The 72,089-nt window shown below is 42.2% G+C and overlaps 2 protein-coding genes across 3 annotated transcripts in view; both read right to left on the bottom strand.

Moving 5' to 3' along the window:
* The window catches only part of LOC129847360 (ATP-dependent translocase ABCB1-like), a 29,444-nt gene extending 6,023 nt beyond the window's left edge, over positions 1–23,421 (bottom strand). The window contains exons 1-20 of one of the 2 annotated variants that reach the window (XM_055915130.1): positions 23,345–23,421; positions 22,582–22,659; positions 21,462–21,579; positions 21,323–21,368; positions 20,984–21,134; positions 9,795–9,888; positions 9,204–9,395; positions 8,440–8,611; positions 4,774–4,898; positions 4,474–4,651; positions 4,202–4,315; positions 3,944–4,054; positions 3,619–3,744; positions 2,720–2,923; positions 2,276–2,446; positions 1,864–2,025; positions 1,367–1,597; positions 513–671; positions 202–306; positions 1–6 (exon numbers count right to left, since the gene is read on the bottom strand). The exon at positions 1–6 is cut by the window's left edge and continues 72 nt beyond it. In XM_055915130.1, coding sequence (XP_055771105.1) covers positions 1–6; positions 202–306; positions 513–671; positions 1,367–1,597; positions 1,864–2,025; positions 2,276–2,446; positions 2,720–2,923; positions 3,619–3,744; positions 3,944–4,054; positions 4,202–4,315; positions 4,474–4,651; positions 4,774–4,898; positions 8,440–8,611; positions 9,204–9,395; positions 9,795–9,888; positions 20,984–21,134; positions 21,323–21,368; positions 21,462–21,579; positions 22,582–22,633 — 2,517 coding nt within the window. In that variant the 5' untranslated portion in view covers positions 22,634–22,659; positions 23,345–23,421. Of the gene's footprint in view, positions 7–201; positions 307–512; positions 703–1,366; positions 1,598–1,863; positions 2,026–2,275; positions 2,447–2,719; positions 2,924–3,618; positions 3,745–3,943; positions 4,055–4,201; positions 4,316–4,473; positions 4,652–4,773; positions 4,899–8,439; positions 8,612–9,203; positions 9,396–9,794; positions 9,889–20,983; positions 21,135–21,322; positions 21,369–21,461; positions 21,580–22,581; positions 22,660–23,344 lie in introns of those variants that run through there. The other variant, XM_055915128.1, reaches the window with a different exon arrangement.
* A 9,572-nt stretch (positions 23,422–32,993) lies between these two features.
* LOC129847362 (ATP-dependent translocase ABCB1-like) lies at positions 32,994–65,962 on the bottom strand. The gene is made up of 25 exons (XM_055915133.1): positions 65,853–65,962; positions 65,714–65,759; positions 65,366–65,516; positions 55,023–55,116; positions 54,428–54,619; positions 53,557–53,728; positions 53,137–53,261; positions 52,834–53,011; positions 52,563–52,676; positions 52,303–52,413; positions 51,978–52,103; positions 51,053–51,256; positions 50,610–50,780; positions 50,197–50,358; positions 49,403–49,633; positions 48,362–48,544; positions 37,590–37,700; positions 37,184–37,387; positions 36,806–36,906; positions 36,563–36,703; positions 35,937–36,093; positions 35,630–35,827; positions 34,536–34,742; positions 34,124–34,270; positions 32,994–33,963 (listed from the first exon to the last, which is right to left on the bottom strand). The coding sequence occupies exons 1-25, from the start codon at positions 65,906–65,908 to the stop codon at positions 33,766–33,768; spliced, it is 3,780 nt and encodes a 1,259-aa protein (XP_055771108.1). The 5' UTR covers positions 65,909–65,962; the 3' UTR covers positions 32,994–33,765.
* Positions 65,963–72,089: the final 6,127 nt, after the last annotated feature.

Genomic DNA, 72,089 nt, shown 5'->3' with positions numbered 1-72,089 from the left:
GTAACCCTGAAACATAGAACATACAGCAGAAATTGACCCAACCAGGCATCCCCACAACATATTAAGGGTTTGAGATAGATACAGAATTGTACTTTAAAGTGCGTCCCAAATGGCACCCTATAGTCTCTGGTCCAAAGTAGTGCACTGTATAGGGCATAGGTTGCCATTTTGGACACAGTTTAGATCTATAAATTAGAAAACCTTTAGGAAGTAGGTGACAAAAGCCACTCCTCCGATGAGAAGGAAGAGCAGGGAAAACATCATGGTTTTCTGTCGTTTGACTTCCGGGTCAACCTCGGAAAACACCTAGAGAAGGTCACAAAATAGATAACAACAGAAAATGAGAGCCAAAACCCACCAACCAATGACCATCAACTAAATTATGTGGAAAAATAAGACCACCTTGTTTAAATCAAACTCAAATCGAGACACCAAGGAAATGGGAGTAGTCTGCATTATTTAACAATTCTTCATATGATGAACACAAGGAGGTGGTCTTGTGAAACACTTACTCCAATGATCTTGGCGAAGATGATGGCGACACAGGGATAAACGGCTCCCCCCACCAAGCTAGACAGGGTTCCTACTAACATGTACGGCCACTCGGGCTTGTTCAAGGCCAGGATTCTGGTGAAGGGGATGTCTGGAGCTTCCTCTGGTTTCTTTTCCTTCTGTCATCAAACATTGTCATCAATGACAAAACTAAATGACCAAGGACCAACATGATGTAACAGATATTATTTCTGATGACAATGAACTATCACTATATACAGTAGGGTGGCAGGTTCGAATCCCCGAGCCGACTAGGTGAAAAATCTGTCGATGTGCCCTTGAGCAAGGCACTTAACCCTAATTGCTTCTGTAAGTCGCTCAAGATAAGAGCTTCTGCTAAATTACTAAAATGTAAATGAATGCAACCATACATTATAAACTATACATTATATACCATTCATTATATACCATTCATTATAAACCATTCATTATACACCATTCATTATACACCATTCATTATACACCATTCATTATACACCATTCATTTTATATACACCATTCATTATATATACCATTCATTATAAACCATTCATTATAAACCATTCATTATAAACCAGTCATTATATACCATTCATTATATACCATTCATTATATACCATACATTATATACCATACATTACATCCCATACATTATAAACCATTCATTATAAACCATTCATTATAAACCATTCATTATATACCATACATTATAAACCATACATTATATAATAGGTACGATGATAATTCAGCAATAGCACTATAACAAAGCCATGTTACTATATAACACATACAGGACGTCATATTGCGCCCTAAAGGATGATCTATGTAATAGTACCTTCTTGTCTTTCTTGGACTTCTTAGATTTCCTCCTGGTCAGTTTCATTTCCACACGGCCACTGCTGATTGAGTTCCTTTCAAAGCCGCCGTTTTCTATTCCTTCCTCGTTTACCACTTCCAGCTCATCCATGTCAGATGAGTCATACAGGACATCATCTAGATCCTCATATTTAGGAGGGTTATCCTCTTCCACAGGGTCCTCTTCCTCTTCCTCTGGCTTCCCTTGACTCTGAACAGCAGACAAGGTGTGATAGTGGATTTGATCATGTTACACACAGAGCCTGTTTATTACTGATCATTATTCATATAGACACAGGCTTGATAAGGTATATTGCTCTGATACTGATGATATGCGTCTCTAAATATGACTGATCAACATGATTTAGACGTTGACTGATTCTACTGTTGAGGCAGAGTTGGGGCCCTGGTGGTCAAAAGTAGTGCACTATAAAGGGAATCGGTGCCATTTGGGATGCAGAGAGCGTGATACAGTACCTGCTGCATGACCAGAGAGTAGTAGACCCCCTTCTTGTCCATGAGTTCCCTGTGTGTTCCCTGCTCCACCACCTCTCCGTTGCTGAAGCCAGCGATCACGTCAGCTGTTCTGATGGTGGACAGGCGGTGGGCGATCACTATCGTGGTGCGGCCCGCCCTGGCCTATGGGAATGGGAGGAGACAATATAGTCATTTATCCCAAATTATTATTTTTTATTACCTCTTAATTTTCGCTGAGATGGATTCCAACAGGATCTCATCGATTCACTCTGAATCTTGACTTTTGTCAACTGCGGCAAACGTGAACTTGCAAGGCTGCAGTCAAACAAATGGAATCAGGCTGTTAGGGTGCACAAAACTAGGTTTGAGAACAACCTTAACCATGTGTCTGGTCCTCAGGGAGAGTACTGACCTTATCCAGAGCGGCCTGGACAACCGACTCACTCTGGGTGTCCAGGGCGGAGGTGGCCTCGTCCAGCAGGAGGATCTTCGGGTTTTTGACCAGGGCCCGGGCGATAGCTATCCTCTGCTTCTGTCCTCCACTGAGCTGGGCTCCCCGCTCCCCCACCATGGTGTTCAGCTTCTGTTAACGCCACATGAAATGGGATGGAGATTAAATAATCATGTTTAAATGTGTCCTTTTGGATAACATCATCACTATTTTGCCATTCCCTTACACTGTATACAACTTCAAAACAAAAAAACATTTAATTTCAACACAGTCGCCATAGAAACAACAGAATATCTGCTGTCCTACTCCAAATCATTTGTACACCATAGATCATTTAATATACAGTACATGTGAAACAGTGAAGCCATTTGTATGTACTCATTTGTCAGTATCTATCCCACGTACATCGGGGAGTTTGGAGATGAAGTCGTATGCGTTGGCCTCTCTCACGGCCCGTTCGATGTCCTCATCTGTGGCATCCTCTCTGCCGTAGCGGATGTTTTCTGCAATGGTTGTTCCGAATAGCACAGGTTCCTGACTGACGATACCCATATTCTCCCTCAGCCACTTCACATTCAGGGTCCGGATGTCCCGACCATCCAGGGTAATCTGACAACAAACCAGGGTCATATTCATTAGGCATGCACATTTCTCTGCTTTGCTGACGAGTATTTTCTATGCTCATACAGGAGTAATAAAGGTGGGAATGTTGTTTATTATTATTGTTGTTATTTTATTTATTATTTTGATTTTTAAGGGGGTGCTGCAGCAGCCTCAGCACCCCTACTTCCCTCGGCTATGCAACCCAGACCAACAGTGTTCCTGACAAATTATATATCAACCTTCCACAAGAGGGCACTATAGTACTAATTTACTTTTAAGTGAACTGAAGTCAACACTAAACCTGAAAAGCCAGAACTTGGGAATGAGTGTACGTGAGTGAATGTTTGCGTTTACATTACAAGTGTGTGTGTGTGTGTGTGTGTGCACATTATATGAGTGTGTGTGTGTGTACATTACACATGTGTGTGTACATGTGAGTCTCTGTATGAACTATGAGTCAATTGGTTGAACTTTAATGCACTCGTGTCCTGCATACCTCTCCTGAGGTTGGATCATAAAGCATGTGAGTCCTTTACTGGAGGCTGGTGGGTGGAGCTATTGGAGGACGGGCTCATTGTAATGGCTGGAATTTATTCCGTCCTCTTATAGCTCCATCCACCAGCCTCCTCTGGAGTCTTTACAGTGGGACATGTGTCTCTTCTTAATGAACTTGAATAAGCCTTGATCAGATTTGTTCATACCTCTCCTGAGTCTGGATCATAAAAGCGCTGCAGCAGCTGAATGGTGGTGCTCTTCCCACATCCACTGGCTCCAACCAGAGCTATGGTCTTCCCACGAGGAACTGTCAGATTCACTCCCTGAAGAATCTACAGCGACAGGGAACACGTCCCACAACGTATTTAACATGTATTTTTACCGTAATTTTACAATTATACGGCTTGTCATTTTGTTTTTGCTAATCCAACTAGAAACTGAAATTTCAACTTAGCTTCTTCCTTATTGTGCATTTTTCAAGTCATTTGGAGACAGGTTGGTGTCTGGATCTGATTCAAATCCACTACTTACTTTGACATCTTTCCTGGAGGGGTAGCTGAAGTGGATGTTCTTGAATTCAATGTCTCCTTTCACATAGTCTGGTTTGTGACCTTCCTTTGAACTGCTGTCTATGGGCCGCGGCTATGACAAACAAATCAACTCATCAACCGCGGCAGTAGGACAAATGTCTAAATTCAACTTGAGTTCTTGAGATCATGTTGTTCGGAGTGAGTTCATACAGTTTCAATGCTATGGTGATTCAGGGGTTAAACTGAATACTTCCGGTACCTGGTCAATGGTATTGTAGACTTCATAGGCAGCACCCCGGGCTTTGGCGATGGCTTCCAAGTTAGGCGCACCCTGGCCCAAAGAGAACGACCCAATAATCACTGAGAAGAAGACCTAAAAATAGCAGCAACAAAGAACGTAATGAAGAAAGGAATTCTATTCATGTCAGACAGAGTAACAGGTGTGAAGACATTGCAGAGGCCTCTTCACAATAACATGTATCTATTGGAAAATAGTACATTCTTACTTAAAAATCTTCCATGAAAGCTTACTGTAATGGTTTTTCCAATGGTGTAGTTTTCAGGCTCGTCTACAGAGAGCTTGGTCCCGTACCAGAAAGCCAAGGCGTACGTCCCAAATATGACAAACTGGGTGAAGCCCATGGCCACGTTAGTGGTGATGGCCTTCTTTATTCCAAAGTTTTTAGCATCCTCCAAGTTGTTTTCATACCTAAAATATATAGAAGAAATGCCTAAATAGGGGAATGTGTCTTGATTTTGGTAGATCGTATTAATAAATATTGAAAGAGATATACTGTTTTATGCAACACAATTAGTTAATAACTGACAAACCTTTCCACAGCTTTCTTTTGCCCATTGAAAGCCACAACTGTCCTGATAGCCACCAGTATCTCTTCAGCTACCGCCCCTGCTTTGGCATAGGCAGACAGCTCCTTACTGGTCAGGGTGGCAAGTATCTGAAATCAAATACAACATGTTAACCTGTTGAGGATGGGGGCGCTGTTGTGACTATTTATGCTAATTGTGTAATTTTTGAAACGGCTTCCCACAAAATCCTTGATCGTACAATATGCATATTATTATTATTATTGGATAGAAAACAGTCTATAGTTTCTATAGGAGTTGAAATTTTGTCTCTAAGTGGAACAGAGCCCATTCTACAGCAATTTCCCTGACATGGAGTCAGATTTCAGAAATTTTGGCCACTGTTCTGGAGTCAGTTAACTTCTTGAGAATACAGGGGGTGCTGTTTCGCATTAGCATAATTGCCTCTACAGATTAAACTGCCTCTTATTCAATTATTGCTGTTACTATATGCATATAACCATATGCCATTGGATAGAAAACAAGCTATGGTTTCTAAAACCGTTCCAATTTTGTCTCTGAGTCAAACACAGGTCATTTCACAGCACTTTCCCTGAGCCAGAAGAAGATTGCAAGATGTGTATGCTCGCTTCAAAGCTCTGCCTATATATGGTCACGCGACCTATGACCCGAAACACACTTCCTTCTTCTTCCTCTGGGTGTCTGGAAGACGTCAGAGGAGAAATTTTTTGTTTATCTTGTACTGACGTGAAATAAGACCTATTTCTTTAGCGTGACCGACAACTTCCGGTTTCTGAGATGCGCGTTTTCAGAGGTGCCATTGTCTTTTGTTATGCTGACGTTACGGATGAAAACTATCTCCGTGTCGAAGTTTGTTTGATACATGTGACCATATCACCGTAATGTATGTTTTTTCAATATAGTTTAATCAGATTATTAGAATTTTTTCGGGAGTTTTGCCGTGTTCCGTTCTTTGAGTTTTTTAACTTTGGACATGGACCGTGCCAGTCGACCAGTACCCAGGCTAAATGAAGAGGGGAGGTTGCCATTGTGAATGGATTGAACGACTCATCAGGACTAAGGACACCTTGATCAACATTCTGATGAAAGACCAGCAATAGTAAGACCCAATTTACGATGTTATTTCATATATCTGTCGTGCATGTGAACTGGTCGGGCGCGTCCAGCCGGTTCTGGCTGGCCTGGTTATGCTAATTTAGCGATACATTTTGTTTTCGCTATAAAACATTTAAAAAATCTGAAATATTGTTTGGATTCACCAGATGTTGGGCTTTCAATGTCTGTACGCTGTGTATTTTTTCTGAAATGTTTTAAGACAAGTAATTAGTTATATAACGTTGGTCTCTGTAATTGTTCTAGCTGCATCAGCACTATATCAGATTGCAGCTGCAATGTAGAACTGTGATTTATACCTGAAAAATGCACATTTAAAAAAAATAACTATGCTATACCATAAATATGTTATCAGACTGTCATCTTATAAATTTGTTTGTTGGTTTGTGGCTATCAATATCTTAGTTTAGCCGAATTGGTGATAGCACCTGATGGAGTAAGAAACTGTTGGAGTAAGAAAATGGTGTCTTTTGCTAACGTGTTTAGCTAATAGATTTACATATTTTGTCTTCCCTGTAAAACATTTAAAAAATCTGAAATGGTGGTTTTATTCACAAGATCTGTGTCTTTCATTGGGTGTCTTGGACTTGTGATTTAATGATATTTAGATGCTACTATTTAATTGTGACGCTATGCTAGCGATGCTAATCAGTGTGTGGGGGGGGGGGGGGGTGCTCCCGGATCCGGGTTAGGTACTCTGTAGAGGTTAAAAGGGCACTGTTATTGCTATGACTATACGGACACTGCTTACGTCTTCCCCTGGATGCCTTAACGTGATGACGATTTGAATGGGGTCGATTGCGCGTTCACAGGCACTACAAATTAAAAAACCCTGTAGGTAGGAGCTCCTTTGCAGCTGCGTAATGCGCGTGGAGGACATCGACCTGCTATTTTTCCAAGCGTTAGTTTAGCCTGTTATATTTTTCCGGTCATGTTTTTACTCGTTATAGGAGTTAAAAACATCATAAGGTAGTTAATTTAAAGCGTTTTATAGCAATTTATATCCGTTTAGTGCGATTTTGGGACATTTATTTCTTTAACGCTGTGAATAGCTGGGCACGCTTCCAGTTCATCCCGAACGCAGTTGGCATTTCCACATGGCAAGAGGACAGCTTTCCACCAAAAGACGATTACTCCCAAGAAAGGATCCTTTGCCCAAGATACTGATGGAAGAACAGCTCAAAGTAGGACATTTTTATTATGATAAATCGTGTTTCTGTCGAAAAATTTTAGTGGCTTAGGACGCCATGTTTTTTGACGTAGCTTCGCTTGGCGCAAACTGTATTGAAAAGTAAGGATAAATTAAAAAATGTAATTCCGCGATTGTATTAAGAATTAAATTGTCTATCAATCCCTGTCCACCCTATATTTTTTAGTCACGTTTATGAGTATTTATGTATAAGAGTAGATCACTGTCTAAGTGGCGCAAGGACATTTTCTGACCAGCTGAGCTACATTTCACATTGTCTAACCATGATTTTGGTGGCTAAATATAAACATTTTCGATCAAACTCTATATGGATTGTGTAATATGATGTTACAGGAGTGTCATCTGAAGAATTCTGAGAAGGTTAGTGAAAAAATTTATATATTTTGGCGATGTTGACGTTATCGCTCACTTTGGCTAGAATCAATGCTGGGCTGCTATGTGCTATGTGCTATGCTAATATAACGATTTATTGTGTTTTCGCTGTAAGACACTTAGAAAATCTGAAATATTGTCTGTATTCACAGGATCTGTGTCTTTCGATTCGTGTATGCTGTGTATTTTTACGAAATGTTTGATGATTAGTAAGTAGGTAAACACGTTGCTCTAAGTAGTTTTTCTATTCCATTTGTGACGGTGGGTGCAATTGTAACCTATGCCATCTACCTGAAATATGCACTTTTTTCTAACAAAACCTATCCCATACCATAAATATGTTATCAGACTGTCATCTAATGAGTTTTTTTCTTGGTTAGGGGCTATAAATATCTTAGTTTAGCCGAATTGGTGATAGCTACTGGTGTTGGTGGACAAATAAAAGATGGTGGATTATGCTAATGTGTTTTTAGGTAATAGATGTACATCTTTACATATTGTGTCTTCCCTGTAAAACATTTTAAAAATCGGACATGTTGGCTGGATTCACAAGATCTGTGTCTTTCATTAGCTGTATTGGACTTTAATGTGTGAAAGTTAAATATTTTAAAAAAATATTTTTTTTGAATTTCGCGGCTCTGCCTTTTCAGTGGGGGGGGGGGGCACCCTCATCCTAGACAGGTTAATGAATACGGTATCTTACACTGCTGATGTAAAAATTTCTTTATAAAAGAAATGTGATTGTGGAAACTGAGAGGATTGGATAAGTATAAACTAGGGGTGGATTTGGGATTGGGCACAAGAGCAGTGATGCAACCACTGTTGAGTGACACATATGAAAACAATATGGCACCTTATTCCCCATGTAGCCTACTACTTCAAGTAGTGCACTATATAGGGAATAGAGTACCATTTGGGATGAAGCCGTTGTCTTTGCAGGTCATTGGTAGTCTTACTTTGGACCAGACGGCAGCTGATCCTGCCAGGAGAGGACTGGCGGCCAGGATGACGAGTGTCAGCTTCCAGCCGAAGATGAAACCAATGATGAACCCTGACAAGAAGGTGCAGAAGAACTGCACGAACACACAGATCTTGTCTCCAAGGCCTTCGTTGATTGTGTTGATGTCACTGTAGAAAGTAAAATATTATAAATTATTAATATTATAATAATTGACATTATTTAAACAATCTTAATAGCATTTTTTATATCTGTAGTTGCTCAATGTGATCATATGCTAAAATATGACATTGTCTTTAATAAACAAATAAATCCCAATCATTCTTCCAATGTCAACCTGACGTTGAGAAGTCCTATCTGGTGTGTATCAACCTGACGTTGAGAAGTCCTATCTGGTGTGTATCAACCTGACGTTGAGAAGTCCTATCTGGTGTGTATCAACCTGACGTTGAGAAGTCCTATCTGGTGTGTATCAACCTGATATTGAGAAGTCCTATCTGGTGTGTATCAACCTGACGTTGAGAAGTCCTATCTGGTGTGTATCAACCTGACGTTGAGAAGTCCTATCTGGTGTGTATCAACCTGACGTTGAGAAGTCCTATCTGGTGTGTATCAACCTGACGTTGAGAAGTCCTATCTGGTGTGTATCAACCTGATGTTGAGAAGTCCTATCTGGTGTGTATCAACCTGATATTGAGAAGTCCTATCTGGTGTGTATCAACCTGATGTTGAGAAGTCCTATCTGGTGTGTATCAAACTTACTCTGTCAACCTGACGTTGAGAACTCCTATCTGGTGTGTATCAAACCAGGACATCTGTTGGTGGAGGATGGCATGGAAGTATTTCTCCCGGATCCGTTTGGTCTGTTTGGTGGCTGTCAGCAAGAACAACATCACCTGAAAGGTCCCCAGCAGGAACACAGCACAACCGATCCCGATGAAGTAATAGGCATGTCTGGAAATTCAAATGTATGTATCACACAGTATATTTTAAAGCAATAAGCAACGGGGGGGGGGGGGGTATATGGCCTGTTCTTACGCACAACACGATGCAAGAGTGCCTGGATACAGCCCTTAGCCGTGGTTTATTGGCCATATACCACAAACCCCAGAGGTGCCTTATTGCTATTATCTAATTACATTGGTAATCAGTTTATAAGTAAAAATACATGTTTTGTCCTGCCCGTGGTATACGGTCTGATATACCACGGCTGTCGGGCCAATCGGCATTCAGGGCTCAAACCACCCAGCTTATAATCATAAATAAAAGCGACATTGTATTTACATGAGGATATATTTATGATATAATATATTGATAATGTGTGTGTTATCTACTGTACTCATTATCACTTGCCGAGTCATTAGAGCCTGTATATCAACTCCAGGAATCTGAATACATCCGTCAGTTGAGTTCAATAAAGCGCTGATCTCCTCCACAGTGAAATTGGCTATGGAGAAATGACAATACCAGTAGTCAATGTTCACAATTTGGCGTGCCTAACATATGATATGTGTAGTATAAAACATAATCCACAAATCACCAAATATATGGTGAAGATATGCCTAAACAATGCAACCCATAATAGAAATAATCACATATATGTATCTCATACTGTAATACATGGCCACAAAGGAGCCCTGCACTTTATAGCCAATACACAGATGTAAGATCTTAATTTGAGCCAGTTTGCTTCAACAGGAAAATAATCCCGCAGCAACAGAACAGGTGAATTATTATGTGGATTATAATTAATGGGCATTTTTGTAGGGGTTGATACATTAAGAATGATGCTGGATTGGATAGCGGCCGTTTTACTAGTTGCTGACCAATTCTGCTGTTAAGTGTGTATTTGTGTGTGGTTTTTTGCATATTGCATCCCCGTTTTTAAGACTTTTTTTTGTTAGGCTACATATACATTTCACACAAGTTTTAAATACATGGCACTTTTTTTATGATCCTCAAACTATTTACATACCGTCAGGAGTCAATTATTTGAGTACACAATATGACATTTTACAGGAAGGAAGTAGAGTTTACAATACAATATATTGTATGTTATTCTCAGAAAAGAAAATGTCGTCCCGCCACTCCCTCACCGTGTAGGTCTGTCGCTTGGTCAAGAGTTGTTGATATCTGATACGGTGTTACATAATACATCCCATGCATCAACTGTATTTGCCCGGGCTTTGTTTATCCTAGCCACTGATCGCTCTAAACGAACAATATCTTGAAAATATGATAAGCATATTTGTGGTGAGAGGATTGCAGCGGGTAATCGAAGCACTATGGATAACTTGTTTTGCTGCTGTTAACCCCGCATAAATGATTATCTTCTGAACCAGTTGCAGTCATACATGCTACTTTTAGACACAGTAATTACACAACAAATATATTTATTTTTGGATAAAACACATGACATTTTGTATAGATAGTGGATATGTACTCAGACATGTATATCGTGTTTTCAGTTATAACTATTACTGATCATGAGCTTTTTAATCCCACCCCTCTGCTACACTCAGTCCAGCCCACCTAAATGTATCTCCGTAAGACCATCCTCTTTTCATTTCCACGTGCCATATATCTTTCCACTGTGCTGTGACGTCTTATATGAACGTTGAACCTTTCTAATCGTATAGTATCCAAAGATTGTAAGTTAAAGATTAATATTTATAATATTATATATATTGTTGAATGATTGACTTTCCAAATTTCCCAACAGGGCTATTTGCAGAGTTAATTTTAGGTAAATGTAATGCTTTTTCAGCCATTCCTGAAACTGAGATCAGAAACAAGCTCCATTGTGCTGATCTAAACTTTTTGGTACATAATGTTTCCCCCATTAATTGCTCTGACCGAAAAGAGCTTCTGGACATCAGAACAGCGATAACTAATCTCGTATTGGATGAAGATTTCTACTTCAACCAGTTGGCGGTGCAGGACATACTGATCACCCCGGACCAGACCCTAATCCTCCGCTCCCGGAGGAGAAAGTGCAAGAGAGGCCGACGTGCGGGCACCCTGACAAAACTACAGTCGTGGCCAAAAAATGTTGAGAGTGACACAAATATACATTTTCACAAAGTCTGCTGCCTCAGTTTGTATGATGGCAATTTGCATACACTCCAGAATGTTATGAAGAGTGATCAAATTAATTGAAAAGTCCCTCTTTGTCATGCAAATGAACTGAATCCCCCCAAAATATTTCCACTGCATTTCAGCCCTACCACAAAAGGACCAGCTGACGTCATGTCAGTGATTCAGTAATTCATTAACACAGGTGTGAGTGTTGACGAGGACAAGGCTGGAGATCACTCGGTCATGCTGATTGAGTTCGAATAACAGACTGGAAGTTTCAAAATGAGGGTGGGGCTTGGAATCATTGTTCTTCCTCTGTCAACCATGGTTACCTGCAAGGAAACACGTGCCGTCATCATTGGTTTGCACAAAAAGGGCTTCACAGGCAAGGATATTGCTGCCAGTAAGATTGCACCTAAATCAACCATTTATCGGATCATCAAGAACTTCAAGGAAAGCGGTTCAAATGTTGTGAAGAAGGCTCCAGGGCGCCCAAGAAAGTCCAGCAAGCGCCAGGACCATCTCCTAAAGTTGATTCAGCTGCGGGATCGGGACACCACCAGTACAGAGTTGCTCAGGAATGGCAGCAGGCAGGTGTGAGTGCATCTGCACGCACAGTGAGGCAAAGACTTTTGGAGGATGGCCTGGTGTCAAGGGCAGCAAAGAAGCCACTTCTCTCCAGGAAAATTATCAGGGACAGACTGATATTCTGCAAAAGGTACAGGGATTGGACTGCTGAGGACTGGGGTAAAGTCCTTTTCTCTGATGAATCCCCTTTCCGATTGTTTGGGGCATCCGGAAAAAAGCTTGTCCGGAGAAGACAAGGTGAGCGCTACCATCAGTCCTGTGTCATGCTAACAGTAAAGCATCCTGAGACCATTCATGTGTGGGTTTGCTTCTCAGCCAAGGGAGTGGGCTCACTCTCAAATTTGCTTAATAAGAACACAGCCATGAATAAAGAATGGTACCAACACATCTTCCGAGAGCAACTTCTCCCAACCATTCAGGAACAGTTTGCCTTTTTCAGCATGATGGAGCACCTTGCCATAAGGTGGCTCTGGGAACAAAACATCGATATTTTGGGTCCATGGCCAGGAAACTCCCCAGACCTTAATCCCATTGAGAACTTGTGGTCAATCGTCAAGAGGCGGGTGGACAAACAAAACCCCACAAATTCTGACAAACTCCAAGCATTGATTATGCAAGAATTGGCTGCCATCAGTCAGGATGTGGCCACGAAGTTAATTGACAGCATGCCAGGGTGGATTGCAGAGGTCTTGAAAAAGAAGGGTCAACACTGCCTTTGACACTTATGAATTCTTTGTAATTATACTTCAGTATTCCATAGTAACATCTGACAAATTTCTAAAGACACTGAAGCAGCAAACTTTGTGAAAATTAATTTTTGTGTCATTCTCAGATCTTATGGCCACGATTGTACATAGATGAGTACATAAACTTCCTCTACCCTCTGTTCTATTAGCAAACGTGCAAGAGAACAAACTGGACAAGCTCTTTGATCCTTTTAATTGAACCTGAAGAACTGTCAGGACCCGGTTACAAACTCGGGTCTCTGGTGTGAGAAACAGTCACTTAGCAAACTGAGCCACTAATAGTTGGCAGAACCCAGAATGAGGCAGACACAGCAGTACTTGAGACGGTGCTTTAATAAAGTAAAAAGGAAAGTACTTCAGGCAAAAATATAAATCCACAACGTCAAAAGTAATTCCAAGAGAAAAAAGGTAAATCCTCCAAGACAAAAGGTAAATCCACAAGGTGGTAGATACCGCAAAAAACTCAAAGGAATAATCAAAAATAAATAAACAAGAACAAAAACAGAGTACCTCAAGAGAATCCAACAGGAGTAACACATGTTCACAGCATCGCTGGGGCTGGGTGCTAACATACAAACACAGAGCAAAGAACTGAGGAAAACTAAGGGTTTAAATACATTCAAGGGAAACGAGGCACAGGTGCAAATAATAACTGGAAACAAGGGAAAACAAAAGGGTCAAAAAAGCACAATGGGGGCATCTAGTGGCCAAAACCGGAACAATCCTGGCCAAATCCTGACAAAGAACTGTAATATCCCATGTTTCTTAGAGTTGTGGCTGAACAAGAACACGGATAATATACATCTAGCTCGGGTTAGATCAAGGGTGGAGGTGAGTGTCTCTGTTAACAACAGCTGGTGAGTGATATTAAGGAAGTCTCGAGGTTCTGCTCACCTGAGTAAGAATACCTCATGATAAGCTGTAGACTATACTATTTACCAAGATAGCTGTGGATTTAACACCACAAGACTAGAAGATGGTGTATACCCTCAGACATGGAGGGGGGCAAAGGTCATTCCGCTACCCAAGAATAGCATAGCACCCTTTAATGGTTCAAACACCTGACAAGTCAGCCTGTTACAAGTGCTTAGCAAACTTTTGGAAAGAAAAAATAGTTTGATCAAATACAAAGTTATTTTACAGAAAACGAACAGAATTTCAGCATGCTTATAGGGATGGGCACTCAACATGCTCAGCACTGACAAATGGTTGATGATTGGCTGAAATAAATGAATAGTAAGAAGATGGTGGGAGCTGTTTTGTTAGACTTCAGAGCAGCTTTTGATATAATGATCCTGAAATATTGCAGAGGATTTTCATCCTCTGCCTTCTTATGGATTGACAGTTACCTATCTAATAGAACACAGAGGGTTTTGTTAATGGAAGCCTCTCTCATGCAAATTCCGTTGAGTGTGGTGTACCGCAGGGCAGCTGGCTAGGGCTATTGTTTTCTGTTTTTACAAATGACCTTCCACTGAACTTGAATAAAACCTGTTTGTCTATGTACGCTGACAAAATCAATAGTATATACGTCTTCTGCAACAGTAACATAAATAACTGAGACACTTAATATAGAGCTCCAGTCAGTTTAAGAATGGGTAACTAGCAAAATGGGTAACTAGTAATAGTCTGGTGCTTAATATCTCAAAAACAAAATGCATAATTTATTTAACAAATCAATCAGTCAACGTTAAACCTCGTTTAGATCTATTATTGAATAATGGGGCTATTGAGCAGGTTGATGAGACTAAACTGCTGGGTGTAACCCTAGATAGTAAGCTGTCATGGTCAAAACATATAGACTCAATGGTTGCTAAAACGGGAAGAGATCTGTCCATGATCGGGCATTGCTCTGCCTTCTTGATATTTCAGTCGAGCAGACAGGTCCTACAGGCCCTCGTTTTGTCGCTTCAGGACTACTGTGGTCATGCGCAGCAAAGAAGGACATAGGTAAATTGCAGTTGGTCCAGAACAAAGCAGCACATATCGCACTTAGATGTACTGTACTTGGAGGGTAAGTGTCAGTAACATGCATATCAGTCTCTCCTGGCTCAAAGTTGAGGAGAGATTGACTGAACCACTATTGGTCTTTGTGCAAGCTATTGATGTGTTGAAGATACCGAACTGTCTGTTCAAGCAATTGGAACAGTTCTGACAATCATCAGTACAACACAAGACATGAACCAGAGGTTTCTTCACTGTCCCCAGGTCCAGAACAGAGGCTGGGAAACGTACAGATGTTATTTGAACGTACGGATGTCATAAGGTGAACGCACCAATTTGTAAGTCGCTCTGGATAAGAGCGTCTGCTAAATGACTTAAATGTAAAAAATGTAAATGTACAGTATTAAATAGAGCTGTGACTACATGGAACTCTGCCACTCCAGGTAACTCAAGCTAGCAATAAAATCAGTTTAAAAAACAGGTAGAAGAACACCTTCCTGCACAAAGGGGACTGTGAAGATACACAGCCATTTTATATATTTTGTATTGTAATGTTAATTGCACTATGTTTTAGATCTAGATATTGTGTGTATGTACTGATACGTAGGCTTTGTGATGTTTCAAATGTATGTATTTCAGTCCTTGACTAATAATGTGCTGGACTATGTATGATGTTAGTATGTTTCATGTGGACCCCAGGAAGAGTAGCTGATGCTTCTGCAGCAGCTAATGGAGATCCTAATAAATGTCAAATACCAAAACGATGCTGGCACTAAGACCGCACTCAACAAGCTGTATAGGACCATAAGCAAACAAGAAAATGCTCACCCAGAGGCAGCGCTCCTAGTGGATGGGGATTTTAATCCAGGAAAATTGAAATCCTACCAGCATGTCACCTGTGCAACTAGAGGCGAAAAAACAAAAAAACACATTTACTCCACAAAGAGAGATGCATACAAAGCTCTCTCTTGCCCTCCATTTGGCAAATCTGACCATAATGCTATCCTTCTACGCTCGCTTTGAGGAAAGCAATACTGAACCATGCATGAGAGCACTGCTTGTTCCGGATGACTGTGTGATCACACTCTCCGTAGCCAGTCTGAGTAAGACCTGATGGGCTCTTTTGCTCTCAAAACAGCCTCAATTCACCGGGGCATGGACTCTACAAGGTGTCGAAAGCATTCCACAGGGATGCTGGCCCATGTTGACTCCAATGCTTCCCACAGTTGTGTCAAGTTGGCTCGATGTCATTTGGGTGGTGGACCAATCTTGATACACATGGGATACCAGCAGCGTTGCAGTTCTTGACACAAACCGGTGCGCCTGGCGCCTACTACCATACCCCGTTCAAAGGCACTTAAATATTTTGTCTTGCCCATTGACCATCTCTGAATTCATGTCTCAATTGTCTAAAGACTTAAAAACCCTTCTTTAAACCTGTCTCCTCCCCGTCATCGAAACTGATTGAAGTGGATGTAACAAGTGACATCAATAAGGGTTCACCTGTCATGGAAAGAGCAGGTGTCCTTAATGTTTTGTATACTCAGTGTACGGTCCCTCAGTTGACAGTGCACGTCAGAGCAGAAACTATACCATGAAGTCCAAGGAACTGTCTGTAGATCTCCGAGATAGATTTGTGATGAGGCACATACAGTATTTGGGGAAGGGTATAAAACAATTTGTAGAGTTTTGAAAGTTTCCAATAGCACAGCGGTCTCCATCATTGGGAAATTATAAAACATATGGAACTACCCAGAGTAGAGCTGGCCATCCGACCAACGTCTGACCAAACTGAGAAACCGGGCAAAAAGGACCTTGGTCAGGTAGCTGACCAAGAACCCAATGACCACTCTAACAAAACTACAGAGTTCCTAGCAGTTAGAGCGTTGGGACAGTAACCGAAAGGTTGCTTGTTTGAATCCCTGAACTGGCAAGGTGAGCAAGACAGTTAACCCCCACAACTGCTCCCCAGGAGCAATGACGTCGATTAAGGAATCTTCTCTCTCCTCCCTGATTCAGAAGGGTTAAATGTGGAAGACAACAGTGCAACTGACTAGAGATCCCCTTTCCCTTTCCTTGGCTGAGATGGGAGAAGGACAACAGTCTCTACAGCACTTCACCAATATTGGCTTTATTGGAGAGTGGCCAGATGGAAGCCACTCCTGAGAAAAAGGCAATGACAGTTGGAGTTTGCAAAAAAAAGTAATGTGAAAGACTGACATCATAAGGGAAAAACATGCACAGCTCATCACCTATTTAAAAGCTACACGGTAGGGATGGTGTTAAGTGGCAGGGACTGTGAGACTGGATAGAGGGAACAATAAATAGAGCCAAATCGTTGGTGTGAACATGCTTCAGAGTGTAAATTACCTTAGACTGGGTCGAAGATATCTTTTGGGGTGTACATTTGACCCCTTTTTCTCCCCAATTTTGTGATATCCAATTGGTAGTTACAGTCTTGTCCCATCGCTGCAACTCCCGTATGGACTCGGGAGAGGTGAAGGTCAAGAGCCATGCACTCTTCAAAATACAACCCTGCCAAGCCGCACTGCTTCTTGACACACTGCTCGCTTAACCCGTAAGCCAGCCGCACCAATGTGTCAGAGGAAACACCATACAATTAGCGTCACGAGTCATCATGCATGCGCCCGGCCCGCCACAAGGAGTCACTAGAGCACAATGGGACAAGGACATCCTGGCCGGCCAAACCCTCTCCTAACCCGGACAACGCTGGGCCAATTGTGCGCCACCTCATGGGTCTCCCGGTATCAAACTCGGGTCTGTAGTGATGCATCTAGCATGGCGATGCAGTGTCTTAGACCGCTGTGCCATTTGGGAGGCTGGGGCGAAGATTTACATTCCAACAGGACAATGACTGCTGACAGAACCAGGAAGTGCTGGAGTCAGTCAACATTCTCAGTGGGGAGGGGTGAAGTATGTACAGTAAACATTCACAAGGTGGGATACACTGGCAGTGGGGACAGGGTGAAGTATAAACAGTAAACATTCACAAGGTGGGATACACTAGCAGTGGGGACAGGGTGAAGTATTTACAGTAAACATTCACAAGGTGGGATACACTAGCAGTGGGGACAGGGTGAAGTATGTACAGTAAACATTCACAAGGTGGGATACACTAGCAGTGGGGACAGGGTGAAGTATAAACAGTAAACATTCACAAGGTGGGATACACTAGCAGTGGGGACAGGGTGAAGTATAAACAGTAAACATTCACAAGGTGGGATACACTAGCAGTGGGGACAGGGTGAAGTATAAACAGTAAACATTCACAAGGTGGGATACACTGGCAGTGGGGACAGGGTGAAGTATAAACAGTAAACATTCACAAGGTGGAATACACTGGCAGTGGGGACAGGATGAAGTATAAACAGTAAACATTCACAAGGTGGGATACACTAGCAGTGGGGACAGGGTGAAGTATAAACAGTAAACATTCACAAGGTGGGATACACTGGCAGTGGGGACAGGGTGAAGTATAAACAGTAAACATTCCCAAGGTGGGATACACTAGCAGTGGGGACAGGGTGAAGTATGTACAGTAAACATTCACAAGGTGGGATACACTAGCAGTGGGGACAGGGTGAAGTATGTACAGTAAACATTCACAAGGTGGGATACACTGGCAGTGGGGACAGGATGAAGTATAAACAGTAAACATTCACCAGGTGGGATACACTAGCAGTGGGGACAGGGTGAAGTATAAACAGTAAACATTCACAAGGTGGGATACACTGGCAGTGGGGACAGGATGAAGTATAAACAGTAAACATTCACAAGGTGGGATACACTAGCAGTGGGGACAGGGTGAAGTATAAACAGTAAACATTCACAAGGTGGGATACACTGGCAGTGGGGACAGGGTGAAGTATAAACAGTAAACATTCACAAGGTGGGATACACTAGCAGTGGGGACAGGGTGAAGTATGTACAGTAAACATTCACAAGGTGGGATACACTGGCAGTGGGGACAGGGTGAAGTATGTACAGTAAACATTCACAAGGTGGGATACACTGGCAGTGGGGACAGGGTGAAATATGTACAGTAAACATTCACAAGGTGGGATACACTAGCAGTGGGGACAGGGTGAAGTATAAACAGTAAACATTCACAAGGTGGGATACACTAGCAGTGGGGACAGGGTGAAGTATAAACAGTAAACATTCACAAGGTGGGATACACTGGCAGTGGGGACAGGGTGAAGTATAAACAGTAAACATTCACAAGGTGGGGTACACTAGCAGTGGGGACAGGGTGAAGTATAAACAGTAAACATTCTCTGCATTGTTGAGTAAGCATTCCACCGATAGGGCTCTGTTTTTGGCTGGCGTTAAGGCAGGGCTAGTGTCAAACGCACGTTCATTTGCAATTCCGACCTCTTAAAACCAGCACTCTGCTATAGTTAAACTATTGCGCAAGGATTGGTAATTTTCCTGTCTTGGTCCAGCTTGCTTGCGCTCAGATGGGAGGGGTGGAAATATTTGAGGTGCGTCCTTAAAGACATGATCACGGTGCTAATTTCAGGGAGTGCTGGCAGGGATATTTAAGACCAAACAGAAGCTGGTTTTACCGATTTATACAGCGGATATCCAGCCGTGACTCACACTGCTCATATGAATATGGAACAAGAGTTATGTGCTTTTGGTGCCTGTATAGGCCTTCATAGTTTTTAAAAACATTAAACACTATATTTTCCCCCCATTTCATTGGATTTGATTAAAAACCAAGCATAGCCTCCGATTCTGTCAATGAAGGCTGTTTTGTTTTTGTCCTGCCCAATGCAATCAAGTAGGCTAGTCAAGATTGTATAAAGGGTTGGAAACAAATCTTAATCACCAAAGCTTTATTAAAAGATCAAGTTTGAGAGGAGCAAAACAGTGAGCTGACGTTCCCTTTTTATCTATGTATTGTAGGCAGGCGTACATTATTTTAGCCATGCTTTGAACGTGCATTAAAACCCCTCCATGATGTAGGCTACATGTGTCCATGCCCATCATGAAACGAAAGATGAGAACCTCAGTGAATGCTGGTAAACCTCATATTTAGAAGTTATTTTCCTGCAACAATTGCTTGTTTTCCGTTTTATATTTTGAAACCCCATCCCTCTGTAGGCTACCCTCACCCCAGGCCTACTATAACGAAGGCTGGTTCTACAGCAATGCGTCTGTCTTTTTTATCCTGGTGATTCCTCTACATTTTACATTTATTTATTGTTGTTGTTGAAAAAAATAAAGATTGCTTGTTTTTAATTTGTCATTTTATTATGTATTTGTATTCTCCCAAATTTCAGTCTTGTATCATCGCTGCGACTCCCCAACGAGCTCAGGGGATTGAACCTGGGTCTGTACCGGCACCTCAAGCACTGTGAGTGCCTTAGACTGCTGCGCTACTCGGGGGGCCTCTCACTTTCTCTTTATATTGGATCTCTGTCCAGCTACTGAGAAAAGAAAACCCTCCACAGTCTGCGTTGTTCTACTATTATATCACCACCGGGAGTAATTATGGTGCCTGTAAGTGTATTTAGACATAGCCTATTTAATACACGTTGTTGTTTCGTTTTGTTTCAAATGTGATTATCTCTCTTTTTAGGCCTTATCAATAATGAATTGTTTCTAGCTTATTGACAACTTTTGGCATGTCCCTGCTCAGCCATAATGCACTTTACAGTAGACCCCTATATCAGTGTGAATGCTATGTATATCTGTCCACATTGACACCATGCAATTACTTAGAACAAAGCAAAGATAGTATAGGTCTACATTGTGTTATTTAATTTCTGTAAGCTGTTTAACAAACTATAATGGACTAACTTTGGATTTGGAGTTGATTCCAAGGCGATACATAAAATACCATAAATACACAACTTGAATAAACCATGTATTTAGCCATGGAGCACTTTCTGATTGGCCAGTGAGGGGCCAAGCCTGACACACCCATAACTGGTTTAATCGTCAAAACTAAGCCCTTTCTCGCCACCGTCAGCACTGCGCCGATCATTTTTGGTTGTGAAAATAGAAAAATATTTCTGACAAACTCCCAACCTAAAGCTCTACCGCCAGCGCTTAGATTTACCATTGCATTAGGTTTGTTAAAATAGAGCCCTTGTCCTGCAACAGAGTGATCAAATGACGATGCTACATGTGTACCTTGTCAAACAGAATATGTACCTGTAAGGTTGAGCTGTTGTCCACTTTGTACAAAGCTGTCGGTCATCTGTCCAAACACAACACACATAAGGGGCAGGGCTATCCCGTGGAGAGCAGCACATAGCAGGCCGATTATCATTAGGAGCACCTCACAACCAGTAGCGTAGCGGAACTGCAAACACAACACACATAAAACCACAGTCAAATGCAGCAGACGTTGGAGTGACTGGAGAATATGAATCTTGTCAAGATCACTTGTAACAAATTACCCCATTTTGACATATACTACAGTGTATGTGCAGATTGCCAAAAGATTATTGTGTATTTCCTACTATTTCTGAAACAAAAATCAGGACATACCAACTGGAAAAATCCCACTGCTTTTGCTGGTTCTTTTTTCTTCCTTCTTGAGAATGAAACATAGATTCATGAGCAAACCAAAATATATTTAACTGTAATAGGAGTAAAGTAGGAATGCCATTATGGCAATGTTGCTTACCCGAGGCCCTTCTTTGGCTTGCGCTCCGTGTCAACGGTTGGCTGCCCCTCTGTCATCCGCTCCTGAGGCTTCGTATCCTCATGGAAGGCCAGGTTGGGGTAGCCTTTTGCAAATACCTCTTAATCAATTAACCATTTACCAATGATCAATTAAACATTACCAATGATCAATTAAACTAAACAATTAAGCTATCTGCCATCCACTGATACTGCCTGGTCTCATTGATTAGACATAACACAGTAAATGTACATTCGGGACACTCAAATTAGTATGTTAGCTAATTCTTCCCCTAACCCTAAATGTAATCCTTTTAGCTAAACCTTCCACTAACCATAACCCTTTTATTTACCCTTCCCATAACCATATGTCACGCCCTGACCATAGTTTGCTTTGTATGTTTTATGTTTTGTTTGGTCAGGGTGTGATCTGAGTGGGCATTCTATGTTGTAAGTCTGGTTTGTCTATTTCTATGTGTTTGGCCTGATATGGTTCTCAATCAGAGGCAGGTGTTTTGCGTTGTCTCTGATTGGGAACCATATTTAGGTAGTCTGTTTTGTATTGTGGGTTGTGGGGTATTGTCTTTAGTTTGTTACGTGTGTGCATTGTAGGCTGAGGTGTAATTTTCTTTCTTACACTTGACACCCTATGGTTTTTGGGTTGTCAAGTTGTATGTTCTGCGCCCTGTATTGTTTGGGCTTCATTTTTTGTGTGCCTTAATAAAGAGCACTAGACCTCAGTGGAACTCTCTCTGCATCTGATAACATATCATACTTTTAGCAAATTCGGAACATATTGATATTTTTCTAATTCGTAACATATAATACAAATTGTAATTCGTAACATGTCATACGAAATGGGTGATGGACATCCACAAAGTAATACATACCATACAAAACTTAACATATCATACTAAATTGATTTTAAGATTTACGTAGAGAATAATACGAAATGCTCTGAGACCAGGTTGAATGACACCTCTCACTTTGGTGTACTGACTGTACAGAATTATTTTATTTCACTTACTGATTATATCAGTCAACCACAATTCCTTCTAATCTACTCTTAACTAGGAATTCTATGCTAATACATAAGACAGTAAATGATGTGAGACAGATATTACCCTCAGGGATGGTTGGTAGAGAGTCTGGCATGTCCCCATCCTCTCTCCCCATGGTGAATGAACTCAGACGCTGCCTTCCTGGAATTCAGAGAAAGCGATTTTAAACTGTAATTTCAATGTAGTAAATATGAGAATATTTGCGGACCCTAAATGAATGAGTTAATGTACATTTTGAAAAGTGAATAATGATTTCTGTACCAAACAATCTGTTGAATGCTATGCTAGGGTGAGTTGAGGTTTGCCTTCATGTATGTATGCATGTTGTAGTACATGTTTTAGCTGCTTTTAACTAGACAAACTTGATTTACATACAAGTTAAGTTGTGTAACGTCTATAAACTGTGATGTCATTTAGCAAATAATTAAAGTCATCTATTTTAATGGAGGGTTCTTTCCGGAACCGGGGAGGCTGTACAAGGGTAATGCACATCAACACTTGCTTTTCTTACTGCTTCTCAAGTTATTTTATATTTTCAATATTCATTATGAGAGCATTAAATTGCAAATATTGGCAAATGTAGTATTATAGTAATAATATCTTTACAATTCTAATACCGCTACATATCAAAAAGTGCATATTGGCTTTTATATCTTGTGGAACTAAGTTCAACATTTAAAATGAATGAAGCACAATAAGAGGGATTTTGTCAACAACAACAAAATTAAAGCTATGGAATATATATATTTTTTACATGTTGTACCAAATATTGTAGTCTACAAACATGTATAAATAGACATAATGTGTGCAGATGTGGGCTACTTACCTTCAGAGAATCCAGTATGAGTCTTTTAGACAATCCACAAGCTATTCTCTCAACATAATACCACCCTTACTAATTGTCAGATGAATGTAATCATTCTTTTGGGAACTGGGAGATTTTATATCGCTATGCAGGACAGCATCATCATCAGGTGTCAGGTGTCAGGTTACCTCAAGTTCGGGATCCTATTGGCATTCCACACGGCTGGGGGAGGTGCGTCATGACACATTATACAATTCATCAATAATGACACTTCAAGTCACTGATGGCATATTTCATAGACAGTATTTACAAAACAAGGTCATTTGACAATGATTGATTCTGCCTTTGATTAGACTCATGTCTAATACATCTTATAAACCTTTGTTCAATAAATTAAAGATAACTCCATTATTGTCTGAAAAATGTTTTCCTTTTAGTGGTTTTCATAAGCGATTTAAAAAAATGTTTTATGGTGAAAATATTTATATTTTCTATTGCCTCACATTTTCATATCTTTCAATAGCATTGACAATTGCATTGACCGTAGCATTGACAATAGCATTGACAATAGCATTGACCATAGCATTGACCGTAGCATTGACCATAGCATTGACCATAGCATTAACCAACTATTCAGACCATGAGATCAGTGACTCATTCTATGCAGGCAGTCAGTAACTCAAGTGCAGATTTACATGATAAGTGTATGAACTTTTGTATTTAAGTTCCTCTGACAGGTGCACTGTCACACCTCAAAGTCATATGGTTGGCATCAGAGTTCAAATCCCCAAGCTGACAAACTCAATATCTGTTGTTCTGCCCCTGAACAAGGCAGATAAAACCACTGTTCCTAGGCAATCATTGAAAATAAGAATTTGTTCTTAACTGACTAAAGATTAAAAAAATAAAAAGAATATTCAAACAGTGACTCAGGCAGTCAGTCACTCAAGGGCTGCTTTTATGGGTGTGACAAGCAACTTTCAAAACCTTTGAAATGCATCCAAGGGCTCACCTGAGATTGTCCTCAACTAGGATCCTGAAATCTCAAAGGAAAAGAGAGACTCATTGTAAGCTTATTATTATAAATGTTGTTATTTATTTCATTAATTAATACATTTGTACCATTGTTCTAATGGCATGACACATTATTTCAAATTTCAGGTTAGCACTTGGATGCATTTCAAAGGTTTTGAAAGTTGCTTGTCACACCCACAAAAGCAGCCCTTGAGTGACTGACTGCCTGAGTCACTGATCTCATGGTCTGAATAGTTGGTTAATGCTAATAACATGTTTGAATATTCTGCTTATTTTTTTAACCTTTAGTCAGTTAAGAACAAATTCTTATTTTCAACAATTGCCTAGGAACAGTGGGTTTATCTGCCTTGTTCAGGGGCAGAACAACAGATTTTTAGTTTGTCAGCTCAGGGATTTGATCTAACAACCTTTCGGTTACAAGTCCAACGCTCTAACCACTAGGCTACCTGCCGCCCCATCAATGCCATCCTAATATTCAAACAATGAGGATAGATGGGGCCATGTATCGCGAGATCTTGGCCAACAACCTCCTTCCCTCAGTAAGAGCATTGAAGATGGGTCGTGGCTGGGTCTTCCAGCATGACAACGACCCAAAACACACTGCCAGGGCAACTAAGGAGTGGCTCCGTAAAAAGCATCTCAAGGTCCTGGAGTGGCCTAGCCAGTCTCCAGACCTGAACCTAATAGAAAATCTTTGGAGGGAGCTGAAAGTCCGTATTGCCCAGCGACAGCCCCGAAACCTGGAGGATCTTGAGAAGGTCTGTATGGAGGAGTGGGCCAAAATCCCTGCTGCAGTGTGTGCAAACCTGGTCAAGAACTACAGAAAACATATGATCTCTTAAATTGCAAACAAAGGTTTCTGTACCAAATATTTAGTTCTGCTTTTCTGATGTATCAAATACTTATGTCATGCAATAAAATGCAAATGAATTACTTAAAAATCATACAATGTGATTTTCTGGATTTTTGTTTTAGATTTTGTCTCTGACAGTTGAAGTGTACCTATGATAAAAATTACAGACCTCTACATGCTTTGTAAGTAGGAAAACCTGTAAAATCGGCAGTGTTTCAAATACTTGTTCTCCCCACCGTATGTCCCCAAAACCAGGGGAAAATAATAGAAAGCAAAATACGTATAAACAAAACAATGGCCTCGAGGATGACCCGGAGGGCGAGGTGCAGGGTGATCCGGATGGAGGCGGTGGAAATCCCTCAGCAGTGATGGATCCAAGATGTCCTCCACCGGTACCCAGCACCTCTCCTCCGGACCGTACCCCTACCAATCCACGAGGTACTGCAGGCCCCTCACCCGGCGTCTAGAGTCCAGGATGGAACGTACCGTGTACGCCGGGGGCCCCTCGATGTCCAGAGGGGACCAACTACCACTGGCCTGAGGAGAGACACATGAAACGAGGGGTTTAGTAAGGGGAACCTGTAACCTACAAGACACCTCGTTTATCCTCCTCAGGACTTTAAATGGCCCCACACACCTTGGCCCCAGCTTCCGGCAGGGCAGGCGGCGGGGCAGGTTTCGGGTCTAGAGCCCCCGTTGTGAACACGGGGGCCTCACAGCGGTGGCGGTCAGCGCTCACCTTCTGCCGCCCACCAGCCTGTTTTAGCAATTCCTGGACGGCTCTCCAGGTCTCCTTTGAGCGCTGCACCCACTCCTCCACCGCAGGAGCCTCGGTCTGGCTCTGATGCCACGGTGCCAGGACCGGCTGGTAGCCCAACACGCACTGGAAAGGCGACAGGTTCGTGGAGGAGTGAGTTTTGGGCCACCTCCGCCCATGGGACGTACCTCACCCATTCTCCTGGCCAAAACCTACCCACATCCTGGTTCATTCTCTCCACCTGCCCATTGCTCTCGGGGTGAAAACCTGAGGGCAGGCTGATCGAGACCCCCAGACGCTCCATGAATGCCCTCCAAACCCGGGACGTGAACTGGGGACCCCAATCAGAAACTATGTCCTCAGGCACCCCATAGTGCTGGAAGACGTGGGTAAACAGGGCCTCCGCAGTCTGCAAGGCCGTAGGGAGACTGAGCAACGGGAGGAGATAGCAGGACTTCAAAAAACGATCCACAACGACAAGGATCGCGGTGTTCCCCTGAGAGGGGGATGGTCGGTGAGGAAGTCCACCGACAGATGTGACCAAGGCAGTTGTGGAACGGGGAGGGGCTGTAACTTCCCTCTAGGCAGGTGTCTAGGAGCCTTACTCTGAGCGCACACCGAACAGGAGGAGACAAAAAACCTCACGTCCTTCGCTAAAGTGGGCCACCAGTACTTCCCCCTAAGACCCTGTCGCGAACACCAAGCGGCACGTACTTCCAGCCCGCTGGACACTGTGGTGGTGTGGGTTCTAACCGTGACGCCCGCTTGATGTCCGCGTCCACCTCCCATACCACCAGTGCCACCAGACATGAGGCCGGAAGTATGGGAGTAGGATCGGTGGACCGCTCCTCGGTATCATGGAGACGGGACAGCGCGTCGGCCTTCGTGTTAAGGGAACCTGGTCTATAAGAGATGGTGAACTGAAATCTGGTGAAAAACATGGCCCACCTTGCCTGGCGAGGATTCAGTCTCCTCGCTGCCTGGATGTACTCCAGATTACGGTGGTCAGTCCAGATGAGAAAAGGGTGTTTAGCCCCCTCAAGCCAATGTCTCCGCACCTTCAGAGCTTTTATCACAGCCAGCAACTCCCGGTCCCCCACGTCATAGTTTCGCTCTACCAGACAGAGCTTCCTCGAAAAAAAGCGCAGGGGCGAAGCTTCGGTGGCGTGCCCGAGCGCTGTGATAGCACGGCTCCAACCCCAGCCCCGGACGCGTCCACCTCCACCATGAATACCAAAGATGGGTCCGGATGCGCCAATACGGGAGCATCGGTAAACAGCGCCTTCAGACGACTAAATGCTCTGCCCGCCTCCATTGACCACCGCAAACGCACCGACCCCCCCTTCAGCAGTGAGGTAATGGGAGCAGCCACCTGGCCAAAACCCCGGATAAACCTCCGGTAGTGGCAAACACTAAGACCTGCTGCACCTCCTATACCGTGGTCGGAGTCGGCCAATTACGCACGGCTGCAACCCGGTCACACTCCATCACCACACCAGATGTGGAAATGCGATACCCCAGGAAAGAGACGGCTTGTTTGGAGAACACACATTTCTCAGCCTTGACGTCCAGGTCATGCTCCAACAGTCGCACAAGTAATAAATCAGGCGGAATAAATCAGAATGTCATCGATATAAACCACCACACCCTGCCCGTGCGGGTCCCTAAAAATCTTGTCTACGAAGGCTTGACCAGCTAGTAGACCGGTGACGACGACCGCCGAGCGCCACCCAAACAGGGAGAGGAGCCCCCTTCGGTGGAAGTCGTGACATCCTGCAAAGAATCCAATACTAAAAGACACCAAATAGAAGAGACTTATCACGTTTAAGGTATGACCCAGATGCAGACAGTGTTGAATAAACAAAAGTTTATTCCTTAAACAGGGGCAGGCAAACGACAGGGCAAGGCAGGCAAGGGTCAATAATACAGAGAGGGTGTAAGGGTCCAGAACGGCAGGCAGTCTCAGGGTCAGGGCAGACAGGGGTCAATAATCCAGAGAGGGTGTAAGGGTCCAGAACGGCAGGCAGTCTCAGGGTCAGGGCAGACAGTGGTCAATAATCCAGAGAGGGTGTAAGGGTCCAGAACGGCAGGCAGTCTCAGGGTCAGGGCAGACAGGGGTCAAAAACAGGGAAAGACAAAACAGGAGCAAGAAACAGGCAGGAACAGGGAAACAAATGCTGGTAGGTTCTACGAACAAAACAAACTGGCAACAGACAAACAGAGAACACAGGTATAAATACACAGGGGATAATGGGAAAGATGGGCGACACGTGGAGGAGGGTGGAGACAAACACAAAGACAGGTGAAACAGATCTGGGCGTGACAGTACCCCCCCACCTAAGGGCGCCACCTGGCGTCCTACCTGGGAGCATACCTGGTTGACCGAGGTTCCGGCGTTGGAACTCAGAGATGAGGCTCAGAAACAGACGACAAAGGGCTGTGAGACATGAGTTTAACTGTAGATATTTGAAAAGTAGGAGGTATACATAGGGTACGCGGCAACAGAAGATGAACAGCAGAGGGCTAAAGATGTTGGAGCATGGGAGAATAGTCTTGGCTTCTGGGGGTGTAGTGGCGGGGCTATAGCGGCGTGCCAGCACGTCTGGCTTGACATTCTTGGATACTGGTCGGTGCTGATGAAGCAAAGTGGCCCTGGCATTACTGAACCCATCCCGGGGGCCAGCTCTACAGCAGAGTTTCACAACTCAATCGCTGGTTGAAAACTGTTTTCTGCCCCTCCCAAAAGATAGAATTTGTAGATAATTGGCCCTCTTTCTGGGACTAAGCCTGGCCTGCTGAGGAGTGACGGACTCCTTCCTAGCTGGAAGGGTGCTCTCATCTTATCTACCAACATAGACAGGGCTCTAACTCCTCTAGCTCCACAATGAAATAGGGTGCAGGCCAGGCAGCAGGCTGTTAGCCAGCCTGCCAGCTTAGTGGAGTCTGCCACTAGCACAGTCAGTGTAGTTAGCTCAGCTATCCCCATTGAGACTGTGTCTGTGCCTCGACCTAGGTTGGGCAAAACTAAACATGGCGGTGTTCGTCTTAGCAATCTCACTAGGATAAAGACCTCCTCCATTCCTGCCATTATTGAAAGAGATCGTGATACCTCACATCTCAAAATAGGCCTACTTAATGTTAGATCCCTCACTTCAAAGGCAGTTATAGTCACTGAACTAATCACTGATCATAATCTTGATGTGATTTGCCTGACTGAAACATGGCTTAAGCCTGATGAATTTACTGTGTTAAATGAGGCCTCACCTTCTGTTTACACTAGTGACTATATCCCCCGTGCATCCCGCAAAGGCAGAGGTGTTGCTAACATTTACGATAGCAAATTTCAATTTACAAAAAAAAAATACCTTTTCGTCTTTTGAGCTTCTAGTCATGAAATCTATGCAAAAATAAAATAAAATTTATTTGTCACATACACATGGTTAGCAGATGTTAATGCGAGTGTAGCGAAATGCTTGTGCTTCTAGTTCCGACAATGCAGTAACAACCAACAAGTAATCTAACCTAACAATTCCACAACTACTACCTTATACACACAAGTGTAAAGGGATAAAGAATATGTACATAAAGATATATGAATGAGTGATGGTACAGAACGGCATACATATGAGATGAGTAATGTAGTGTATATGTAGGGTATATAAACATAAAGTGGCATAGTTTAAAGTGGCTAGTGATACATGTATTACATAAAGATTGCAAGATGCAGTAGATTATATAGAGTACAGTATATACATATACATATGAGATGAGTAATGTAGGGTATGTAAACATTATATTAAGTGGCATTGTTTAAAGTGGTTAGTGATACATTTTTACATAATTGTATCACTAGCCACTTTAAACAATGCCACTTAATATAATGTATTAAGTGGCCTTAAGTGGCATAAGTGCATAAGTGGCATTAAGTGCATAAGTACAGCCTACTCAATCACTTTTTATAGCTACTGTTTACAGGCCTCCTGGGCCATATACAGCATTCCTCACTGAGTTCCCTAAATTCCTATCGGACCTTGTAGTCATAGCAGATAATATTCACATTTTTGGTGATTTAAATATTCACATGGAAAAGTCCACAGACCCACTCCAAAAGGCTTTCGGAGCCATCATCAACTCAGTGGGTTTTGTCCAACATGTCTTTGGACCTACTTACTGCCACAGTCATACTCTGGACCTAGTTTTGTCCCATGGAATAAATGTGGTAGATCTTAATGTTTTTCCTCATAATCCTGGACTATCGGACCACCATTTTATTACGTTTGCAATCGCAACAAATAATCTGCTCAGACCCCAACCAAGGAGCATCAAAAGATATGAATTCTCAGACAACATAAAGATTCCTTGATGCCCTTCCAGACTCCTTCTGCCTACCCAAAGACGTCAGAGGACAAAAATCAGTTAACCACCTAACTGAGGAACTCAATTTAACCTTGCGCCAGACCTTAGATGCAGTTGCACCCCTAAAAACTAAAAACATTTGTCATAAGAAGCTAGCTCCCTGGTATACAGAAAATACTCGAGCTCTGAAGCAAGCTTCCAGAAAATTGGAACGGAAATGGCGCCACACCAAACTGGAAGTCTTCCGACTAGCTTGGAAAGACAGTACCGTGCAGTATCGAAGAGCCCTCACTGCTGCTCGATCATCCTATTTTTCCAACTTAATTGAGGAAAATAAGAACAATTCAAAATGTATTTTTGATACTGTCGCAAAGCTAACTAAAAAGCAGCATTCCCCAAGTGAGAATGGCTTTCACTTCAGCAGTAATAAATTCATGAACTTTGAGGAAAAGATCATGATCATTAGAAAGCAAATTACAGACTCCTATTTAAATCTGCGTATTCCTCCTAAGCTCAGCTGTCCTGAGTCTGCACAACTCTGCCAGGACCTAGGATCAAGAGAGACACTCAAGTGTTTTAGTACTATATCTCTTGACACAATGATGAAAATAATCATGGCCTCTAAACCTTCAAGCTGCATACTGGATCCTATTCCAACTAAACTACTTAAAAGGCTGCTTCATGTGCTTGGCCCTCCTATGTTGAACATAATAAACGGCTCTCTATCCACCGGATATGTACCAAACTCACTAAAAGTGGCAGTAATAAAGCATCTCTTGAAAAAAAAAAAACTTGAAAATATAAAAAACTATCGGCCTATATCGAATCTTCCATTCCTCTCAAAAAATTTTGAAAAAGCTGTTGCGCAGCAACTCACTGCCTTCCTGAAGACAAACAATGTATACGAAAGGCTTCAGTCTGGTTTTAGCCCCCATCATAGCACTGAGACTGCACTTGTGAAGGTGGTAAATTACCTTTTAATGGCGTCAGACCGAGGCACTGCATCTGTCCTCGTGCTCCTAGCATTATTTAAAAATAAACAAATATAAAATGGGCAAAAGTCGGATGAAAAAGTTGAGGGGAAAAACTTTGTCAAATAATTCCGTCAAATAATTTCCATCATAATATTTATTATATTTATTGTAGTTGTCACGTTCCTGACCTTATTTCCTTTGTTTTGTCTTCGTTTAGTATGGTCAGGGCGTGAGTTGGGGTGGGCAGTCTATGTTATTTTTTTCTATGTTTAGGGTTGTTAACGAGCCTGATATGGTTCTCAATCAGGGGCAGGTGTTTTACGTTTCCTCTGATTGAGAACCATATTTAGGTAGGCTGTTCACACTGTTTGTTTGTGGGTGATTTTTCCTGTGTCAGTGTTTGTACCACACGGGACTGTTTCGTTCGTTCGTTCGTTCGTTTCTTCCGTTCGTTCGTTCGTGTGTTCCATCCTGTTCGTGCGTTCATGTGTTTTGTTCTCAAGTTCAGGTCTGTTCACGTCGTTTGTTATTTTGTAGTTTGTTCAAGTGTTTTTTCGTCTTCGTTTAAATAAACGTGATTATGTCTTTAAACTACGCTGCATATTGGTCCGATCCTTGCTCCTCTTCAGATGAGGAGAAAGACGAGCGTTACAGTAGTGCAAAACTATCGTGGTGCAAAACTACTCTAGATCCACAAAATTATTCCCACGAAAGAATATATTATATTTATTGCTTTAAAAAAACTATAGCCTGCCTTTAGTATATATTTGAGTAATCTCGGCAGTGGCACCCAGAACCAAATCAGCTACTGGATTTGGGAAACAGTGGAGCGGTGCATGTTTCACTTGCTGTGGGAAACTTACTTACAAATGTAGGCTAAGTTCATTTATAAAACTCTTAGAACTCTTAATAAATAAAACACATATGTAACGAAGTGAATACATTGGCGAAGAATAATACATTTCTTCCTAAATGTTATAGGTTGACTTGACTGAGAAGGGCATGTACGATAGGGATAACTGGTTCATCGCTTCATGTTGGGCCTTTTGAAATAGGCCCACCTCGTTTAACACCAAGCCTGGAACTATCGCGATTTTATTATTTTAAGATGAGATTTTGATGACAACAAAAATGTTTTAACGTGTTTTTAAAAATCATTCTCTTACGGCGAGCTGTAGACTATTATTTCTGATTGAATTCGGGAGGTTGAAATACAATTAATGTTGCCGGCGTGCAAGATAAGAAATGTTACCTTTACACAATTTTTTTATCATGTAAACCAAATAAGATAATTTCCATAACACTAGCCTAAAACGATGTGGTCATACATTTCTACAATTTATTTCGCATAGGCCTAACACAATTATGCCACCTAGTGTTATTTAAATCTTCTTTTACAGTTGGAAAACAAGTGGCATTTTTACCGAAGTTAGCCTTGGTTGGAGATAGGCTACATTTAGTGGCATTTGAAATAGGCCTCAATCGAATTGAAGTCGTTTGAAAGTTCTATTACCCCACTAACGTGTTTCATTGGCAACGGGCGCCATCTTGTGTCCATCAGCCCTCTGCAGACTTCAGTAGCCTATTCAGTCGCATTTAAAATGAACGAGTTCCAAGTTTATTTGAAAATGTATTGACATATTCCCCACAGATGAATAGATTACAGATGAATCATTATGTCACTTTAGAATCAGGTTAAAAATAACATGTTATGGGATCTAATGTTTTATTTGAATGCATATTTACAAACAAGTAACAGCCTTACATAGCGTACTAATTTAAATATATAGATATTCTTCAATGCATACTTTGCCTTCTAGAGCATAGTGTCCCTGTTTAAAATAATCAAAATATCACAGTATACAATAACACACAACAGTCTTCTGAACATCAACCTCTCATATTTACAGGTATACAACCTTTCCTAATCACTGCTTTTATCCAGTCATTTAACTGTGATAATGTGTCTTACTGTTTTCCTTATAGAAATACATACTGTACTTGTTGTCTTCAGACAATGAAAGGTGCCATGGTCAAGAACAGTTCCTTCATTCCAGGCAGCTTATCAAGACTTATTTACGCTGATGTCCATGCTCCAGCATTACGCTAAAGTGAGTCATACAGTGAGGAACCCAATAGCACAGGAACCCAATAGGCTACATTTCAGTTTACCACCTACATGTGATCAAACCAACTGACAATGAGACAGTTTGTATCATGCAATTCAACATCATTTTAGCAGTCCATTCAAAGTGAGTTATGGCTACCATACCATTATCCATATAGATTCCTTATTCTTTATACATTTTTATATATAACCTTTATTTAACCAGGAAGTCCCATTATGGACAGGAGACCTCTTTCTCAAGGGGGACCTGGCTAAGAAGTGCAGCTCAATGAAAAGAGCTCACAAAACAACATTCAACAGAACAGTAAATACGCTGCAAAACATCAATCTGAATATGAGTTAGTGGGTGACCTGTGCGTTGACCAGGGCATAGTAAGCCCCCCCTTTAGCCATGAGGTCAGTATGTGTACCCTGCTCTGTCACCTGACCATACTGAATTACCGCTATCTGGTCTGCATTCTGGATGGTAGACAGGCGGTGGGCGATCACGATGCAGGTGCGGCCCTGCCGGGCGGCGTCTAAAGCCTGTTGGACAATCTGGGGGAGGGAGGGATAGGGAGGAAACAGAGAGACAGGTTATTTGGGAAGGAGGGAGAGGACATACTGTGTGAAGATAAGCTTTTGTGTGTGACCAGGCCATTAATGAATTAATAGGTAGAAAATGAGATGGCCGACACTCAATGTCCATGTGACTTACCTTCTCACTCTCTGTGTCCAGGGCGGAAGTGGCTTCATCCAGCAGCAGTACTTTAGGCTGTCTGACCAGAGCTCTGGCAATGGCTATCCTCTGTTTCTGACCTCCAGACATCTGGGTCCCCTTGTCCCCAACCCTGGTATTGTATTTCTGACAAAACAACAACACAATTTATAGTGTTTGTTTATATTGAACACTTTTAAAATATAAATTAAAATATAAAGTCATAACAGCCTGTCTTGGGCTAGTCAATAGCTATTCTATATGAATATCTGTAGAGAGACAGTAGTTTACGTTCTACTGTGACCTCACCAGTGACATTTTTTGGATCGCCTTTGAGAAAACTTCAAATATCATCCTACAGCTACAGCCTATCATGTCTCCTCCCATCTCCCTCACTATACTGTTACTATACCTCTGGCAGGCCCATGATGAAGTCATGGATGTTGGCGTTCTTGGCTGCCTCCTCTATCTCATCCTGGGAGACCTCTCTGCTGTTGTCCCCGTACTGGATGTTCTCTGAGATGCTGCAGTCGAACAGGATGGGCTCCTGGGACACCAGGCCCAGCTGAGACCTCAGCCACGACAGGTTCAGGGTCTTAGTATCCAACCCATCCACTAACTGAGACACCACAATAATACCACAGAGTTAGGTCAACCCCTTCGTTAACTGAGACACCACAATAATACCACAGAGTTAGGTCAACCCCTTCACTAACTGAGACACCACAATAATACCACAGATTTAGGTCAACCCCTTCACTAACTGAGACACCACAATAATACCACAGAATTAGGCCAACACCTTCACTAACTGAGACACCACAATAATACCACAGAGTTAGGTCAACCCCTTCACTAACTGAGACACCACAATAATACCACAGAATTAGGCCAACACCTTCACTAACTGAGACACCACAATAATACCACAGAGTTAGGTCAACCCCTTCACTAACTGAGACACCACAATAATACCACAGAATTAGGCCAACACCTTCACTAACTGAGACACCACAATAATACCACAGATTTAGGTCAACCCCTTCGTTAACTGAGACACCACAATAATACCACAGATTTAGGTCAACCCTTTCGTTAACGGAGACACCACAATAATACCACAGAGTTAGGTCAACCCCTTCACTAACTGAGACACCACAATAATACCACAGAGTTAGGTCAACCCCTTTGTTAACTGAGACACCACAATAATACCACAGAGTTAGGTCAACTCCTTCGTTAACTGAGACACCACAATGATACCACAGATTTAGGTTTAGAATGTTTAAAATGTTCAGATTAAAAATAAGTAACATCTTGGAATACCAAAGGAATTAATAATCCACCAATGTTACAAATATTACATATTAAAATGCTGAAAAGTGGCCTAACAGTTTTACTATATTTGTTGTATTCCAGTTCCCAGTATACTGGTTTAGCACTTTGAAATGGTTTTGAAAAGCGTGCTTTATATGACATGTATTATGAGATTATTTTGGGTCTCACCACTTGTCCTTCAGCAGGGCTATAGAAGCGCTCCAGCAGTTGTATGGAGGTGCTTTTCCCACAGCCACTCTCCCCGACCAGGGCCAGGGTCTGACCAGGCCCCACTGACACGCTCAACCCCTGGAGAACCCTCACGTTCTGACGGGTCGGGTACGCAAAGTGGATCCCTCGGAACTCAATGTCCCCGACAAAGTCCGTCTGGAAAAGACAACATTTTTGTTCCAGATCATCGTCCCAGAAAAAACACAATGTGATATCATTGTTTTTTTTGTTTATATTGGAGTAAGACACATTATAGCTCACTCACTGGCTTCTCTCCCTCCTCACTGCAAATGTCAATCTCTGGTTTCTTCTCCAACAAGCCAAGAATTCTCCCAGCAGCTGCTTTCGCTTTGTCAAAGTCAGGAGCAAAAGATGCTGATTCTCCTATGTTCATGGCAGCAAATGTGATCACAGAAAACACACTGCGAAAGAAAAGGACAGTGTTGTACTATCACTGCCACTATATTGGCAGACCCTGGTCATGACCCAACGAGGGTCTCAGGGAGATTTGGAATGTGCAAAAAACACACTTCCAAATCACACATGTGCATTAATACACATGTGTACATGTGTGGAATAGGACAAATATAAGCACCCACCAAATTAATGTTATAATTATATTATTATTTTTATATTACCGTATAGTGACAATGTTGCAGCCAAGGTTTCTAGTCGGGGTTGGGGTACATTCCATTTCAGTCAATTCAAAACTCAATTCCACAGTTTCCTCATTGAAAAGCATTAAAGAGAACTGGAATTGGAATTTCAGTGTACTTTCTGTATTGACAGGAATTGAAATGGAATTGACCCCAACCCTGGTATCAATGTATTCATTTTAGATGAGGATACCAGGATACCAGATACCATGACAGTACCAGTATGTATACTCACAGGAAAACATTTTCATATTCTGTGTGGCAGTGAGCAATAAGCCAGGACCCAAAGCGGAAGATTGCAGCCTTGACCATGTAAGGGATTGCTTGGGCAACGGCAAATGTTAGTCCGTAGATGGGAGCCTTCACCAAACCGTTCCTGATGTATTCAATTGAAATGTAATCAGTACTTGATTGTAGGTTATAAGGTCAAACAATCCAAAAGCTGAGTCTATAACAAAGTGAATGACTGTACTCTTACTGGTATGGTCTTTCTAGACTGTCCATGAACTTGTGAAAGAAGACGTCCTCCCGTGTCAATCCAACAACTGTCTTGAAGTTTTCAACGGTCTCAGTAGATATCTACAAAATATTAATAAAGATATATTAACGTTTTATTTGAACACATGGTATCACACACACTGATATAGCCCACTGTACCAAAGTGCATTGCAATTAGGGTTGCATACTAGCAGTAACCTTCCTGAAATTCCCTGGTTATCCAGATATCCTGTTTTAAGGTTTCCCTGATTTTCCTGATTCCGTAAAACCTATAACCGGGATTACAGGAAAATCTGGGAATTTTGGGAACATTACCGGAATTTTGCAAACCCAATTGCAAAAGAAAGTTGATGTTTACCTTCCCAGACTGCTCCAGGGCACCCTGGTCTTTGGAGGCGTGGCCTGCCGTGGCCCTCCTCTGAATGATTTTGGCTCCAATGAGGAAGGGCACACAGGCGAGGATGACGAGGGTGAGCTGCCAGCTGTGGATGAAGGCCACCACAATGGCCATGGTGAGAGCACAGACTGTGTTGGTGGCCAGACCCAACCTAGACCCAGTCGCCTGGTGGTGAGGAGAGAGGAAACAAGTAGGTTCCATCCATTATCAGACATTGCAACTCTAAAGAATGCAACTGTAAATACATAGAAGCATATGTACAGGTAGACATTTTTAAAGATTTGTACAGTAGAATGATTCTGAATTGACATTGATGTGATACATTTTGATCGCTCTCTCAATGTGTAAATCAGAGCATTGTGCTTACCCCTTTAACCAGAGATGCATCTGTGGCCAATCTGGTGGTTAGAACTCCCACTGCATTGTTGTTGTCATCAAACCATCCAATCTCCTGTAAGGAATGCTTTTTAGCAAGGTTCTGACGCAGAACACCACAGTGGCAGTTCAGAATCGTAATTTTAGCAAGGTTCTGACGCAGAACACCACAAAGTGGCAGTTCAGAATCGTAATTTTAGCAAGGTTCTGAGGCAGAACACCACAAAGTGGCAGTTCAGAATTGTAATTTTAGCAAGGTTCTGAGGCAGAACACTGCAAAGTGGCAGTTCAGAATCGTAATTTTAGCAAGGTTCTGAGGCAGAACACTGCAAAGTGGCAGTTCAGAATTGTAATTTTAGCAAGGTTCTGAGGCAGAACACTGCAAAGTGGCAGTTCAGAATCGTAATTTTAGCAAGGTTCTGACGTAGAACACCACAAAGTGGCAGTTCAGAATCGTAATTTTAGCAAGGTTCTGAGGCAGAACACCACAAAGTGGCAGTTCAGAATTGTAATTTTAGCAAGGTTCTGAGGCAGAACACTGCAAAGTGGCAGTTCAGAATCGTAATTTTAGCAAGGTTCTGAGGCAGAACACTGCAAAGTGGCAGTTCAGAATTGTAATTTTAGCAAGGTTCTGAGGCAGAACACTGCAAAGTGGCAGTTCAGAATTGTAATTTTAGCAAGGTTCTGAGGCAGAACACCACAGTGGCAGTTCAGAATTGTAATTTTAGCAAGGTTCTGAGGCAGAACACTGCAGTGGCAGTTCAGAATCGTAATTTTAGCAAGGTTCTGACGCAGAACACCACAAAGTGGCAGTTCAGAATCGTAATTTTAGCAAGGTTCTGAGGCAGAACACCACAAAGTGGCAGTTCAGAATTGTAATTTTAGCAAGGTTCTGAGGCAGAACACTGCAAAGTGGCAGTTCAGAATCGTAATTTTAGCAAGGTTCTGAGGCAGAACACTGCAAAGTGGCAGTTCAGAATTGTAATTTTAGCAAGGTTCTGAGGCAGAACACTGCAAAGTGGCAGTTCAGAATCGTAATTTTAGCAAGGTTCTGACGTAGAACACCACAAAGTGGCAGTTCAGAATCGTAATTTTAGCAAGGTTCTGAGGCAGAACACCACAAAGTGGCAGTTCAGAATTGTAATTTTAGCAAGGTTCTGAGGCAGAACACTGCAAAGTGGCAGTTCAGAATCGTAATTTTAGCAAGGTTCTGAGGCAGAACACTGCAAAGTGGCAGTTCAGAATTGTAATTTTAGCAAGGTTCTGAGGCAGAACACTGCAAAGTGGCAGTTCAGAATTGTAATTTTAGCAAGGTTCTGAGGCAGAACACCACAGTGGCAGTTCAGAATTGTAATTTTAGCAAGGTTCTGAGGCAGAACACTGCAGTGGCAGTTCAGAATCGTAATTTTAGCAAGGTTCTGAGGCAGAACACTGCAAAGTGGCAGTTCAGAATTGTAATTTTAGCAAGGTTCTGAGGCAGAACACTGCAAAGTGGCAGTTCAGAATTGTAATTTTAGCAAGGTTCTGACGCAGAACACCACAAAGTGGCAGTTCAGAATTGTAATTTTAGCAAGGTTCTGAGGCAGAACACTGCAAAGTGGCAGTTCAGAATTGTAATTTTAGCAAGGTTCTGAGGCAGAACACCGCAAAGTGGCAGTTCAGAATTGTAATTTTAGCAAGGTTCTGAGGCAGAACACCACAGTGGCAGTTCAGAATTGTAATTTTAGCAAGGTTCTGAGGCAGAACACCACAAAGTGGCAGTTCAGAATTGTAATTTTAGCAAGATTCTGAGGCAAAACACCACAAAGTGGCAGTTCAGAATTGTAATTTTAGCAAGGTTCTGAGGCAGAACACCACAGTGGCAGTTCAGAATTGTAATTTTAGCAAGGTTCTGAGGCAGAACACTGCAAAGTGGCAGTTCAGAATTGTAATTTTAGCAAGGTTCTGAGGCAGAACACTGCAAAGTGGCAGTTCAGAATTGTAATTTTAGCAAGGTTCTGAGGCAGAACACCACAAAGTGGCAGTTCAGAATTGTAATTTTAGCAAGGTTCTGAGGCAGAACACTGCAAAGTGGCAGTTCAGAATTGTAATTTTAGCAAGGTTCTGAGGCAGAACACCACAAAGTGGCAGTTCAGAATTGTAATTTTAGCAAGGTTCTGAGGCAGAACACCACAAAGTGGCAGTTCAGAATTGTAATTTTAGCAAGATTCTGAGGCAGAACACCACAAAGTGGCAGTTCAGAATTGTAATTTTAGCAAGGTTCTGAGTTAGAACACTGCAAAGTGGCAGTTCAGAATTGTAATTTTAGCAAGGTTCTGAGGCAGAACACCACAAAGTGGCAATTCAGAATTGTAATTTTAGCAAGGATCTGAGGCAGAACACCACAAAGTGGCAGTTCAGAATTGTAATTTTAGCAAGATTCTGAGGCAGAACACCGCAAAGTGGCAGTTCAGAATCGTAATTTTAGCAAGGTTCTGAGGCAGAACACTGCAAAGTGGCAGTTCAGAATCGTAATTTTAGCAAGGTTCTGAGGCAGAACACCACAGTGGCAGTTCAGAATTGTAATTTTAGCAAGGTTCTGAGGCAGAACACCACAAAGTGGCAGTTCAGAATTGTAATTTTAGCAAGGTTCTGAGGCAGAACACTGCAAAGTGGCAGTTCAGAATCGTAATTTTAGCAAGGTTCTGAGGCAAAACACTACAAAGTGGCAGTTCAGAATCGTAATTTTAGCAAGGTTCTGAGGCAGAACACTACAAAGTGGCAGTTCAGAATTGTAATTTTAGCAAGGTTCTGAGGCAGAACACCACAAAGTGGCAGTTCAGAATTGTAATTTTAGCAAGGTTCTGAGGCAGAACACCACAAAGTGGCAGTACAGAATTGTAATTTTAGCAAGGTTCTGAGGCAGAACACCACAAAGTGGCAGCTCAGAATCGTAATTTTAGCAAGGTTCTGAGGCAGAACACTGCAAAGTGGCAGTTCAGAATTGTAATTTTAGCAAGGTTCTGAGGCAGAACACTGCAAAGTGGCAGTTCAGAATCGTAATTTTAGCAAGGTTCTGAGGCAGAATACTGCAAAGTGGCAGTTCAGAATTGTAATTTTAGCAAGATTCTGAGGCAGAACACCACAAAGTGGCAGTTCAGAATTGTAATTTTAGCAAGGTTCTGAGGCAGAACACTGCAAAGTGGCAGTTCAGAATTGTAATTTTAGCAAGGTTCTGAGGCAGAACACCACAAAGTGGCAGTTCAGAATTGTAATTTTAGCAAGGTTCTGAGGCAGAACACCACAAAGTGGCAGTTCAGAATTGTAATTTTAGCAAGATTCTGAGGCAGAACACCACAAAGTGGCAGTTCAGAATTGTAATTTTAGCAAGGTTCTGAGTTAGAACACTGCAAAGTGGCAGTTCAGAATTGTAATTTTAGCAAGGTTCTGAGGCAGAACACCACAAAGTGGCAATTCAGAATTGTAATTTTAGCAAGGATCTGAGGCAGAACACCACAAAGTGGCAGTTCAGAATTGTAATTTTAGCAAGATTCTGAGGCAGAACACCGCAAAGTGGCAGTTCAGAATCGTAATTTTAGCAAGGTTCTGAGGCAGAACACTGCAAAGTGGCAGTTCAGAATCGTAATTTTAGCAAGGTTCTGAGGCAGAACACCACAGTGGCAGTTCAGAATTGTAATTTTAGCAAGGTTCTGAGGCAGAACACCACAAAGTGGCAGTTCAGAATTGTAATTTTAGCAAGGTTCTGAGGCAGAACACTGCAAAGTGGCAGTTCAGAATCGTAATTTTAGCAAGGTTCTGAGGCAAAACACTACAAAGTGGCAGTTCAGAATCGTAATTTTAGCAAGGTTCTGAGGCAGAACACTACAAAGTGGCAGTTCAGAATTGTAATTTTAGCAAGGTTCTGAGGCAGAACACCACAAAGTGGCAGTTCAGAATTGTAATTTTAGCAAGGTTCTGAGGCAGAACACCACAAAGTGGCAGTACAGAATTGTAATTTTAGCAAGGTTCTGAGGCAGAACACCACAAAGTGGCAGCTCAGAATCGTAATTTTAGCAAGGTTCTGAGGCAGAACACTGCAAAGTGGCAGTTCAGAATTGTAATTTTAGCAAGGTTCTGAGGCAGAACACTGCAAAGTGGCAGTTCAGAATCGTAATTTTAGCAAGGTTCTGAGGCAGAATACTGCAAAGTGGCAGTTCAGAATTGTAATTTTAGCAAGATTCTGAGGCAGAACACCACAAAGTGGCAGTTCAGAATTGTAATTTTAGCAAGGTTCTGAGTTAGAACACTGCAAAGTGGCAGTTCAGAATTGTAATTTTAGCAAGGTTCTGAGGCAGAACACCACAAAGTGGCAGTTCAGAATTGTAATTTTAGCAAGGATCTGAGGCAGAACACCACAAAGTGGCAGTTCAGAATTGTAATTTTAGCAAGATTCTGAGGCAGAACACCGCAAAGTGGCAGTTCAGAATCGTAATTTTAGCAAGGTTCTGAGGCAGAACACTGCAAAGTGGCAGTTCAGAATCGTAATTTTAGCAAGGTTCTGAGGCAGAACACCACAGTGGCAGTTCAGAATTGTAATTTTAGCAAGGTTCTGAGGCAGAACACCACAAAGTGGCAGTTCAGAATTGTAATTTTAGCAAGGTTCTGAGGCAGAACACTGCAAAGTGGCAGTTCAGAATCGTAATTTTAGCAAGGTTCTGAGGCAAAACACTACAAAGTGGCAGTTCAGAATCGTAATTTTAGCAAGGTTCTGAGGCAGAACACTACAAAGTGGCAGTTCAGAATTGTAATTTTAGCAAGGTTCTGAGGCAGAACACCACAAAGTGGCAGTTCAGAATTGTAATTTTAGCAAGGTTCTGAGGCAGAACACCACAAAGTGGCAGTACAGAATTGTAATTTTAGCAAGGTTCTGAGGCAGAACACCACAAAGTGGCAGCTCAGAATCGTAATTTTAGCAAGGTTCTGAGGCAGAACACTGCAAAGTGGCAGTTCAGAATTGTAATTTTAGCAAGGTTCTGAGGCAGAACACTGCAAAGTGGCAGTTCAGAATCGTAATTTTAGCAAGGTTCTGAGGCAGAATACTGCAAAGTGGCAGTTCAGAATTGTAATTTTAGCAAGGTTCTGAGGCAGAACACTGCAAAGTGGCAGTTCAGAATTGTAATTTTAGAAAGGTTCTGACGCAGAACACCACAAAGTGGCAGTTCAGAATTGTAATTTTAGCAAGGTTCTGAGGCAGAACACTGCAAAGTGGCAGTTCGGAATTGTAATTTTAGCAAGGTTCTGAGGCAGAACACCGCAAAGTGGCAGTTCAGAATTGTAATTTTAGCAAGGTTCTGAGGCAGAACACCACAGTGGCAGTTCAGAATTGTAATTTTAGCAAGGTTCTGAGGCAGAACACCACAAAGTGGCAGTTCAGAATTGTAATTTTAGCAAGATTCTGAGGCAAAACACCACAAAGTGGCAGTTCAGAATTGTAATTTTAGCAAGGTTCTGAGGCAGAACACCACAGTGGCAGTTCAGAATTGTAATTTTAGCAAGGTTCTGAGGCAGAACACTGCAAAGTGGCAGTTCAGAATTGTAATTTTAGCAAGGTTCTGAGGCAGAACACCGCAAAGTGGCAGTTCAGAATTGTAATTTTAGCAAGGTTCTGAGGCAGAACACTGCAAAGTGGCAGTTCAGAATTGTAATTTTAGCAAGGTTCTGAGGCAGAACACTGCAAAGTGGCAGTTCAGAATTGTAATTTTAGCAAGGTTCTGAGGCAGAACACTGCAAAGTGGCAGTTCAGAATTGTAATTTTAGCAAGGTTCTGAGGCAGAACACCGCAAAGTGGCAGTTCAGAATTGTAATTTTAGCAAGGTTCTGAGGCAGAACACTGCAAAGTGGCAGTTCAGAATTGTAATTTTAGCAAGGTTCTGAGGCAGAACACCACAAAGTGGCAGTTCAGAATTGTAATTTTAGCAAGGTTCTGAGGCAGAACACTGCAAAGTGGCAGTTCAGAATTGTAATTTTAGCAAGGTTCTGAGGCAGAACACCACAAAGTGGCAGTTCAGAATTGTAATTTTAGCAAGGTTCTGAGGCAGAACACTGCAAAGTGGCAGTTCAGAATTGTAATTTTAGCAAGGTTCTGAGGCAGAACACCACAAAGTGGCAGTTCAGAATTGTAATTTTAGCAAGGTTCTGAGGCAGAACACCACAAAGTGGCAGTTCAGAATTGTAATTTTAGCAAGATTCTGAGGAAGAACACCACAAAGTGGCAGTTCAGAATTGTAATTTTAGCAAGGTTCTGAGTTAGAACACTGCAAAGTGGCAGTTCAGAATTGTAATTTTAGCAAGGTTCTGAGGCAGAACACCACAAAGTGGCAATTCAGAATTGTAATTTTAGCAAGGATCTGAGGCAGAACACCACAAAGTGGCAGTTCAGAATTGTAATTTTAGCAAGATTCTGAGGCAGAACACCGCAAAGTGGCAGTTCAGAATCGTAATTTTAGCAAGGTTCTGAGGCAGAACACTGCAAAGTGGCAGTTCAGAATCGTAATTTTAGCAAGGTTCTGAGGCAGAACACCACAGTGGCAGTTCAGAATTGTAATTTTAGCAAGGTTCTGAGGCAGAACACCACAAAGTGGCAGTTCAGAATTGTAATTTTAGCAAGGTTCTGAGGCAGAACACTGCAAAGTGGCAGTTCAGAATCGTAATTTTAGCAAGGTTCTGAGGCAAAACACTACAAAGTGGCAGTTCAGAATCGTAATTTTAGCAAGGTTCTGAGGCAGAACACTACAAAGTGGCAGTTCAGAATTGTAATTTTAGCAAGGTTCTGAGGCAGAACACCACAAAGTGGCAGTTCAGAATTGTAATTTTAGCAAGGTTCTGAGGCAGAACACCACAAAGTGGCAGTACAGAATTGTAATTTTAGCAAGGTTCTGAGGCAGAACACCACAAAGTGGCAGCTCAGAATCGTAATTTTAGCAAGGTTCTGAGGCAGAACACTGCAAAGTGGCAGTTCAGAATTGTAATTTTAGCAAGGTTCTGAGGCAGAACACTGCAAAGTGGCAGTTCAGAATCGTAATTTTAGCAAGGTTCTGAGGCAGAATACTGCAAAGTGGCAGTTCAGAATTGTAATTTTAGCAAGGTTCTGAGGCAGAACACCGCAAAGTGGCAGTTCAGAATTGTAATTTTAGCAAGATTCTGAGGCAGAACACCACAAAGTGGCAGTTCAGAATTGTAATTTTAGCAAGGTTCTGAGTTAGAACACTGCAAAGTGGCAGTTCAGAATTGTAATTTTAGCAAGGTTCTGAGGCAGAACACCACAAAGTGGCAGTTCAGAATTGTAATTTTAGCAAGGATCTGAGGCAGAACACCACAAAGTGGCAGTTCAGAATTGTAATTTTAGCAAGATTCTGAGGCAGAACACCGCAAAGTGGCAGTTCAGAATCGTAATTTTAGCAAGGTTCTGAGGCAGAACACTGCAAAGTGGCAGTTCAGAATCGTAATTTTAGCAAGGTTCTGAGGCAGAACACCACAGTGGCAGTTCAGAATTGTAATTTTAGCAAGGTTCTGAGGCAGAACACCACAAAGTGGCAGTTCAGAATTGTAATTTTAGCAAGGTTCTGAGGCAGAACACTGCAAAGTGGCAGTTCAGAATCGTAATTTTAGCAAGGTTCTGAGGCAGAACACCACAAAGTGGCAGTTCAGAATTGTAATTTTAGCAAGGTTCTGAGGCAGAACACCACAAAGTGGCAGTACAGAATTGTAATTTTAGCAAGGTTCTGAGGCAGAACACCACAAAGTGGCAGCTCAGAATCGTAATTTTAGCAAGGTTCTGAGGCAGAACACTGCAAAGTGGCAGTTCAGAATTGTAATTTTAGCAAGGTTCTGAGGCAGAACACTGCAAAGTGGCAGTTCAGAATCGTAATTTTAGCAAGGTTCTGAGGCAGAATACTGCAAAGTGGCAGTTCAGAATTGTAATTTTAGCAAGGTTCTGAGGCAGAACACTGCAAAGTGGCAGTTCAGAATTGTAATTTTAGAAAGGTTCTGACGCAGAACACCACAAAGTGGCAGTTCAGAATTGTAATTTTAGCAAGGTTCTGAGGCAGAACACTGCAAAGTGGCAGTTCGGAATTGTAATTTTAGCAAGGTTCTGAGGCAGAACACCGCAAAGTGGCAGTTCAGAATTGTAATTTTAGCAAGGTTCTGAGGCAGAACACCACAGTGGCAGTTCAGAATTGTAATTTTAGCAAGGTTCTGAGGCAGAACACCACAAAGTGGCAGTTCAGAATTGTAATTTTAGCAAGATTCTGAGGCAAAACACCACAAAGTGGCAGTTCAGAATTGTAATTTTAGCAAGGTTCTGAGGCAGAACACCACAGTGGCAGTTCAGAATTGTAATTTTAGCAAGGTTCTGAGGCAGAACACTGCAAAGTGGCAGTTCAGAATTGTAATTTTAGCAAGGTTCTGAGGCAGAACACCGCAAAGTGGCAGTTCAGAATTGTAATTTTAGCAAGGTTCTGAGGCAGAACACTGCAAAGTGGCAGTTCAGAATTGTAATTTTAGCAAGGTTCTGAGGCAGAACACTGCAAAGTGGCAGTTCAGAATTGTAATTTTAGCAAGGTTCTGAGGCAGAACACTGCAAAGTGGCAGTTCAGAATTGTAATTTTAGCAAGGTTCTGAGGCAGAACACCACAAAGTGGCAGTTCAGAATTGTAATTTTAGCAAGGTTCTGAGGCAGAACACTGCAAAGTGGCAGTTCAGAATTGTAATTTTAGCAAGGTTCTGAGGCAGAACACCACAAAGTGGCAGTTCAGAATTGTAATTTTAGCAAGATTCTGAGGCAGAACACCACAAAGTGGCAGTTCAGAATTGTAATTTTAGCAAGGTTCTGAGGCATTACACCACAAAGTGGCAGTTCAGAATTGTAATTTTAGCAAGGTTCTGAGGCAGAACACCACAAAGTGGCAGTTCAGAATTGTAATTTTAGCAAGGTTCTGAGGCAGAACACCACAAAGTGGCAGTTCAGAATTGTAATTTCAGCAAGGTTCTGAGGCAGAACACTGCAAAGTGGCAGTTCAGAATTGTAATTTTAGCAAGGTTCTGAGGCAGAACACCACAAAGTGGCAGTTCAGAATCGTAATTTTAGCAAGGTTCTGAGGCAAAACACCACAAAGTGGCAGTTCAGAATTGTAATTTTAGCAAGGTTCTGAGGCAGAACACCACAGTGGCAGTTCAGAATTGTAATTTTAGCAAGGTTCTGAGGCAGAACACTGCAAAGTGGCAGTTCAGAATCGTAATTTTAGCAAGGTTCTGAGGCAGAACACCGCAAAGTGGCAGTTCAGAATTGTAATTTTAGCAAGGTTCTGAGGCAGAACACTGCAAAGTGGCAGTTCAGAATTGTAATTTTAGCAAGGTTCTGACGCAGAACACTGCAAAGTGGCAGTTCAGAATTGTAATTTTAGCAAGGTTCTGAGGCAGAACACTGCAAAGTGGCAGTTCAGAATTGTAATTTTAGCAAGGTTCTGAGGCAGAACACCACAAAGTGGCAGTTCAGAATTGTAATTTTAGCAAGATTCTGAGGCAGAACACCACAAAGTGGCAGTTCAGAATTGTAATTTTAGCAAGGTTCTGAGGCAGAACACTGCAAAGTGGCAGTTCAGAATTGTAATTTTAGCAAGGTTCTGAGGCAGAACACCACAAAGTGGCAGTTCAGAATTGTAATTTTAGCAAGGTTCTGAGGCAGAACACCACAAAGTGGCAGTTCAGAATTGTAATTTTAGCAAGATTCTGAGGCAGAACACCGCAAAGTGGCAGTTCAGAATCGTAATTTTAGCAAGGTTCTGAGGCAGAACACTGCAAAGTGGCAGTTCAGAATCGTAATTTTAGCAAGGTTCTGAGGCAGAACACCACAGTGGCAGTTCAGAATTGTAATTTTAGCAAGGTTCTGAGGCAGAACACCACAAAGTGGCAGTTCAGAATTGTAATTTTAGCAAGGTTCTGAGGCAGAACACTGCAAAGTGGCAGTTCAGAATCGTAATTTTAGCAAGGTTCTGAGGCAAAACACTACAAAGTGGCAGTTCAGAATCGTAATTTTAGCAAGGTTCTGAGGCAGAACACTACAAAGTGGCAGTTCAGAATTGTAATTTTAGCAAGGTTCTGAGGCAGAACACCACAAAGTGGCAGTTCAGAATTGTAATTTTAGCAAGGTTCTGAGGCAGAACACCACAAAGTGGCAGTTCAGAATTGTAATTTTAGCAAGGTTCTGAGGCAGAACACCACAAAGTGGCAGTTCAGAATCGTAATTTTAGCAAGGTTCTGAGGCAGAACACCACAAAGTGGCAGTTCAGAATCGTAATTTTAGCAAGGTTCTGAGGCAGAACAATGCAAAGTGGCAGTTCAGAATCGTAATTTTAGCAAGGTTCTGAGGCAGAACACTGCAAAGTGGCAGTTCAGAATCGTAATTTTGCTGGTATTATCAATACAGTAAAGTAAATTAGCAATGACAAGTCAGTCTTTTCGAATTTATGTACAATTGCTGAAGTATATATTTTCCCGGAAAACACCTAGAGAAGGTCACGGTGCGGAGAGAAACACCCCCAAAATAGATAACAACAGAAATTTAAAAGGCTGCTTTGGAAAATAAGAGCCAAAACCCACCAACCAACGACCATCAAATAAATGATGTGGAAAAATAAGACCACCTTGTTTAAATCAAACTCAATCGAGACACCAAGGAAATGGGAGTAGTCTGCATTATTTAACAATTCTTCATATGATGAACACAAGGAGGTGGTCTTGTGAAACACTTACTCCAATGATCTTGGCGAAGATGATGGCGACACAGGGATAAACGGCTCCCCCCACCAAGCTAGACAGGGTTCCTACTAACATGTACGGCCACTCGGGCTTGTTCAAGGCCAGGATTCTGGTGAAGGGGATGTCTGGAGCTTCCTCTGGTTTCTTTTCCTTCTGTCATCAAACATTGTCATCAATGACAAAACTAAATGACCAAGGACCAACATGATGTAACAGATATTATTTCTGATGACAATGAACTATCACTATATACAGTAGGGTGGCAGGTTCAAATCCCCGAGCCGACTAGGTGAAAAATCTATCGATGTGCCCGTGAGCAAGGCACTTAAACCTAATTGCTTCTGTAAGTCGCTCAAGATAAGAGCTTCTGCTAAATTACTAAAATGTAAATGAATGCAACCATACATTATAAACTATACATTATATACCATTCATTATATACCATTCATTATATACCATTCATTATAAACCATTCGTTATACACCATTCGTTATACACCATTCGTTATACACCATTCATTATAAACCATTCATTATATACACCATTCATTATAAACCATTCGTTATACACCATTCGTTATACACCATTCGTTATACACCATTCGTTATACACCATTCGTTATACACCATACATTATATATACCATACATTATATATACCATTCATTATATATACCATTCATTATATACCATTCATTGTAAACCATTCATTATAAACCATTCATTATATACCATACATTATATACCATACATTATATATACCATACATTATATATACCATTCATTATATCCCATTCATTATATACCATTCATTATATACCATTCATTATAAACCATTCATTATATACCATTCATTATATACCATTCATTATATACCATTCATTATAAACCATACATTATATAATAGGTACGATGATAATTCAGCAATAGCACTATAACAAAGCCATGTTCCTATATAACACATACAGGACGTCATATTGCGCCCTAAAGGATGATCTATGTAATAGTACCTTCTTGTCTTTCTTGGACTTCTTAGATTTCCTCCTGGTCAGTTTCATTTCCACACGGCCACTGCTGATTGAGTTCCTTTCAAAGCCGCCGTTTTCTATTCCTTCCTCGTTTACCACTTCCAGCTCATCCATGTCAGATGAGTCATACAGGACATCATCTAGATCCTCATATTTAGGAGGGTTATCCTCTTCCACAGGGTCCTCTTCATCTTCCTCTGGCTTCCCTTGACTCTGAACAACAGACAAGGTGTGATACATTTAACATTTAAGTCATTTAGCAGATGCTCTTATCCAGAGCGACTTACAAATTGGTGCATTCATCTTATGACATCCAGTGGAACAGCCACTTTACAATAGTGCATCTAAATCTTTTAAGGGGGGGGGGGGGGGGCAGAAGGATTGCTTTATCCTATCCTAGGTATTCCTTAAAGAGGTGGGGTTTCAGGTGTCTCCGGAAGGTGGTGATTGACTCCGCTGTCCTGGCGTCGTGAGGGAGTTTGTTCCACCATTGGGGTGCCAGAGCAGCGAACAGTTTTGACTGGGATAGTGATAGTGGATTTGATCATGTTACACACAGAGCCTGTTTATTACTGATCACTATTCATATAGACACAGGCTTGATAAGGTATATTGCTCTGATACTGATGATATGCTTCTCTAAATATGACTGATCAACATGATTTAGGCGTCGACTGATTCTACTGTTGAGGCAGAGTTGGGGCCCTGGTGGTCAAAGTAGTGCACTATAAAGGGAATAGGGTGCCATTTGGGATGTAGAGAGCGTGATACAGTACCTGCTGCATGACCAGAGAGTAGTAGACCCCCTTCTTGTCCATGAGTTCCCTGTGTGTTCCCTGCTCCACCACCTCTCCGTTGCTGAAGCCAGCGATCACGTCAGCTGTTCTGATGGTGGACAGGCGGTGGGCGATCACTATCGTGGTGCGGCCCGCCCTGGCCTATGGGAATGGGAGGAGACAATATAGTCATTTATCCCAAATTATTATTATTTTATTACCTCTTCATTTTTGCTGAGATGGATTCCAACAGGATCTCATCGATTCACTCTGATTCTTGACGTTTGTCAACTGCTGCAAATGTGAACTTGCAAGGCTGCAGTCAAACAAATCGAATCAGGCTGTTAGGGTGCACAAAACCAGGTTTGAGAACAACCTTAACCATGTGTCTGGTCCTCAGGGAGAGTACTGACCTTATCCAGAGCGGCCTGGACAACCGACTCACTCTGGGTGTCCAGGGCGGAGGTGGCCTCGTCCAGCAGGAGGATCTTCGGGTTTTTGACCAGGGCCCGGGCGATAGCTATCCTCTGCTTCTGTCCTCCACTGAGCTGGGCTCCCCGCTCCCCCACCATGGTGTTCAGCTTCTGTTAACGCCACATGAAATGGGATGGAGATTAAATAATCATGTTTAAATGTGTCCTTTTGGATAACATCATCACTATTTGGCCATTCCCTTACACTGTATACAACTTCAAAACAAAACAACATTTAATTTCAACACAGTCGCCATAGAAACAACAGAATATCTGCTGTCCTACTCCAAATCATTTGTACACCATAGATCATTTAATATACAGTACATGTGAAACAGTGAAGCATTTGTATGTACTCATTTGTCAGTATCTATCCCACGTACATCGGGGAGTTTGGAGATAAAGTCGTATGCGTTGGCCTCTCTCACGGCCCGTTCGATGTCCTCATCTGTGGCATCCTCTCTGCCGTAGCGGATGTTTTCTGCAATGGTTGTTCCGAATAGCACAGGTTCCTGACTGACGATACCCATATTCTCCCTCAGCCACTTCACATTCAGGGTCCGGATGTCCCGACCATCCAGGGTAATCTGACAACAAACCAGGGTCATATTCATTAGGCATGCACATTTCTCTGCTTTGCTGACGAGTATTTTCTATGCTCATACAGGAGTAATAAAGGTGGGAATGTTGTTTATTATTATTGTTGTTATTTTATTTATTATTTTGATTTTTAAGGGGGTGCTGCAGCAGCCTCAGCACCCCTACTTCCCTCGGCTATGCAACCCAGACCAACAGTGTTCCTGACAAATTATATATCAACCTTCCACAAGAGGGCACTATAGTACTAATTTACTTTTAAGTGAACTGAAGTCAACACTAAACCTGATAAGCCAGAACATGGGAATGAGTGTACGTGAGTGAATGTTTGCGTTTACATTACAAGTGTGTGTGTGTGTGTACATTATATGTGTGTGTGTGTGTGTGTGTGTGTGTGTGTGTGTGTGTGTGTGTGTGTGTACATTACACATGTGTGTGTACATGTGAGTCTCTGTATGAACTATGAGTCAATTGGTTGAACTTTAATGCACTCGTGTCCTGCATACCTCTCCTGAGGTTGGATCATAAAGCATGTGAGTCCTTTACTGGAGGCTGGTGGGTGGAGCTATTGGAGGACGGGCTCATTGTAATGGCTGGAATTTATTCCGTCCTCTTATAGCTCCATCCACCAGCCTCCACTGGAGTCTTTACAGTGGGACATGTGTCTCTTCTTAATGAACTTGAATAAGCCTTGATCAGATTTGTTCATACCTCTCCTGAGTCTGGATCATAAAAGCGCTGCAGCAGCTGAATGGTGGTGCTCTTCCCACATCCACTGGCTCCAACCAGAGCTATGGTCTTCCCACGAGGAACTGTCAGATTCACTCCCTGAAGAATCTACAGCGACAGGGAACACGTCCCACAACGTATTTAACATGAATTTTTACCGTCATTTTACAATTATACGGTTTGTCATTTTGTTTTTGCTAATCCAACTAGAAACTGAAAATTCATCTTAGCTTCTTCCTTATTGTGCATTTTTCAAATCATTTGGAGACAGGTTGGTGTCTGGATCTGATTCAAATCCACTACTTACTTTGACATCTTTCCTGGAGGGGTAGCTGAAGTGGATGTTCTTGAATTCAATGTCTCCTTTCACATAGTCTGGTTTGTGACCTTCCTTTGAACTGCTGTCTATGGGCCGCGGCTATGACAAACAAATCAACTCATCAACCGCGGCAGTAGGACAAATGTCTAAATTGGACTTGAGATCATGTTGTTCTGAGTGAGTTAGAGTGAGTTCATACAGTTTCAATGCTATGGTGATTCAGGGGTTAAACTGAATACTTCCGGTACCTGGTCAATGGTATTGTAGACTTCATAGGCAGCACCCCGGGCTTTGGCGATGGCTTCCAAGTTAGGCGCACCCTGGCCCAAAGAGAACGACCCAATAATCACTGAGAAGAAGACCTAAAAATAGCAGCAACAAAGAACGTAATGAAGAAAGGAATTCTATTAATGTCAGACAGAGTAACAGGTGTGAAGACATTGCAGAGGCCTCTTCACAATAACATGTATCTATTGGAAAATAGTACATTCTTACTTAAAATCTTCCATGAAAGCTTACTGTAATGGTTTTTCCAATGGTGTAGTTTTCAGGCTCGTCTACAGAGAGCTTGGTCCCGTACCAGAAAGCCAAGGCGTACGTCCCAAATATGACAAACTGGGTGAAGCCCATGGCCACGTTAGTGGTGATGGCCTTCTTTATTCCAAAGTTTTTAGCATCCTCCAAGTTCTTTTCATACCTAAAATATATAGAAGAAATGCCTAAATAGGGGAATGTGTCTTGATTTTGGTAGATCGTATTAATAAATATTGAAAGAGATATACTGTTTTATGCAACACATTAATTAGTTAATAACTGACAAACCTTTCCACAGCTTTCTTTTGCCCATTGAAAGCCACAACTGTCCTGATAGCCACCAGTATCTCTTCAGCTACCGCCCCTGCTTTGGCATAGGCAGACAGCTCCTTACTGGTCAGGGTGGCAAGTATCTGAAATCAAATACAACATGTTAATGAATACGGTATCTTACACTGCTGATGTAAAAATGTCTTTATAAAAGAAATGTGATTGTGGAAAACTGAGAGGATTGGATAAGTGTAAACTAGGAGTGGATTTGGGATTGGGCACAAGAGCAGTGATGCAACCACTGTTGAGTGACACATATGAAAACAATATGGCACCTTATTCCCTATGTAGCCTACTACTTCAAGTAGTGCACTATATAGGGAATAGAGTACCATTTGGGATGAAGCCGTTGTCTTTGCAGGTCATTGGTAGTCTTACTTTGGACCAGACGGCAACTGATCCTGCCAGGAGAGGACTGGCGGCCAGGATGACGAGTGTCAGCTTCCAGCCGAAGATGAAACCAATGATGAACCCTGACAAGAAGGTGCAGAAGAACTGCACGAACACACAGATCTTGTCTCCAAGGCCTTCGTTGATTGTGTTGATGTCACTGTAGAAAGTAAAATATTATAAATGATTAATATTATAATAATTGACATTATTTAAACAATCTTAATAGCATTTTTTATATCTGTAGTTGCTCAATGTGATCATATATGCTAAAATATGACATTGTCTTTGATAAACAAATAAATCCCAATCATTCTTCCAATGTCAACCTGACGTTGAGAAGTCCTATCTGGTGTGTATCAACCTGTTATTGAGAAGTCCTATCTGGTGTGTATCAACCTGACGTTGAGAAGTCCTATCTGGTGTGTATCAACCTGATGTTGAGAAGTCCTATCTGGTGTGTATCAACCTGACGTTGAGAAGTCCTATCTGGTGTGTATCAACCTGACGTTGAGAAGTCCTATCTGGTGTGTATCAACCTGACGTTGAGAAGTCCTATCTGGTGTGTATCAACCTGATGTTGAGAAGTCCTATCTGGTGTGTATCAACCTGACGTTGAGAAGTCCTATCTGGTGTGTATCAACCTCACTTTGAGAAGTCCTACCTGTTGTGTATCAACCTGACGTTGAGAAGTCCTATCTGGTGTGTATCAACCTGACGTTGAGAAGTCCTATCTGGTGTGTGTCAACCTGACGTTGAGAAGTCCTATCTGGTGTGTATCAACCTGATGTTGAGAAGTCCTATCTGGTGTGTATCAACCTGATGTTGAGAAGTCCTACCTGGTGTGTATCAAACTTACTCTGTCAACCTGACGTTGAGAACTCCTATCTGGTGTGTATCAAACCAGGACATCTGTTGGTGTAGGATGGCATGGAAGTATTTCTCCCGGATCCGTTTGGTCTGTTTGGTGGCTGTCAGCAAGAACAACATCACCTGAAAGGTCCCCAGCAGGAACACAGCACAACCGATCCCGATGAAGTAATAGGCATGTCTGGAAATTCAAATGTATGTATCACACAGTATATTTTAAAGCAATAAGCAACGGGGGTGGGGGTGGGGGTGTATGGCCTGTTCTTACGCACAACACTATGCAAGAGTGCCTGGATACAGCCCTTAGCCGTGGTTTATTGGCCATATACCACAAACCCCCAGAGGTGCCCTATTGCTATTATCTAATTACATTGGTAATCAGTTTATAAGTAAAAATACATGTTTTGTCATGCCCGTGGTATACGTTCTGATATACCACGGCTGTCGGGCCAATCGGCATTCAGGGCTCAAACCACCCAGTTTATAATCATAAATAAAAGCGACATTGTATTTACATGAGGATATCTTTATGATATAATATATTGATAATGTGTGTGTTATCTACTGTACTCATTATCACTTGCCGAGTCATTAGAGCCTGTATATCAACTCCAGGAATCTGAATACATCCGTCAGTTGAGTTCAATAAAGCGCTGATCTCCTCCACAGTGAAATTGGCTATGGAGAAATGACAATACCAGTAGTCAATGTTCACAGTCTGGCGTGCCTAACATATGATATGTGTAGTATAAAACATAATCCACAAATCACCAAATATATGGTGAAGATATGCCTAAACAATGCAACCCATAATAGAAATAATCACATATATGTATCTCATACTGTAATACATGGCCACAAAGGAGCCCTGCACTTTATAGCCAATACACAGATGTAAGATCTTAATTTGAGCCAGTTTGCTTCAACAGGAAAATAATCCCGCAGCAACAGAACAGGTGAATTATTATGTGGATTATAATTAATGGGCATTTTTGTAGGGGTTGATACATTAAGAATGGTGCTGGATTGCATAGCGGCCGTTTTACTAGTTGCTGACCAATTCTGCTGTTAAGTGTGTATATGTGTGTGGTTTTTTGCACATTGCATCCCCGTTTTTAAGACTTTTTTTTGTTAGGCTACATATACATTTCACACAAGTTTTAAATACATGGCACTTTTTTTATGATCCTCAAACTATTTACATACCGTCAGGAGTCAATTATTTGAGTACACAATATGACATTTTACAGGAAGGAAGTAGAGTTTACAATACAATATATTGTATGTTATTCTCAGAAAAGAAAATGTCGTCCCGCCACTCCCTCACCGTGTAGGTCTGTCGCTTGGTCAAGAGATGTTGATATCTGATACAGTGTTACATAATACATCCCATGCATCAACTGTATTTGCCCGGGCTTTGTTTATCCTAGCCACTGATCGCTCTAAACGAACAATATCTTGAAAATATGATAAGCATATTTGTGGTGAGAGGATTGCAGCGGGTAATGGAAGCACTATGGATAGCTTGTTTTGCTGCTGTTAACCCCGCATAAATGATTATCTTCTGAACCAGTTGCAGTCATACATGCTACTTTTAGACACAGTAATTACACAACAAATATATTTATTTTTGGATAAAACACATGACATTTTGTATAGATAGTGGATATGTACTCAGACATGTATATCGTGTTTTCAGTTATAACTATTACTGATCATGAGCTTTTTAATCCCTCCCCTCTGCTACACTCAGTCCAGCCCACCTAATAGTATCTCCGTGAGACCATCCTCTTTTCATTTCCACGTGCCATATATCTTTCCACTGTGCTGTGACGTCTTATATGAACTTTGAACCTTTCTAATCGCATAGTATCCAAAGATTGTAAGTTAAAGATTAATATTTATAATATTATATATATTGTTGAATGATTGACTTTCCAAATCTCCCAACAGGGCTATTTGCAGAGTTAATTTTAGGTAAATGTAATGCTTTTTCAGCCATTCCTGAAACTGAGATCAGAAACAAGCTCCGTTGTGCTGATCTAAACTTTTTGGTACATAATGTTTCCCCCATTGTTTGCTCTGACCGAAAAGAGCTTCTGGACATCAGAACAGCGATAACTAATCTCGTATTGGATGAAGATTTCTACTTCAACCAGTTGGCGGTGCAGGACATACTGCTCACCCTGGACCAGACCCTAATCCTCCGCTCCCGGAGGAGAAAGTGCAAGAGAGGCCGACGTGCGGGCACCCTGACAAAACTACAGTCGTGGCCAAAAAATGTTGAGAGTGACACAAATATACATTTTCACAAAGTCTGCTGCCTCAGTTTGTATGATGGCAATTTGCATACACTCCAGAATGTTATGAAGAGTGATCAAATTAATTGCAATTAATTGCAAAGTCACTCTTTGTCATGCAAATGAACTGAATCCCCCCAAAATATTTCCACTGCATTTCAGCCCTACCACAAAAGGACCAGCTGACGTCATGTCAGTGATTCAGTAATTCATTAACACAGGTGTGAGTGTTGACGAGGACAAAGCTGGAGATCACTCGGTCATGCTGATTGAGTTCGAATAACAGACTGGAAGTTTCAAAATGAGGGTGGGGCTTGGAATCATTGTTCTTCCTCTGTCAACCATGGTTACCTGCAAGGAAGCACGTGCCGTCATCATTGCTTTGCACAAAAAGGGCTTCACAGGCAAGGATATTGCTGCCAGTAAGATTGCACCTAAATCAACCATTTATCGGATCATCAAGAACTTCAAGGAAAGCGGTTCAAATGTTGTGAAGAAGGCTCCAGGGCGCCCAAGAAATTCCAGCAAGCGCCAGGACCATCTCCTAAAGTTGATTCAGCTGCGGGATCGGGACACCACCAGTACAGAGTTGCTCAGGAATGGCAGCAGGCAGGTGTGAGTGCATCTGCACGCACAGTGAGGCAAAGACTTTTGGAGGATGGCCTGGTGTCAAGGGCAGCAAAGAAGCCACTTCTCTCCAGGAAAAATATCATGGACAGACTGATACTCTGCAAAAGGTACAGAGATCGGACTGCTGAGGACTGGGGTAAAGTCATTTTCTCTGATGAATCCCCTATCCGATTGTTTGGGGCATCCGGAAAAAAGCTTGTCCGGAGAAGACAAGGTGAGCGCTACCATCAGTCCTGTGTCATGCCAACAGTAAAGCATCCTGAGACGATTCATGTGTGGGTTTGCTTCTCAGCCAAGGGAGTGGGCTCACTCTCAAATTTGCTTATTAATAACACGGCCATGAATAAAGAATGGTACCAACACATCTTCCGAGAGCAACTTCTCCCAACCATTCAGGAACAGTTTGCCTTTTTCAGCATGATGGAGCACCTTGCCATAAGGTGGCTCTGGGAACAAAACATCGATATTTTGGGTCCATGGCCAGGAAACTCCCCAGACCTTAATCCCATTGAGAACTTGTGGTCAATCGTCAAGAGGCGGGTGGACAAACAAAACCCCACAAATTCTGACAAACTCCAAGCATTGATTATGCAAGAATTGGCTGCCATCAGTCAGGATGTGGCCACGAAGTTAATTGACAGCATGCCAGGGTGGATTGCAGAGGTCTTGAAAAAGAAGGGTCAACACTGCCTTTGACACTTATGAATTCTTTGTAATTATACTTCAGTATTCCATAGTAACATCTGACAAATTTCTAAAGACACTGAAGCAGCAAACTTTGTGAAAATTAATTTTTGTGTCATTCTCAGATCTTATGGCCACAATTGTACATAGATGAGAACATAAACTTCCTCTACCCTCTGTTCTATTAGCAAACGTGCAAGAGAACAAACTGGACAAGCTCTTTGAGACTATCCTTTTAATTGAACCTGAAGAACTGTCAGGACCCGGTTACAAACTCGGGTCTCTGGTGTGAGAAACAGTCACTTAGCAAACTGAGCCACTAATAGTTGGCAGAACCCAGAATATGAGGCAGACACAGCAGTACTTGAGACGGTGCTTTAATAAAGTAAAAAGGAAAGTACTTCAGGCAAAAATATAAATCCACAACGTCAAAAGTAATTCCAAGAGAAAAAAGGTAAATCCTCCAAGACAAAAGGTAAATCCACAAGGTGGTAGATACCGCAGGGGAAAAAACTCAAAAGAATAATCAAAAATAAATAAACAAGAACAAAAACAGAGTACCTCAAGAGAATCCAACAGGAGTAACACATGTTCACAGCATCGCTGGGGCTGGGTGCTAACATACAAACACAGAGCAAAGAACTGAGGAAAACTAAGGGTTTAAATACATTCAAGGGAAACGAGGCACAGGTGCAAATAATAACTGGAAACAAGAGAAAACAAAAGGGTCAAAAAAGCACAATGGGGGCATCTAGTGGCCAAAACCGGAACAATCCTGGCCAAATCCTGACAAAGAACTGTAATATCCCATGTTTCTTAGAGTCGTGGCTGAACAAGAACACGGATAATATACATCTAGCTCGGGTTAGATCAAGGGTGGAGATGAGTGTCTCTGTTAACAACAGCTGGTGAGTGATATTAAGGAAGTCTCGAGGTTCTGCTCACCTGAGTAAGAATACCTCATGATAAGCTGTAGACTATACTATTTACCAAGATAGCTGTGGATTTAACACCACAAGCCTAGAAGATGGTGTGTACCCTCAGACATGGAGGGGGGCAAAGGTAATTCCGCTACCCAAGAAAAGCAGAGCACCCTTTAATGGTTCAAACACCTGACAAGTCAGCCTGTTACAAGTGCTTAGCAAACTTTTGGAAAGAAAAAATAGTTTGATCAAATACAAAGTTATTTTACAGAAAACGAACAGAATTTCAGCATGCTTATAGGGATGGGCACTCAACATGCTCAGCACTGACAAATGGTTGATGATTGGCTGAAATAAATGAATAGTAAGAATATGGTGGGAGCTGTTTTGTTAGACTTCAGAGCAGCTTTTGATATAATGATCCTGAAAAATGTTCATCCTCTGCCTTATTATGCATTGACAGTTACCTATCTAATAGAACACAGAGGGTTTTGTTAATGGAAGCCTCTCTCACGCAAATTCCGTTGAGTGTGGTGTACCGCAGGGCAGCTGGCTTGGGCTATTGTTTTCTGTTTTTACAAATGACCTTCCACTGAACTTGAATAAAACCTGTTTGTCTATGTACGCTGACAAAATCAATAGTATATACGTCTTCTGCAACAGTAACATAAATACTGAGACACTTAATATAGAGCTCCAGTCAGTTTTAGAATGGGTAACTAGCAAAATGGGTAACTAGTAATAGTCTGGTGCTTAATATCTCAAAAACAAAATGCATAATTTATTTAACAAATCAATCAGTCAACGTTAAACCTCGTTTAGATCTATTATTGAATAATGTGGCTATTGAGCAGGTTGATGAGACTAAACTGCTGGGTGTAACCCTAGATAGTAAGCTGTCATGGTCAAAACATATAGACTCAATGGTTGCTAAAACGGGAAGAGATCTGTCCATGATCGGGCATTGCTCTGCCTTCTTGACATATCACACTTAGATGTACTGTACTTGGAGGGTAAGTGTCAGTAACATGCATACCAGTCTCTCCTGGCTCAAAGTTGAGGAGAGATTGACTGAACCACTATTGGTCTTTGTGCAAGGTATTGATGTGTTGAAGATACCGAACTGTCTGTTCAAGCAATTGGAACAGTTCTGACAATCATCAGTACAACACAAGACATGAACCAGAGGTTTCTTCACCGTCCCCAGGTCCAGAACAGAGGTTGGGAAACGTACAGTATTAAATAGAGCTGTGACTACATGGAACTCTCTGCCACTCCAGGTAACTCAAGCTAGCAATAAAATCAGTTTAAAAAACAGGTAAAAGAACACCTTCCTGCACAAAGGGGACTGTGAAGATACACAGCCATTTTATATATTTTGTATTGTAATGTTAATTGAACTATGTTTTAGATCTAGATATTGTGTGTATGTACTGATACGTAGGCTTTGTGATGTTTCAAATGTATGTATTTCAGTCCTTGACTAATAATGTGCTGTACTATGTCTGATGTTAGTATGTTTCATGTGGATCCCAGGAAGAGTAGCTGATGCTTCTGCAGCAGCTAATGGAGATCCTAATAAATGTCAAATACCAAAACGATGCTGGCACTAAGACCGCACTCAACAAGCTATATAGGACCATAAGCAAACAAGAAAATGCTCACCCAGAGGCAGCGCTCCTAGTGGATGGGGATTTTAATGCAGGAAAACTGAAATCCTACCAGCATGTCACCTGTGCAACTAGAGGCGAAAAAACTAGAAATCACCTTTACTCCACAAAGAGAGATGCATACAAAGCTCTCCCTTGCCCTCCATTTGGCAAATCTGACCATAACGCTATCCTTCCATGCTTGCTTTGAGGAAAGCAATACTGAACCATGCATGAGAGCACTGCCTGTTCCGGATGACTGTGTGATCACACTCTCCGTAGCCAGTCTGAGTAAGACCTGATGGGCTCTTTTGCTCTCAAAACAGCCTCAATTCACCGGGGCATGGACTCTACAAGGTGTCGAAAGCATTCCACAGGGATGCTGGCCCATGTTGACTCCAATGCTTCCCACAGTTGTGTCAAGTTGGCTGGATGTCATTTGGGTGGTGGACCAAACTTGATACACATGGGATACCAGCAGCGTTGCAGTTCTTGACACAGACTGTTGCGCCTGGCGCCTACTACCATACCCTGTTCAAAGGCACTTAAATATTTTGTCTTGCCCATTGACCCTCTCTGAATTCATGTCTCAATTGTCTAAAGACTTAAAAACCCTTCTTTAAACCTGTCTCCTCCCCGTCATCGAAACTGATTGAAGTGGATTTAACAAGTGACATCAATAAGGGTTCACCTGTCATGGAAAGAGCAGGTGTCCTTAATGTTTTGTATACTCAGTGTACGGTCCCTCAGTTGACAGTGCACGTCAGAGCAGAAATTATACCATGAAATCCAAGGAACTGTCTGTAGATCTCCGAGATAGATTTGTGATGAGGCACATACAGTGTTTGGGGAAGGGTATAAAACAATTTGTAGAGTTTTGAAAGTTTCCAATAGCACAGCGGTCTCCATCATTGGGAAATTATAAAACATATGGAACTACCCAGAGTAGAGCTGGCCATCCGACCAACGTCTGACCAAACTGAGAAACCGGGCAAAAAGGACCTTGGTCAGGTAGCTGACCAAGAACCCAATGACCACTCTAACAAAACTACAGAGTTCCTAGCAGTTAGAGCGTTGGGACAGTAACCGAAAGGTTGCTTGTTTGAATCCCTGAACTGGCAAGGTGAGCAAGACAGTTAACCCCCACAACTGCTCCCGAAGAGCAATGACGTCGATTAAGGAATCTTCCCTCTCCTCCCTGATTCAGAAGGGTTAAATGCGGAAGACAACAGTTGTGCAACTGACTAGAGATCCCCTTTCCCTTTCCTTGGCTGAGATGGGAGAAGGACAACAGTCTCTACAGCACTTCACCAATATTGGCTTTATTGGAGAGTGGCCAGATGGAAGCCACTCCTGAGAAAAGGCAATGACAGTTGGAGTTTGCAAAAAAAAGTAATGTGAAAGACTGAGATCATAAGGGAAAAACATGCACAGCTCATCACCTATTTAAAAGCTACACGGTAGGGATGGTGTTAAGTGGCAGGGACTGTGAGACTGGATAGAGGGAACAATAAATAGAGCCAAATCCTTGGTGTGAACATGCTTCAGAGTGTAAATTACCTTAGACTGGGGCGAAGATATCTTTTGGGGTGTACATTTGACCCCTTTTTCTCCCCAATTTTGTGATATCCAATTGGTAGTTACAGTCTTGTCCCATCGCTGCAACTCCCGTATGGACTCGGGAGAGGCGAAGGTCAAGAGCCATGCACCCTTCAAATTACAACCCTGCCAAGCAGCACTGCTTCTTGCCACACTGCTCGCTTAACCCGTAAGCCGGCTGCACCAATGTGTCAGAGGAAACACCATACAATTAGCGTCACGAGTCATCATGCATGCGCCCGGCCCGCCACAAGGAGTCACTAGAGCACAATGGGACAAGGACATCCTGGCCGGCCAAACCGTCTCCTAACCCGGACAATGCTGGGCCAATTGTGCGCTACCTCATGGGTTTCCCGGTATCGAACCCGGGTCTGTAGTGACGCATCTAGCATGGCGATGCAGTGATTTAAACCGCTGTGCCACTTGGTAGGCTGGGGCGAAGATTTACATTCCAACAGGACAATGACTGCTGACAGAACCAGGAAGTGCTGGAGTCAGTCAACATTCTCAGTGGGGAGGGGTGAAGTATAAACAGTAAACATTCACAAGGTGGGATACACTGGCAGTGGGGAGGGGTGAAGTATGTACAGTAAAAATTCACAAGGTGGGATACACTGGCAGTGGGGACAGGGTGAAGTATAAACAGTAAACATTCACAAGGTGGGATACACTAGCAGTGGGGACAGGGTGAAGTATAAACAGTAAACATTCACAAGGTGGGATACACTGGCAGTAGGGACAGGATGAAGTATAAACAGTAAACATTCACAAGGTGGGATACACTGGCAGTGGGGACAGGGTGAAGTATAAACAGTAAACATTCACAAGGTGGGATACACTGGCAGTGGGGACAGGGTGAAGTATAAACAGTAAACATTCACAAGGTGGGATACACTGGCAGTGGGGACAGGGTGAAGTACAAACAGTAAACATTCACAAGGTGGGATACACTGGCAGTGGGGACAGGGTGAAGTATAAACAGTAAACATTCACAAGGTGGGATACACTAGCAGTGGGGAGGGTTGAAGTATAAACAGTAAACATTCACAAGGTGGGATACACTGGCAGTGGGGACAGGGTGAAGTATAAACAGTAAACATTCACAAGGTGGGATACACTAGCAGTGGGGACAGGGTGAAGTATAAACAGTAAACATTCACAAGGTGGGATACACTGGCAGTGGGGACAGGGTGAAGTATAAACAGTAAACATTCTCTGCATTGTTGGGAAGGACCCGTGAGTAAGCATTCCCCTGATAGGGCTCTGTTTTTGGCTGGCGTTAAGGCAGGGCTAGTGTCAAACGGACGTTCATTTGCAATTCCGACCTCTTAAAACCAGCACTCTGCTATAGTTAAACTATTGCGCAAGGATTGGTAATTTCCCTGTCTTGTTCCAGTTTGCTTGCGCTCAGATGGGAGGGGTGGAAATATTTGAGTTGCGTCCTTAAAGACATGATCACGGTGCTAATTTCAGGGAGTGCTGGCAGGGATATTTAAGACCAAACAGAAGCTGGTTTTACCGATTTATACAGCGGATATCCAGCCGTGACTCACACTGCTCATATGAATATGGAACAAGAGTTATGTGCTTTTGGTGCCTGTATAGGCCTTCATAGTATTTAAAAACATTAAACACTATATTTTCCCCCCATTTCATTTGATTTGATTAAAAACCAAGCATAGCCTCCGATTCTGTCAATAAAGGCTGGTTTGTTTTTGTCCTGCCCAATGCAATCAAGTAGGCTAGTCAAGATTGTATAAAGGGTTGGAAACAAATCTTAATCACCAAAGCTTTATTAAAAGATCAAGTTTGAGAGGAGCAAAACACTGAACTGACGTTCCCTTTTTATCTATGTATTGTAGGCAGGCGTACATTATTTTAGCCATGCTTTGAACGTGCATTAAAACCCCTCCATGATGTAGGCTACATGTGTCCATGCCCATCATGAAACGAAAGATGAGAACCTCAGTGAATGCTGGTAAACCTCATATTTAGAAGTTATTTTCCTGCAACAACTGCTTGTTTTCCGTTTTATATTTTGAAACCCCATCCCTCTGTAGGCTACCCTTACCCCAGGCCTACTATAACGAAGGCTGGTTCTACAGCAATGCGTCTGTATTTTTTATCCTAGTGATTCTGTGATATCTCTACATTTTACATTTATTTATTGTTGTTGTTGTTGTTGTTGTTGTTGTTGGAAAAACTAAAAGATTGCTTGTTTTAATTTGTAATTTTATTATGTATTAGAATTCTCCCAAATTTCAGTCTTGTATCATCGCTGCGACTCCCCAACGGGCTCAGAGGATTGAACCTGGGTCTGTACCGGCACCTCAAGCACTGTGAGTGCCTTAGACTGCTGCGCTACTCGGGGGGCCCCTCACTTTCTCTTTATATTGGATCTCTGTCCAGCTACTGAGAAAAGAAAACCCTCCACAGTCTGCATTGTTCTACTATTATATCACCACCGGGAGTAATTATGGTGCCTGTAAGTGTATTTAGACATAGCCTATTTAATACACGTTGTTGTTTCGTTTTGTTTCAAATGTGATTATCTCTCTTTTTAGGCCTTATCAATAATGAATTGTTTCTAGCTTATTGACAACTTTTGGCATGTCCCTGCTCAGCCATAATGCACTTTACAGTAGACCCCTATATCAGTGTGAATGCTATGTATATCTGTCCACATTGACACCATGCAATTACTTAGAACAAAGCAAAGATAGGATAGGTCTACATTGTGTTATTTAATTTCTGTAAGCTGTTTAACAAACTATAATGGACTAACTTTGGATTTGGAGTTGATTCCAAGGCGATACATAAAATACCATAAATACACAACTTGAATAAACCATGTATTTAGCCATGGAGCACTTTCTGATTGGCCAGTGAGGGGCCAAGCCTGACACACCCATAACTGGTTTAATCGTCAAAACTAAGCCCTTTCTCGCCACCGTCAGCACTGCGCCGATCATTTTTGGTTGTGAAAATAGAAAAATATTTCTGACAAACTCCCAACCTAAAGCTCTACCGCCAGCGCTTAGATTTACCATTGCATTAGGTTTGTTAAAATAGAGCCCTTGTCCTGCAACAGAGTGATCAAATGACAATGCTACATGTGTACCTTGTCAAACAGAATATGTACCTGTATGGTTGAGCTGCTGTCCACTTTGTACAAAGCTGTCGGTCATCTGTCCATACACAACACACATAAGGGGCAGGGCTATCCCGTGGAGAGCAGCACATAGCAGGCCGATTATCATTAGGAGCACCTCACAACCAGTAGCGTAGCGGAACTGCAAACACAACACACATAAAACCACAGTCAAATGCAGCAGACGTTGGAATGACTGGAGAATATGAATCTTGTCAAGATCACTTGTAACAAATTACCCCATTTTGACATATACTACATGTACTACAGTGTATGTGCAAATTGCCAAAAGATTCTTGTGTATTTCCTGCTATTTCTGAAACCAAAATCAGGACATACCAACTGGAAAAATCCCACTGCTTTTGCTGGTTCTTTTTTCTTCCTTCTTGAGAATGAAACATAGATTCATGAGCAAACCAAAATATATTTAACTGTATTAGGAGTAAAGTAGGAATGCCATTATGGCAATGTTACTTACCCGAGGCCCTTCTTTGGCTTGCGCTCCGTGTCAACGGTTGGCTGCCCCTCTGTCATCCGCTCCTGAGGCTTCGTATCCTCATGGAAGGCCGGGTTGGGGTAGCCTTTTGCAAATACCTCTGAATCAATTAAACATTTACCAATGATCAATTAAACATTACCAATGATCAATTAAACTAAACAATTAAGCTATCTGCCATCCAATGATACTGCCTGGTCTCATTGATTAGACATAACACAGTAAATGTACATTCGGGATACTCAAATTAGTATGTTAGCTAATTGTTCCCCTAACCGTAAATGCAATCCTTTTAGCTAAACCTTCCCCTAACCATAACCCTTTTATTTACCCTTCCCATAACCATATGTCACGCCCTGACCATAGTTTGCTTTGTATGTTTTATGTTTTGTTTGGTCAGGGTGTGATCTGTGTGGGCATTCTATGTTGTAAGTCTGGTTTGTCTATTTCTATGTGTTTGACCTGATATGGTTCTCAATCAGAGACAGGTGTTTTGCGTTGTCTCTGATTGGGAACCATATTTAGGTAGTCTGTTTTCTATTGTGGGTTGTGGGGTATTGTCTTTAGTTTGTTACGTGTGTGCATTATAGGCTGAGGTGTAATTTTCTTTCTTACACTTGACACCCTATGGTTTTTGGGTTGTCAAGTTGTATGTTCTGCGCCCTGTATTGTTTGGGCTTCATTTTTTGTGTGCCTTAGTAAAGAGCACTAGACCTCAGTGGAACTCTCTCTGCGTCTGATTCCTGCACCCACCTAGTCCCGCGTGACACCATAACTCTAACCTTAACCCTTTAACCTAACTCCAAACTTAACCCTAACCTTAACCCTAACCCCTAAACCTTACCCCCTAGCCTAGCTAACGTTAGCAAGCTAGCTAAAGTTAGCCACCTAGCTACCTAGCTAGAATTCGTAACATATCATACTTTTAGCAAATTCGGAACATATTGATATTTTTCTAATTCGTAACATATAATACAAATTGTAATTCATAACATGTCATCCGAAATTGGTGATGGACATCCACAAAGTAATACATACCATACAAAACTTAACATATCATACTAAATTGATTTTAAGATTTACGTAGAGAATAATACGAAATGCTCAAAGACCAGGTTGAATGACACCTCTCACTTTGGTGTACTGACTGTACAGAATTATTTTATTTCACTTACTGATTATATCAGTCAACCACAATTCCTTCTAATCTACTCTTAACTAGGAATTCTATGCTAATACATAAGACAGTAAATGATGTGAGACAGATATTACCCTCAGGGATGGTTGGTAGAGAGTCTGGCATGTCCCCATCCTCTCTCACCATGGTGAATGAACTCAGACGCTGCCTTCCTGGAATTCAGAGAAAGCGATTTTAAACTGTAATTTCAATGTAGTAAATATGAGAATATTTGCAGACCCTAAATGAATGAGTTAATGTACATTTTGAAAAGTGAATAATGATTTCTGTACCAAACAATCTGTTGAATGCTATGCTAGGGTGAGTTGAGGTTTGCCTTCATGTATGTATGCATGTTGTAGGTCATGTTTTAGCTGCTTTTAACTAGACAAACTTGATTTACATACAAGTTAAGTTGTGTAACGTCTATAAACTGGGATGTCATTTAGCAAATAATTAAAGTCATCTATTTTAATGGAGGGTTCTTTCCGGAACCGGGGAGGCTGTACAAGGGTAATGCTCATCAACACTTGCTTTTCTTACTGCTTCTCAAGTTATTTTATATTTTCAATATTCATTATGAGAGCATTAAATTGAAAATATTGGCAAATGTAGTATTATAGTAATAATATCTTTACAATTCTAATACCGTGTTAAGCTACATATCAAAAAGTGCATATTGGCTTTTATATCTTGTGGAACTAAGTTCAACATTTAAAATGAATGAAGCACAATAAGAGGGATTTTGTCAACAACAACAACAAAATTAAAGCTATGGAATATATATATTTTTTACGCATGTTGTACCAAATATTGTAGTCTACAAACATGTATAAATAGACATAATGTGTGCAGATGTGGGCTACTTACCTTCAGAGAATCCAGTATGAGTCTTTTAGACAATCCACAAGCTATTCTCTCAACATAATACCACCCTTACTAATTGTCAGATGAATGTAATCATTCTTTTGGGAGCTGGGAGATTTTATATTATATGCAGGACAGCATCATCATCAGGTGTCAGGTTACCTCAACTTCAGGATCCTATTGACATTCCACACGGCTGGGGGAGGTGCGTCATGACACATTATACAATTCATCAATAATGACACTTCAAGTCACTGATGGCATATTTCATAGACAGTATTTACAAAACAAGGTCATTTGACAATGATTGATTCTGCCTTTGATTAGACTCATGTCTAATACATCTTATAAACCTTTGTTCAATAAATTAAAGATAACTCCATTATTGTCTGAATAATGTTTTTCTTTTAGTGGTTTTCATAAGCGATTTAAAAAAAAATGTATGGTGAAAATATTGATATTTTCTATTGCCTCACATTTTCATATCTTTCAATAGCATTGACCATAGCATTGACCGTAGCATTGACCATACCATTGACCATAGCATTGACCATAGCATTGACCATACCATTGACCGTAGCATTGACCGTAGCATTGACCGTAGCATTGACCGTAGCATTGACCATAGCATTGACCATAGCATTGACCGTAGCATTGACCATACCATTGACCATAGCATTGACCATAGCATTGACCATACCATTGACCGTAGCATTGACCGTAGCATTGACCGTAGCATTGACCGTAGCATTGACCGTAGCATTGACCATAGTTTTGACCATAGCATTGACCAACTATTCAGACCATGAGATCAGTGACTCATTCTATGCAGGCAGTCAGTCACTCAAGTGCAGATTTATATGATAAGTGTATGAACTTTTGTATTTAAGTTCCTCTGACAGGTGCACTGTCACACCTCAAAGTCATATGGTTGGCATCAGAGTTCAAATCCCCAAGCTGACAAACTAAATATCTGTTGTTCTGCCCCTGAACAAGGCAGATAAAACCACTGTTCCTAGGCAATCATTGAAAATAAGAATTTGTTCTTAACTGACTAAAGGTTAAAAAAATAAGAAGAATATTCAAACAGTGACTCAGGCAGTCAGTCACTCAAGGGCTGCTTTTATGGGTGTGACAAGCAACTTTCAAAACCTTTGAAATGCATCCAAGGGCTCACCTGAGATTGTCCTCAACTAGGATCCTGAAATCTCAAAGGAAAAGAGAGACTCATTGTTATTGTAAGCTTATTATTATAAATGTTGTGATTTATTTCATTAATGAATACATTTGTACCATTGTTCTAATGGCATGACACATTCATTCAAATTTCAGGTTAGCACTTGGATGCATTTCAAAGGTTATGAAAGTTGCTTGTCACACCCACAAAAGCAGCCCTTGAGTGACTGACTGCCTGAGTCACTGATCTCATGGTCTGAATAGTTGGTTAATGCTGATAACATGTTTGAATATTCTGCTTATTTTTTTAACCTTTAGTCAGTTAAGAACAAATTCTTATTTTCAACAATTGCCTAGGAACAGTGGGTTTATCTGCCTTGTTCAGGGGCAGAACAACAGATTTTTAGTTTGTCAGCTCAGGGATTTGATCTAACAACCTTTCGGTTACAAGTCCAACGCTCTAACCACTAGGCTACCTGCCGCCCCATCAATGCCATCCTAATATTCAAACAATGGGGATAGATGGGGCCATGTATCGCGAGATCTTGGCCAACAACCTCCTTCCCTCAGTAAGAGCATTGAAGATGGGTCGTGGCTGGGTCTTCCAGCATGACAACGACCCAAAACACACTGCCAGGGCAACTAAGGAGTGGCTCCGTAAAAAGCATCTCAAGGTCCTGGAGTGGCCTAGCCAGTCTCCAGACCTGAACCTAATAGAAAATCTTTGGAGGGAGCTGAAAGTCCATATTGCCCAGCGACAGCCCCGAAATCTGGAGGATCTGGAGAAGGTCTGTATGGAGGAGTGGGCCAAAATCCCTGCTGCAGTGTGTGCAAACCTGCTCAAGAACTACAGAAAACGTATGATCTCTTAAATTGCAAACAAAGGTTTCTGTACCAAATATTTAGTTCTGCTTTTCTGATGTATCAAATACTTATGTCATGCAATAAAATGCAAATGAATTACTTAAAAATCATACAATGTGATTTTCTGAATTTTTGTTTTAGATTTTGTCTCTCACAGTTGAAGTGTACCTATGATAAAAATTACAGACCTCTACATGCTTTGTAAGTAGGAAAACCTGTAAAATCGGCAGTGTTTCAAATACTTGTTCTCCCCACTGTATGTCCCCAAAACCAGGGGAAAATAATAGAAAGCAAAATACGTATAAACAAAACAATGGCCTCGAGGACGACCCGGAGGGCGAGGTGCAGGGTGATCGGGATGGAGGCGGTGGAAATCACTCAGCAGTGATGGATCCAAGATGTCCTCCACCGGTACCCAGCACCTCTCCTCCGGACCGTACCCCTACCAATCCACGAGGTACTGCAGGCCCCTCACCCGGCGTCTAGAGTCCAGGATGGAACGTACCGTGTACGCCGGGGGCCCCTCGATGTCCAGAGGGGACGGAGAGACCTCTGGCACCTCACCTTCCTGCAGGGGACCAGCTACCACCGGCCTGAGGAGAGACACATGAAACGAGGGGTTTAGTAAGGGGAAGCTGTAACCTATAACACACCTCGTTTATCCTCCTCAGGACTTTAAATGGCCCCACACACCGCGGCCCCAGCTTCCGGCAGGGCAGGCGGCGGGGCAGGTTTCGGGTCGAGAGCACCCATTGTGAACACGGGGGCCTCACTGCGGTGGCGGTCAGCGCTCACCTTCTGCCGCCCACCAGCCCGTTTTAGCAATTCCTGGATGGCTCTCCAGGTCTCCTTTGAGCGCTGCACCCAATCCTCCACCGCAGGAGCCTCGGTCTGGCTCTGATGCCACAGTGCCAGGACCGGCTGGTAGCCCAAAACGCACTGGAAAGGCGACAGGTTCGTGGAGGAGTGAGTTTTGGGCCACCTCCGCCCATGGGACGTACCTCACCCATTCTCCTGGCCGAAACCTAACCACATCCTGGTTAATTCTCTCCACCTGCCCATTGCTCTCGGGGTGAAAACCTGAGGGCAGGCTGATCGAGACCCCCAGACGCTCCATGAACGCCCTCCAAACCCGGGACGTGAACTGGGGACCCCAATCAGAAACTATGTCCTCAGGCACCCCATAGTGCTGGAAGACGTGGGTAAACAGGGCCTCCGCAGTCTGCAAGGCCGTAGGGAGACTGGGCAACGGGAGGAGATAGCAGGACTTCGAAAACTGATCCACAACGACAAGGATCGCGGTGTTCCCCTGAGAGGGGAGAAGGTCGGTGAGGAAGTCCACCGACAGATGTGACCAAGGCCGTTGTGGAACGGGGAGGGGTTGTAACTTCCCTCTAGGCAGGTGTCTAGGAGCCTTACTCTGAGCACACACCGAACAGGAGGAGACATAAAACCTCACGTCCTTCGCTAAAGTGGGCCAACAGTACTTCCCCCTAAGACCCTGTCGCGAACACCAAGCGGCAAGTACTTCCGGCCCGCTGGACACTGTGGTGGTGTGGGTTCTAACCGTGACGCCCGCTTGATGTCCGCGTCCACCTCCCATACCACCAGTGCCACCAGACATGAGGCCGGAAGTATGGGAGTAGGATCGGTGGACCGCTCCTCGGTATCATAGAGACGGGACAGCGCGTCGGCCTTCGTGTTAAGGGAACCTGGTCTATAAGAGATGGTGAACTGAAATCTGGTGAAAAACATGGCCCACCTTGCCTGGCGAGGATTCAGTCTCCTCGCTGCCCGGATGTACTCCAGATTACGGTGGTCAGTCCAGATGAGAAAATGGTGTTTAGCCCCCTCAAGCAAATGTCTCCGCACCTTCAGAGCTTTTATCACAGCCAGCAACTCCCGGTCCCCCACGTCATAGTTTCGCTCTACCGGACAGAGCTTCCTCGAAAAAAAGCGCAGGGGCGAAGCTTCGGTGGCGTGCCCGAGCGCTGTGATAGCACGGCTCCAACCCCAGCCCCGGACGCGTCCACCTCCACCATGAATACCAAAGATGGGTCCGGATGCGCCAATACGGGAGCATCGGTAAACAGCGCCTTCAGACGACTAAATGCTCTGCCCGCCTCCATTGACCA

Source organism: Salvelinus fontinalis, unplaced genomic scaffold, assembly GCF_029448725.1.
Source record: "Salvelinus fontinalis isolate EN_2023a unplaced genomic scaffold, ASM2944872v1 scaffold_0798, whole genome shotgun sequence".
Lineage (NCBI taxonomy): Eukaryota > Metazoa > Chordata > Actinopteri > Salmoniformes > Salmonidae > Salvelinus > Salvelinus fontinalis.
Note: the sequence above shows the minus strand (reverse complement) of the source record. Positions and strands in the feature narration are given on the sequence as shown.

Bases quoted from the DNA above. Each gene is read 5' to 3' on its own strand.
- LOC129847362 (XM_055915133.1), bottom strand. From the start codon at position 65,908: ATGACAGAGGGGCAGCCAACCGTTGACACGGAGCGCAAGCCAAAGAAG. The intron at 52,677-52,833 runs GTAAGCTTTCAT...TGCTATTTTTAG, and splicing joins CCATTGGAAAAACCATTACA to GTCTTCTTCTCAGTGATTAT. The intron at 37,388-37,589 runs GTAAGCACAATG...CCTCACCACCAG, and splicing joins ATGCATCTCTGGTTAAAGGG to GCGACTGGGTCTAGGTTGGG.